The sequence below is a fragment of the Hyperoodon ampullatus genome (assembly GCF_949752795.1).
Source record: "Hyperoodon ampullatus genome assembly, chromosome: 4".
Classification (NCBI taxonomy): Eukaryota; Metazoa; Chordata; class Mammalia; order Artiodactyla; family Ziphiidae; genus Hyperoodon; species Hyperoodon ampullatus.
The window spans coordinates 43,301,097-43,373,185 of record NC_136917.1 but is presented as its reverse complement, the minus strand read 5'-3'; positions in this window follow the sequence as shown (position 1 = coordinate 43,373,185).

Here is a 72,089-nt window from a genome sequence, read left to right as displayed (position 1 = left end):
GCTCGCATCCTCTCCTCTCCTGCAAGTGCCTGTCTCTCCTTAGTTTTCAGACTTGTTGTTGCCTTGTGTCTCCAGCTTTCTGATGGGTTCAAGAAAAATCATGAACTTGTGGTTTTTCTGGTTTTTGTGTTGTTATTTTAAGGAAGAAATGCTTTTTTCAGCTCCCTGTATCTTAAGCAGAAATTCATTGGGTTTCTTAAATCTGTACATGGATATCTTTCTTCATTATTGGAAAATCCTCAGCCATCGTCTGTCCAAATGTTTCTTCTGCTTCATTGTCTCTCTCTTCTTCTTCTGGGTCTCCAGTTATATTCTCACTGTGTTTCATCTTTTATCCCCAGAGGCAGTACTACTTGGAATGCCTCCCTATCCTTTTTTTTTTTTTTTGGCTATATACATTTATATTGCCAATAAATGTTATGTGGTATTTACTGTGTGTTTTAATTTATACAATCTCTAACTTACTGTGTATATCATTCTGCAGCTTGTTCTTTTCATTTAACATTAAGGTTTTGGAATCTATTCATCTGCATAGATCTGGTTACTTTATTTAGATTAGAAATTTGCGAAATCTCTATATGGTATTCCATCAATGAAGATACGATAATTTATTAGTCAATTTATCAATTTTTCTATTAGTGAACATTTAAGTTTTTAAAGTCTTTCCCCCCATTACAAATTTTGCTTCAACGTATGACCTTTTACGCAGTATATGGTACACACAGGCAAAAGTTTCTGTGTGTTGCACACCTAGAGACACAATGGCTGAGTATATTTTATAAGCATGAAGTTTTCTAGTTACTTTTGCTCCTTGCTTAATTGCATTTGGTATAGATTATATCCATTTTAAACTTCACTGGTTATCGCCAAGTTGGTATCCGAAGTAATTATAATAATGTATCATCCTGTTTGTTTTCCCATATTCTTACCAACATTTGGTATTATTATACTTTTTTACTTTTATTAATCTGATGTGTGTGGAAAGGTGCCGTATAACCTTAATTTCCTTGATGTGAGTGAGGTTGCACATTTTTCTTATGGTTATTTGTTGTCTTGATTTCCTCTTTATATCCTTTGCTACTTTTTCTATTTTCTTTTCTTTTCCTTAATCATTTGTAGTCACCCATATAAATTCTTCTCACTAATCCTTATTCTGTGTTGTAACTCCTCCTAGTCAGTTACTTATCTTTTAAATTAGTTTGTGGTACTTTTACTGCCCATGATATTTAAATTTCAACATGGTCAAATTTTACAATTGATTTCTTTATTAACTGTGCTTTTTTGATCTTGTTTAAACAAATCCTTTTAAATTCTAGTGTCAAAATTTGTTCTTAACATTTAGGTCTCAAATTCATCAGGAATCCTTGTGTATAGCGTGAAATAAAGGTTTAATTTAATTTTTTTTCCAAATGGAAATACCATTCCTTAAATAATCTTGCTTTTCCTTCATATTTGTGATGCTATGTTTCTTAAATTCTAACTTGCCAATGCTTTAGTCTGTTTCTAGGTTTTCTATACTGTTTACTGATCTATTTGTCTATCCATACACTAATGCCATACTTCTCCTTTTTAGTTTTTATAAGAATTCTGTTTAGTTTTCATTATAATGGTCATAGATAAATTCAGAGAATATATTTATATCTAAGGTATTTAATCTTTTCATCTACAAACCTGATTATTTCTCCATTTATTCAGATATTTTTTGTGAACTTCAATAACATTTAAATATTTTCTCTATAAGGTACTAAACTTCTTTTATTAGAGCTAGTTCTTAATTTTTATGACTATTGTGAATGGTGACAGTTTTTCTCTTATATTAATTAATTGACTATTGATAATTCAGAAATAGTTATTGATTTTTATAGTTAATTTTTATATCCAGTAACCCTGCTGAATTATAAGTTCTGGCAGTTTGAATTTTTTCTTTTAATTTAATTTTCTGTGTAGACAAATCACTAGCAAGTAACAAAAATTTCTAATCCTTATACCAGTTCTTTTCCCCTGTCTTATTCCATTGGCTAAGACCTTCAGTAAAATAATCATAGACATTATAATGAGAATCTTTGTCTTGTTCCTGAATTTAATGGGAATCCTTCTAAAGTTTCATCATTATTATACTTGCTGTAAGTTTTTGAAAGGTTTTTGTACCTTTTATTAAAATAAGAATTGGGTTTTTTTTGTTATTCTTTGGTAAAAACTCTTATTAGGAGAATGTGTGAAATATTATCTACTGCTTTTTCTGAATGCATTGAGGTGATTGTATGTTTCCCCCATTAGTTCTTAGTGTGGTGATTTTTTTTTTTTAGATATTCTGATATTAAAATAATCTTACATTCCTGGAATAAAGCATACCTGGACATGATTTATTACATTTAAAATACTGCTGGATTCAACTAATGAGTATTTTATTTATATCCATGTATATAAATTAGGTTGGTCGACAATTCCCTTTTCTAATACTATCCTTTTCTTATTTTAGTAAAAAAATGTCTCAAGCTCATAAAGGCAGTTGGGTAGTTGTCTTCTTTTTCTAATCTTTGAAACATTTTACATAAATTATAGTTTAAATGTTCTTTGAACATTTGTTAAATCCCTTTCTAACACTGTCTGTGATGGGAATCTTCATGAAAGAGAAATTTTTAAAAAGTATTCTAACCATTTGAGGTGGGAAGAGGGGATTTGCTATGTCAGCTTAGTCTGCCATTTTGAAAGGAAATCCCATCTTTCTCTATATTATTATGTTTTTTTTCCCACCAAGAGAAAATGAAGACACTTCTTTGTAAACCTTTAGAATTATAAATAAAAATTTCCTGATGGATAGAGGATTTAGGGGGTGATCTGCCTATATTCAGGGACTTGAGTTTGACATAGGGACACTGTGCTCTCCCTCCAGAAGTGGGTACTGTCATTTGACCCCCACCCAGATGTTGAGGACAATTCTGGCCTGTGTAATAATAAATAATCAGAGTGTACCTATTTAGTGTACCTATTTTCTGCCCTTTATATAACAATAATAACCTTATGATGAATATTTTTGTTATCTGTATTTTACACAAGAGGAAATAGATGATAGGAGAAATTAAGTAACTTGGCCAAAGTTACTTGGCTGAGAAAGCTTCAGAGGAGGGTTGTGAAGCCATGTGTATCTGATTCATTACATCATAGTTGGCACTCCAGAAATATTTGCTATTTCTCTTTAATCCTTCCTTTAATACACAGTCTCTAGCCAACGAATTGTCAAACCAATTTTCCCTCAAGTTTCATTTGATTTTAGTAACTCCTTGCACAATCTCTTTGTCAATGTTTATCATGTTTTGTTTAGGCAAAAGCAGTGTCAATATTCCCCACACCTTTTCTGATTCTTTTACTCCCTCCTCTAAGTTGTCTGTATATAATCTTTTGTATCTTTGGCTTGATTTATTAATACAGCCTCAACAGATTTATTAAGTGGAGCAAAAGATATGAATAACCTTTTTCTGTAGTCACCATCAGCTGGTCATATGATTGAGCAAGGAACATTTTAGTCAAAATGGCAGTACCATCTGAAGGGCTTGTTTCACTATTTCTGTTTTCCAGTAGACCTCTGCTTAAGCACATGGGAGAGGCAATTTTGGTGGGGTGGTGAAAAGCACAGTCTTTGTATCAGAATGACTTGATTTTGTTCCTAGCTTCACCATTTCTAAAGGGGGCAAAGGGAAGCTTAGCAAATTACTTAATGTCTATAAGCTAGGCACTCTCTGACATAATTTTCTCCCCTCTTTTATTTTTATTTTTTGAGATACAATTCACACCATAAGATTCACCATTTAAAAGTATACGATTTAATGATTTTAGTACATTTACAGGGCTGTGCAACTATCACCACTATCTAATCCAGAACATCCACATTAGAATTCCAGTATCAATTTTCATCACTCCAAAGAGAAAGTTTATACCTATTATAGTTGCTCTCCATTTCCCCTCCCCCCAGCTCCTGGAATCACTAATTGGCTTTCTATGTCTAATTTATTTTATATCTGTTTTAGATAGTTCATATAAATGGAAGTATACAATATATAGTCTTTTGTGTCTTCTTTCACTTAGCACAGTGTTTTCAAGGTTCATCCATGCTGTAGCATATGTCAGTACTTCACTCCTTTACATGGCTAAATAATATTCAAAATGTGGTATATACAAATATACCGCATTTGGTTATCCACTAATCAGTTGGTAGACACTTGTGTTGTTTCCACTTTCTGGCTATCATGAATAATGCTGCTGTAAACATTTATGTATACGTTTTTGTGTGAATATGTTTTCATTTCTCTTGAGCATATACCCAGGAGCGGAATTGCTGAGTCATACAGAATTCTATGTTAAATTTGTGAGGAAGGGACAGACCGTTTTCCACAGTAGCCACATCATTTTAGATTCCCACCAGCAGTGAATGAAGGTTCCAGTTTCTTCACATCCTTGCCAACATTTGTTATTACTTTTTTTGTTTTAATTATATATAGTCATCCTAGTGGGTTTAAAGAGGTGGTTTTTATTTGTACTTCCCTAATTACTAGTAATGTTGAGCATCTTTGCAGGTGCCTATTGACTATTTGCGCATCTTCTTTGGAGAAATTTCTATTCAAATCCTTTGCCCATTTTTAACTGGGCTATTTGTCTTTTTATTGTTGAGTTATAAAAGTTATTTTATATTCTGTATTCTAGACCCTTATTAAGTATATGACTTGCAAATATTTTTCCCATCTGTGGATTGCATTTTACTTTCTTGACAGCTGATACATGTTAGATACAATAATTTATAATCCTTGTGAAGGAGGCAATATTCTACCCATTTTATAGGAGAGGAAACAGAGTCAGAGAGGTTATGTGGCTTGCTCAAGTTCACACAGCTGGTAGGTGGCAAGAGCCAAATTCAAACCTAATCTCTGGTTCAAAGCCCATGAACTTGCTGACCAGATCTACTGCCTCCTTATAAGGTAGCAATGCAAGACATAATCCAAAGCAACACATGATTCATGACCAAAAAAGAGGTATAGATTCAGAGGAAGCAGAAACTGGTATGAGTCAAAAGTGATCTGGGGAAGATTCAAGGAATCAGAATTTCAAAAGCATACATGAAGAGGAGCATGGAACATTCTCAAGGCAGTTAACAAGGGCCTTGATGTGGGAACAGAAAGTTGATTTAAAAAAATGGAAAAATAAATCATTGGGACTGGAATAGAGGATATTATAGGCAACTGTGGGAAATAAGGCTAGAAAATGAGTGTTAGATGATGGAGGGCCTAGGTGTTACTAATTTTTTGCTGTAGACAGGCAATGGGACACCATGGGAGGTTTTCAAATAGGAAAGTAATGGGATCATAGAGGAGTTCTAGGGAAATTCGTCTGGCAAAGTTGATGAATGAAGAGAAGGACTAAAAGAAGAAGACAGCGGGGGAACTTCAAGATGACAGAGGAGTAAGATGTGGAGATCACCTTCCTCCCCACAAATACATCACAAATACATCACAAATACATCTACATGTGGAAAAACTCCTACAGAACACCTACTGAACACTGGCAGAAGACCTCAGACTTCCCAAAAGGCAAGAAAGTCCCCATGTACCTGGGTAGGGCAAAAGAAAAAAGGAAAAACAGAGACAAAAGAAAGGACAGGACCTGCACCTATGGTAGGGAGCTGTGAAGGAGGAAAAGTTTCCACACACTAGGAAGCCCCTTCACTGATGGAGACAGGGGAGGACGGGGTGGGGGAAGCTTCGGAGCCACAGAAGAGACGCAGCAACAGGGGTGCAGAAGGTAAAGTGGAGAGACTCCCTCACAGAGGATCAGTGCTGACCAGCACTCACCAGCCTGAGAGGTTTGTCTCCTCACCTGCCGTGGTGGGTGGGGGCTGGGAGCTGAGGCTCAGGCTTTGGAGTTCAGATCCCAGGGAGATTACTGGGGTTGGCTGCATGAACACAGCCTGAACGGGGCTGGTGTGCCACAGGTAGCTGGGAGTGAGTCCGGGAAAAAGTCTGGAACAGCCTAAGAGGCAAGAGACCATTGTTTCGGGGTGCGCAAGGAGAGGGGATTCAGAGCACCACATAAACGAGCTCCAGAGACAGGTGCGAGCCACGCCTATCAGTGTGGGCACCAGAGACGGGCATGAAATGCTAAGGCTGCTGCTACAGCAACAAAGAAGCCTGTGTGCAAGCACAGGTCATTATCCACACCTCCCCTCCCAGGAGCCTGTACAGCCCACCACTGCCAGGGTCCAATGGCCCAGGGACAACTTCCCCAGGAGAACACATGGCGTGCTTCAGGCTGTTGTAACGTCACACCGGCCTCTGCCGCCACAGGCTTGCCCCACATTCCATACCCCTCCCTCCCTCTGGCCTGAATGAGTCAGAGCCTCCAAATCAGCTGATCCTTTAACCCCATCCTCTCTGGGCGGGCAACAGATGCCCTCAGGTGACCTACACACAGAGGCGGGGCCAAATCCAAAGCTGAACCCCAGGAGAACCTGGGTTCTTCCAACCTGGTTCTTCCAAGACTGAACCAGCAAGAAACAGAAAATATGAAGAGACCAATCTCAAGTACTGAAAATGAAACTGTGATTAAAAATCTTCCGACAAACAAAAGCCCAGGAGAAGATGTCTTCACAGGCGAATTTTACCAAACATTTAGAGGGAGTTAACACCTGTCCTTCTCAAACTCTTCCAAAATATAGCAGAGGGAGGAACACTCCCAAACTCATTCTACGAGGCCACCATCACCCTGATACCAATACTGCCACCATCACCCTGATACCAAAACCAGACCAAGATGTTACCAAAAAAAAAAAATACAGTCCAATATCACTGATGAACATAGATGCAAAAATCTTCAAAAGATACTAGCAAACAGAATCCAGCAGTACATTAAAAGGATCGTACACCATGATCAAGTGGGGTTTATCCCAGGAATACAAGGATTTTTTAAATATATGCAAATCAATCAGTGTGATAAACCATATTAACAAATTGAAGGAGGAAAAGCATATGATCATCTCAATAGATGCAGAAAGAGCTTTTGAAAAACTTCAACACCCATTTATGATAAAAACCCTCCAGAAAGTAGGCATAGAGGGAACTTACCTCAACATAATAAAGGTCATATATGACAAACCCATAGACAACATCATTCTCAGTGGTGAAAAGCTGAAACCGTTTCCACTAAGATCAGGAACAAGCCAAGGTTGCCCACTCTCACCACTATTATTCAGCATAGTTTTTGAAGTTTTAGCCACAGCCATCAGAGATGAAAAAGAAATAAAAAGAATCCAAATTGGAAAAGAAGAAGTAAAACTGTCACTGTTTGCAGATGACACAATACTATACATGGAGAATTCTGAAGATGCTACCAGAAAACGAGCTAATCAATGAATTTGGTAAAGTAGCAGGATACAAAATTAATGCACAGAAATCTCTTGCATTCCTATACACCAATGATGAAAAATCTGAAAGAGAAATTAAGGACACACTCCCATTTACCATGGCAACAAAAAGAATAAAATATCTAGGAATAAACCTACCTAAGGAGACAAAAGACCTGTATGCAGAAAACTCTAAGACACTGATGAAAGAAATTAAGGATGATACAAACAGATGGAGAGATATACCATGTTCTTGGATTGGAAGAATCAACATTGTGAAAATGACTATACTACCCAAACAATCTACAGATACAATGCAATCCCTATCAGACTACCAATGGCATTTTTCACAGAAGTAGAACAAAAAATTTCACAATTTGTGTGGAAACACAAAAGATCCCAAATAGCCAAAACAATCTTGAGAAAGAAAAACGGACCTGGAGGAATCTGGTTCCCTGGCTTCAGACTGTTCTACAAAGCTACACTTACCAAGACAGTATGGTACTGGCACAAAAACAGAAATACAGATCAATGGAACAGGATAGGAAGCCTAGAGATAAACCCACACACATATGGTCACCTTATCTTTGATAAAGGAGGCAAGGCTGTACAGTGGGGAAAAGACAGCCTCTTCAATAAGTGGTGCTGGGAAAACTGGACAGCTACATGTAAAAGAATGAAATTAGGACATTCCCTGACATGATACACAAAAATAAACTCAAAGTGGATTAAAGACCTAAATGTAAGGCCAGACACTATAAAACTCTTAGAGGAAAACGTAGACTGAACACTCTATGACATAAATCCCAGGAAGATCCTTTTTGACCCACCTCCTAGAGAAATGGAAATAAAAAAATAAATAAATAAATGGGGTCTAATGAAACTTAAAAGCTTTTGCACAACAAGGGAGACCAGAAACAAGACAAAAAGAGAACCCTCAGAATGGGAGAAAACATTTGCAAATGAAGCAATTGATAAAGGATTAATCTCCAAAATTTACAAGCAGCTCTTGCAGCTCGTATCAAAAAAAAACAAACCGGGTTTCCCTGGTGGCGCAGTGGTTGAGAGTCCACCTGCCGATGCAGGGGACACCGGTTCGTGCCCTGGTCCGGGAAGATCCCACATGCCATGGAGTGGCTTGGCCTGTGAGCCATGGCTGCTGAGCCTACGCATCCAGAGCCTGTGCTCTGCAACAGGAGAGGCCACAACAGTGAGAGGCCCACGTACAGCAAAAAAAAAAAAAAAAAACAAAACAAACCACCCAATCCAAAAATGGGCAGAAGGCCTAAATAGACATTTCTCCAAAGAAGATATAGAGATTGCCAACAAACACATGAAAGGGTGCTCAACATCACTAATCATTAGAGAAGTGGAAATCAAAACTGCAATGAGGTATCACATCAGACCAGTCAGAATGGCCATCATTAAAAAATCTACAAACAATAAATGCTGAAGTGGGTGTGGAGAAAAGGGAACCCTCTTGCACTGTTGGTGGGAATACAAAGTGATACAGCCACTATGGAGAACAGTGTGGGGGTTCCTCAAAAAACTAAAAATAGAACTACCATGTGACCCAGCAATCCCACTACTTGGCATATACCCTGCAAAAACCATAATTCAAAAAGAGACAGGTACCACAACGTTTATTAGAGCACTATTTACAGTAGTCAGGACATGGAAGCAACCTAAGTGTCCATCAACAGATGAATGGATAAAGAAGGTGTGGCACATATATACAATGGAATATTACTCAGCCAAAGAAAGAAACGAAATTGAGTTACTTGTAGTCAGGTGGATGGAGTTAGAGACTGTCATATCGAAGTCAGAATGGTTCTGAAGAACCTAGGGGCAGGACAGTAATAAAGACACAGATGTAGAGAATAGAGGACATGGGGAGGGGGAAGGTTAAGCTGGGACGAAGTGAGAGAGTAGCATGGACATATGTACACTACCAAATATAAAATAGATGGCTAGTGGGAAGCAGCCACATAGCACAGGGAGATCAGCTCGATGCTTTGTGACCGCCTAGAGGGGTGGGATAGGGAGGGTGGGAGGGAGACGCAAGAGGGAGGGGATATGGGGATATATATATATATGTATAGCTATTCACTTAGTTATACAGTAGAAAGTAACACACCATTGTAAAGCAATTATACTCCAATAAAGTTGTTAAAAAAGAAAAAGAAGAAGAAGATGGCTTTGTTGGGAAGTGGATGCAGGTTTGATATGAAATGTTAAAAGCCTGGTGGAAATGATAAGTATGGAAAATGGAAAAGTACAGAGAGACACAAGAAACAAATTGCAGGAAGAACCTATAAGTCATGATGAGTTACTGCATGTGTCACAGAATCTAGAGGTTAATTCTGAAAGTTAAATGTGGAGCTACAATAATAAAAATAATGCTTGACATTGAATGAGTATTTTTTGTTTCTGAGGGGAAAGCAAAACACCGTGGAAAGTACATCTTGATGAATGGGCTGGAAGTCAGATAGGAATTTAGTTGGAGGTGGATATTCAAGTTGATAAAATGATATGCTAAGTGTCATGAAGGTATTACCTCATTTAATCCCCAGATTTTACAGATGAGAAAACTGGGACTCAGACAGGTTGAGCAGCTTGTCAAAGCTACATAGTTAGTGTGATGCTTAATTTTATGTGTCAGTTTGACTGAGTCAGAAGGTTCCAAGATATCTGATTAAACATTATTTCTTGATGTGTCTGTGAGGATGTTTCTAGATGAGATTAGCATTTAAGTTGGTAAACTGAATAAAACAGATTGCTCTCCTCAATGTGGGTGGGCATCATCCAATTTGCTGAGGGCCTGAGTAGCATAAAAAATTGGAGGAAGGGAGAATTTGCCTTAACTCTGCCTGACTACATGAGTTGGAACAATGTTCTTCTTTTGTCCTGGGACTGGGAATTACACCATCAGCTCTCTTGGCTCTCAAGCCTTTGGACTCAGATTGGGACTTATGTTATTGACTTTCCTTGTTCTCATATCCTTGGACTTAACCTGAGCTTCTACACCATTGGGTTCTTGGGTTTCCAGCTTGCAGAGAATAGATCATGGGACTTCTCATCCTTTATAATTGCATGAGCCAATTCCTCACAAGAAATCTCTCTCTCTCTCTCTCTTTTTTTTTTTCTTAAATGAGTATAGACATAGCCTTTATTTTTTAAAATTAATTTTTATTGGAGTACAGTTGATTTCAGGACATGGAAGTAACCTAAATGTCCATGGATGGGGAAATGGTTAAAGAAGATGTGGTACATATATACAATAGAATATTACTCAGCCATTAAAAGAATGAAATAATGCCATGTGAAGTGACATGGATGGACCTAGAGATTGTCATACTGAGTGAAGTAAGTCAGACAAAGACAAATATCATATGCTATTGCTTGTATGTGGAATCTAAAAAAATGGTATAAATGAACTTATTTACAAAATGGAAATAGAGTCACAGATGTAGAAAACAAACTTATGGTTACCAAGGGCGGAAGAGGGGGGAGGGATAAATTGGGAAATTGAGATTGACATATACACACGACTATATATAAAATAGATAACTAATAAGGCCCTACTGTATAGCACAGGGAACTCTACTCAATACTCTGTAATGGCCTATATGGGAAAAGAATATAAAAAAGAGTGGATATATGTATATGTATAACTGATTCACTTTGCTGTACACCTGAAACTAACACAACATTGTAAATCAACTGTACTGCAATAAAAATTAAGTAAAAAATAATTAAATTTTTAAAAAAGAACTTCCTCGATAGCACAGGGAACTCTACTCAATACTCTGTAATGACCTATATGGGAATAGAATCTAAAAAAGAGTTGATATATGTATATGTATAACTGATTCACTCTGCTGTACAGCAGAAACTAATACAACATTGTAAATCAACTATACTCTTTCTCTCTTTCTCTCTGTCTCTGTGTGTGTATATCTCTGGAGAACCCTGACTAACAGAGCTAGTGTGAAATGAAGTGAGGATTCAAGCTTAGATTTGCCATAATCCAGTGTGAGGAATCTAAGAAAATGCCACGTTTGAAAACTGGGAGAATATAGTAAGATCACTAATAAATAAAGCTCAGGCTTTTGAGAGGATCTTGAGGGAGGAAGAAAGGATTTTTTCTTGGGTTTCATGTGAAGAAGGGCCATTTACTTGGATATGATTAAAACAGGGAGAAAGAGGGAGCAAGAAAGGCACAGTGTATGTGGGGAGGAGAGACAGCCGGCAGACAGACAGGGGTGGGGGAGAGAGATCTGTAGCATATGCAGTGAGGTTGAAGCCATGGGGAAAATTCATTCAGCAGTATAGAGTAGAGTGAGGAGGAGAATGCTAGACCTTAAGGAAGGTGGAGGTGAGGGAGGGAAAGAGTGAACCAAGAGGAGGAGGAAGAGATGAGTGGTCCGTGAAGTAGCAGGAGAACAGAGAATTAAAAGGAGGATGTGCAGGAAAGGTTAAAAAAAAAAAAAAGACGGAGAAAAGGTAGTGCCATGTTGTATCTTGTGCTCTTGAAAACCCACTTCAGAGAGATGTGGTGTAGACTCAGTTCAGGGGCTTGAGGCTTCAGAAAACCATCCATAGAAAGAAAAGAGGCCACAGGTATAGACTGTTTCATGGTATCTGTTGGGCAGTGTTTGGAAAGAAAGAGAACTGAAGTTAGAGGAATGTCAGAATCTAGAGATTTGTGTGGAACTGATGGGATTCTGTGTATGTTTGGAGAGAGAAGGAAGAAAGACAGGTAGTGCAATCAAACAAAACCAAAGCTTTAAATTGAAGAAATACGTATCTAATGGTATTATGATATCTACTAGTGGATAAGAAAGGGTTGTTGTTGTTGTTGTTTAAGTAAGACACTAACATTTATTTTAAGGCAGTGTAGCAGGCACTTAATTTTCTCAACAACCCAGGAAGGTAAATGGTATTATTATTTTTAGAGACAGTGAAATGGATTCTCTTTTAGGGGCATTGGGTCATTCTCCAAACCCTAAAATCACACAGCATGCGTGACCACTCATGAGCTTACATTTAAGAACAGTTCTTTCTGTGTTTTACTTACAGAAATTTGGGTGAAATTCCTTATGGAAAGTGAAGTAGTATCTCTAATAATAAGAGCTAACACTTCTTGTGTATTTGCCAAAGACCTAGCACTGTTCTAAGTGTATTCTATGTATTAACTAATCTAAAGCCCTAAGGTATATTGTATTACAGATGGGAAGGCTAAGACCCAGAGAACTTAAATAACTAATCCAAAATAGTGGTGATAGTATCAGAACTGAAACCCAGATAGGTGGTCTTGCTCTGTTTGTGCTCTTAAGCTCTACGCAGGAAACTGCCTTAGTGTTGTGTTGTCCTTGAAGATTTCCAAAGCCCTTTTTTTCTCTGTGATTTCCGTATCAACATGGGGGATGTGTTTGCACTTTTTAGCAAAGTGGAAACTGAGACATAAGAAAGTTAACACTGTCCCCCATGAGTAAGAGATTGAACAGAAAATGATATCCATATCTCCTTACTCTTAGAATTGGGTGCTTCTCCTTAGGAGATGATATAGCATAATAAAAGGGGTCAAGACTGGAAATCAGAGTTGTGGTGACTCATCCCAGCTCTGTCACTCACCAGCTATGTAACCACAGTCAAACCGCTTGCCTCATCAGGCTCTTGGTTTTTCCCTCTCTAGAAGGAAAAGATGGGGTTTGATGATCCTTTGACTCTAAAGCAGCAAGGTCCAGTATATACATAATGCAAGCCACATATATAATTTAAAATTTTCTGATAGCCACATTAAAAAAAGTAAAAATCTACTAGGTAAAATTAACTTTGATTATGTGGATAATTTAACCCCATGTATTCAATGCATGACCATTTCAACACAGAATCAATATAAAAATAATTACTTTTTTGTTGTTGTTGTTTTAAGTGTTCAAAATCTGGTATGTACTTTATACACTCAACACATTTCATTTGGACTAGCCACATTTCAAGTACTCAGTAGTGACATGTGCTAGTGGCTATAGTATTGGACATCACAGATCTATACCTTAAGCAGTAAGTAGCATGAAGGCTCTTCCTCAAAGACAAGTAGCTAGAAACATCTCAGCCAGCAGCAAATGCTGCTGAGATATTTGCCTGCCCATCTGCTTAGCTTCAAGTTCCCCTGTTCCTCAGGCTCCAAGGCATCTGCCTGCCTCAACTAAGTAGAGTGGGAAATTATGAATGATGACCCTCTCCCTACAGCCCCTCAACACTCAGTATCTGTGAAGCCCACAAAACAAGGGCATCATCTTTCCAAGCTGACAGCCCTGGGGGATGACACTTGTGGTAAATTAAGTGGAATGCTGATGACAAATGAAGTGTGGTCACAATCTAGCAGGACTAGCTGTCAGGAGAATCTACTGTGGCCCTTGACAAATGCATTCTCTTTTAGATCTTTCCATGGCATTTGAGTGCTGGATCATCTATTATCCTGCATGTTATATATGAAGAGAGAAATAAAATGATATGGAACTCACATAATCACTGTAAAGGGAGATTTACTGGATACCATCATGGTTTGTCTGGGGGAGGAAATCCCCCTGAATGAGGGAATGCTTGTAAAAACACCTTTACGGTGAATGAAGGTTTTTTCCACACTTCAGTAGTGCAGGTCAATCCTACAAGAGTAGAAGGGAATAGGATTTTCCTTTCATTAGTCAGGCAGGCCAACTAAACAAGCACATTTGTAAAAAACCTAAAGGACAGGTAAGTTTTGGATAATTATGTAAGCCTGCTTCCGAGAACACTGAATAGTGAAACTGGCCACATGATTTGTAACTCTGGAATAATCCCATAAAATAGAAGGCAGTGGTATCCATAAACAAAGTTGACTCTAATGAACACAGCAGTTAAAAAAAAAATTTTTTTTTAAGATAGACAGTGTGGCATCCCTTTTTTCAGGAATTGTTTTGGAAGTGTGCCTATTTGCAAATTAAAAGAGTGTTGTGAAATTGACATGTTATAGAGCTGGGAGGGATCATAATGATCATCTGGTCCAAGGCAGTCGGAAATGTGATGACTCACCTCTCTTATCCATGGTAGATGTTGCTAATCAGCCCTTCTTCCCACTAAGCCCAAATATGGCCTCAAAATTCTTCTCAAAAAGAAGTTCCAGAGGTGGAGTCAAGATGGTGGTGTGGGAAGACACAGAGTTAGCATCTCCCTACAACTAGGGTGCCTGCCAGCTGCTGGTGCGGGACTCTGATGCCCAAGGAGTTGGGAGGAACCCCAAAGTGAACTGGTAGGAGGTAGGGGAACTGAGAGAGGAGGAGAAGTGGAGGCCAGACAGGATCTGCGCCCCAGAGGCAGGGGAGATCAGGAGAGGCAGGCGGGAGGGGCCCTCTGGGAGGAGCAGGAGAGGAGCAGAGGGTGATTGCCCCGCCCACTCGGGCCTGGGGAGCCTGCTGAGCTCCCAGGCTGATCCCCTGCTGTCCAAAACCCCCTCCAGGCCAGGTGGGTCCTTGGGGGCATAGGAGGGAGGCCTGGGAGATCAGGAGAGGCAGGCGGGAGGGGCCCTCCCAGACCAGAGGAGCAGGACAAGAGAGGAGGGCATTTGCCCCATGCACTCAAGCCCAGGAAACCTGCTAGGCTCCCAGGTGAGGCCCCCTGCACTCTGAGACCAGGGGTGGGGGACACACCTGGGCCCCTTCTGGTTCTTGAATCTAAACCCCACCCCCAACAGCCACCAGGGTCTTTTCCAGACCTGGGAGTCCTGAGCATTGGCCCCACCCACTGCCCAAACCTCACCCTTGCTTAGGCCCCGCCCTCCACAGCCAAGGCCTTTTTCCCCCTTTTTTTTTTCTTTTCACTGCTCCTCTTTTTTACTATTGTGGTACTGATGTAACTTCTGGCTGTTGATTCATCTATATTTTTATTTTTATATTCTTCCTAACATATCTGTTAGTTTCCTAGTCTAATTTTATTTTTAAATTTGTTATTGTGGTTTTTTTTTTTGTTTGTTTGTTTATTTTGCCACCCCATGAAGCTTTCAGCATCTTGGTTCGTGAGCCCAGGGTTGGGCCAAAGCTCCTGCAGAGGGAGCTCTGAGTCCAAACCAAAGGATTAACAGAGAATCTCAGACCCCAGGGAATATTCATTGGAGTGAGATCTCACGGAGTTCCTCATCTCAGCACCAAGACCCAGATCTACCCAATAGCTTACAAACTCCAGTGTTGGAAGCCTCAGGCCAAACAACCAGTAAGACAGGAACACAATCCAATTCATTAAAAAAAAAAAAATGAGATGGCAAAAAAAATATGTCACAGTTGAAAAATGTCACAGTTGAAGGAGCAAGTAAAAACCTACAAGACCAAATAAGTGAAGAGGAAATAGGCAATCTACCTGAAAAAGAATTCAGAGTAATGATAGTAAATATGATCCAGAATCTTGGGAAAAGAATGGAGGCACAGATTGAGAAAATACAAGAAATGTTTAACAATGATCTAGAAGATCTTTGTTGTTTAACAATGATCTAGAAGAACTAAAGAACAAACAAACAGAGATAAACAACAATAACTGAAATGAAAAATACTCTAGATGGGATCAATAACAGAATAACTGAGGCAGAAGAACGAATAAGTGAGCTGGAAGACAAAATGGCGGAAATAACTGCCAAGAGCAGAATAAAGAAAAAAGAATGAAAAGAATTGAAGAAAATCTCAGAGACCTCTGGGACAACATTAAACACACCAACATTCGAATTATAGGGGTCCGAGAAGAAGAAGAGAAAAAGAAAGGGTCTGAGAAAATATTTGAAGAGATTATCTCCAAAAACTTCCCTAACATGGGAAAGGAAATAGTCACCCAAGTCCAGGAAGCACAGAGAGTCCCATACAGGATAAACCCTAAGCAAAACACACCAAGACATATTAATCAAACTAACAAAAATTAAATTCAAAGAAAAATTAAAAGCAGCAAATGAAAAACAAAAAGTAACATACAAAGGAATCCCCATAAGGTTATCAGCTGATTTTTCAGCAGAAACTCTGCAGGCCAGAAGGGAGGGGCAGGATATACTTAAAGTGATGAAAGAGAAAAACCTAGAACCATGATTACTCTACCCAGCAAGGATCTCATTCAGATTTGATGGAAAGTCAAAAGCTTTTCAGACAAGCAAAAGCTAAGTTAATTCAGCACCACCAAATCAGCTTTACAACAAATACTAAAGAAACTTCTCTAAGCGGGAAACACAAGAGAAGAAAAAGACCCACAAAAACAAACCCAAAACAATTAAGAAAATAGTAATAGGAACATACATATCAATAATAACCTTGAATATAAATGGATTAAATGCTCCAACCAAAAGACACAGGCTTACTGAATGGATACAAAAACAAGACCCATATATATGCTGTCTACAAGAGACCCACGTCAGACCTAGGGACACATACAGACTGAAAGTGAGGGGATAGAAAAAGATATTCCATGCAAATGGAAATCAAGAGAAAGCTGGAGTAGCAATACTCATATCAGGTAAAATAGACTTTAAAATAAAGACTGTTAAAAGAGATAAGGAGGGACACTACATAATGATCAAAGGATCAATCTAAGAAGCAAATATAACAATTATAAATGTTTATGCACCCAACATAGGAGCAGCTCAATACATAAGGCAAATGCTAATAACCATGAAAGGAGAAATCAACAGTAACACAATAATAGTGGGGGACTTTAACACCCCACTTACAACAATGGACAGATCATCGAAACAGAAAATAAATATGGAAACACAAGCTTTAAATGACACAATAGACCAGATAGATCTAATTGATATTTGTAGATCATTCCACCCAAAAGTGGCAGAATACACTTTCTTCTCAAGTGCATATGGAACATTCTCCAGGGTAGATCACATCTTGGGTCACAAATCAAGCCTCGGTAAATTTAAGAAAATTGAAATTGTATCATGCATCTTTTCTGACCACAATGCTATGAGACTGGAAATCACTTACAGGAAAAAAACTGTGAAAAACACAAATACATGTAGGCTAAACAATGTGCTACTAAATAACCAAGGGATCACTGAAGAAATAAAAGAAGAATTTAAAAAATAAATAGAAACAAATGACAACGAAAATAAGACAACCCAAAACCTATGGGACACAGTAAAAGCTGTTCTAAGAGAGAAGTTTATAGCAATAAAATCTCACCTCAAGAAACAAGATAAGTCTCAAAAAGCCAATCTAACCCTACACTTAAGACAACTAGAGGGGCTTCCCTCTAGTTGTTTTCACACTGCAGTGTGAAAACTAGTATAGAGAAGACATAAATAAAGAACCACCTGAATATAGAAAAATGAACCATATAATTCTTTCTGGAACATGTAAGGAACAGTTCCCAGGGCATTTGAGTTGGGTCTTGAAGGATGAGTTGGATTTTCCCAGATGAGAAGGAAAGAAGCTCATTTTATAAAGGGAAGCAGCATAATGTCCTCCATGGTTCGTCTGTCCATGTCCTAAATCTTATTGTCTTTGGAGGTCTTTAGCCATTCCTTATAAATCATGCTTGGGGGCTCAAGAAGTCCTGGTTTGTCCACCCACACAATTGGTTTTATATAGATAGGCACACCTTGCCTCACCAGTACCTGTCCTCTGGACTGTCTGCTGGAAAAGCAGGGCCATCTGTTCTGACAGACGTTACCCAGATAACATCAGTGATGCCAAGGGCTCTTTCTTTCTCCTCTGACCTACTTACTGTTTCACAAACCAACATTGTCTCCCCTTCATTACTGCACTGTGCTAAACACTTACTGTTTTCTCCCTTCTTCCCTTTCTGCTCAGCAGTGTTCTCTTTGCTTTTAGGAAAACCCTTAACCATGGAGCCGATTGCTGAGTTATGATGCTCCTAAATCCTCTTGCAATCCATATGCAGTCATCTGCTTATTAAGGTTAAATGAGTTCAACTGATACTATAAAACCTTGATTAATGGTAACATATGGGTAATGCTTCTGGTTAATTGAATTTTCAGTTCAACTGAGGGTTAAATGGGTGATTTAATAAATTGCCAAGTACTTATCTTTATCCGTTTTATGGCACTTACCACATTTCACCTTGCCCGGGCATTGTGAAAGCTCATGTCTTACCTTCCCTAATCATCCGTGAATTCTCTAAGGGTTGAGTCTGGGCCCTATATTTGTCTGTGACTCAAGTGTCCCAACAGATAGTATTTCTAAGACTATGACATCATCATCATCATCACATCATCATCATGTAATTGTGTCATGGTTAATAGCATGGACTCTGTAGTCACACAGCTTCTGGATACTCTCTGCCATTTACTGATTCTGTGGGCTTGGACAAGTCACTTAGCTTCTTAGTGCCTCAATTTCCTCATCCATACAGTGGGGTTAAAATTAGTAATAATTCTCACACAGCTGTTATGAGAAATAAATGATTTAATATTTATAAAGTTCTTAGAAGAGTAAGCAAGCACTTTATAAAGTGCTCTGTGTTCATGTTCCCATTTGATGTCAAAGGAATGTGCTATTTTACGCATGAGAAAACTAGAAGTTTAACTTCCTCAAGGTCACACAGCTAGTAAGCGATAGAGGTAGGTTAGAATTAAGGAGGTTTGACTTGACAACCTACACTCCTAACATAATGCCTTTTTTTTTTTTTACACAATGTTTTTTTAATCATATTTTTTCATCTTTGTAATGGTCATACATTGGATCTGCCCAACTCTTGGAAAAATGTTTCCTTCTAACATGTCCAACCAGGTCAGCAGGTGGCACTACTTATCACAGTGACTGAGGAAGCTGGGAGGACAAGGACTTCACTGTGACCACGACATGTGTTTACAAGACTGTTGCCGTAGTAGAAAGAACACAGTGAATCACCCAACAGCCTTACAAGTGAAGCGCATCACTTGCATTTACATTTCATTGGCTATGGCAAGTCATATGGCCACCCATAATTTTCAAGCGGGTAGGAAAGTGCAGCCCTACCATGACCCAGGAGAGAGAGAGCTAGAAATACTAGTGAATAGCAATAGCTACTGTACCCAAAGGCTCTCAAATCCCTGGGCAAAACCTGGGCACTGAGATGTAGGCTTAAATGGGTAGGTGTACAAACTAGAGAAAGTTAGCTTCTTACTCTGGAGCAGGGTTGCTCAGCCCTGGCACTATACACACATTGAACCAGACCTTTATTCATGAGATGCCTATAGCACCTCATCTCCTCCAGTCAGGATAATTAAATGTCTCCAGTCATTGCCAAATGTCCCCTGAGAGGCAAAATCACCCCCAGTTGAGGACCGCTGCTCTAAAATAATCTCATTTGTACCTATGGCCATCGAGTTGCAGGGAAATTCTGGCTATGCTATGACCCCACTGAGTAAATATGGAGTATGTGGAAGATTCTGAGGGTTAGTAAACAGCCTCAGAGGCTCAGAACCTTGCACAAAGTCATGGGTTTCAAGCTGTCACAAGAACCTACATCCCCTGAATCTCTGTCAAATACTTTTTGCTATACTGTATTTCCTAAACTCTTTTCTTAGGTTTTCTACAGTGATCTTATACTTTGCAAAGTTCTTCAACAAATCTACCTCAAATTGTCAGCCTCTGTAATTTTCAGCCTATTTATTTTTCTTGGTCCCCTGTGGAGGTTGAGAACAGCTGGTCATCATGTTCCATGTAATAACTTTTCATATATTTGAAGACTGTTATTAAACCATCCCCATGCTTCTCTTTGCTGGGGTAATTGTTATGCTCAAACATGCACTAGGAATTGTGCAAAGCCTGAGAGAAGATAGAGTCTCCAAACTAATGTTTGTGTATTAAAATTGAAGAAAAACAAATTTTGACTGAAAATATCAACTGAGAAATAAGGCGAAAATCTGAAACTCTGAGGTTTAGTTTTCAGAGTTTTGTTTGTTTGTTTGTTTATTATAGTTATGGCAGCTGACCTGAAATTTTTAATCTATTACTGTGGAAATTAATGTCCTAGTTAAGATTTTATAGTACTTTTAATCTTAATGATATTTTAATGGAAATCCAATGATGGACAAGATAACTGCGTCTCTGCTTATCACATCTCAGGACACAACCAAACATAATTCAATTAACTGCACTGGCACTGATGAGAGGCCATGGCTTGAAACATGACCTTCCCACAATAATATATAACTTGGACAATCAGTGATAAAAACTACAATTTATTCCATGCTTTCCATCTGCCAGACCAGTTGCTAAGAGATTTATAAGAATTCTCTCATTTAATCTCATTAACTCTAAGAGGTACTTGCCATTATTATCCTCATTTTAGAGAATTAAAAGGTGCAGATCAGAGAGGTTAAGTAACTTGCCCAATGTCACAGAGCGGGTAAGTGGTAGAATTAGAGTTTGAAATCAAGCAGTCTGATGCCAGAGCCCCTAGTTTTAACTGTAATAACACATGACCTCTGTGCAAGCAGGGGCCATACCTTACTAATTTTTGCATGTCCAGTGTGTAGCTCCTAGAGTCTGTTCTCAGAAATATTTATTGAATGAATAAGCAAGTGGTGAATGACAGAGCAGGAACACAGAATGTGGGCTGTGGTACAGAACATTAGGTGTTGAAACATCACTATCTCACTTCACCCCAGCTCACCCCAGGGTGGGCTAGATGCCTTCTTTAGGATTCCATGCTAACCTGTGTGTGCCTCTATCCATGCAATGACCTCAATGTATTATAATTGTCAATTTATGTGCCTGTGTCTCCCGCTAGAGCAGTGATTCTCAACTGAGGGCAAGTTTGCCCCCCAAGGGAATTTGGCAATGTCTCCAGATATTTTCGGTTGTCACACTGGGGACTGCCAACTGCCATATGGGGGTAGAGGCAGGGATGGTGCTAAACATCCTGCAACGCACAGGAGAGCTCTCCACCACAATTGTCTGGCCTCACGTGGCAGTAGTGCCGAGACTTAGTAGCCCTGTCCTAAACAGAGAGCTCCTTCATGAAAGCATCCTTGTGTTCGGGATCACATCTGTGTCCCCAGTGCCAGGCCCAGTGCCTGACATGTCACTGGGGCTCAATATATGTGGATCAAAGGAGTAGAGAGTGAAAGAATGCATTAAGGAATGATAGAGGGAGCAATGCAGACTGGATTCCATTTTTGGAGGGTGCAGGTAGTCGCCTGGGTACTGGAAGAGCTCCTGCCTGTAAATATGGGACTGCGCCAGTCTAGGAGAACTTGTGCATGATGGATTCAGATGGAGCCCACAGGCAGTTGGCATAAAGGAGAGCAGGGGGATATTACTTGGATGTATTAATTTATGTTTTCCCCCCTTTACTTTCTCTTTTCTTAGAACCCTTCTTCCATTTATATAGCAGCTAGAATATTCTCTATCTCCTGCCTTCAACGAAGAGGGTGGGACAGCAAAACTAGAAAATAAAAGAATAAAATTTCTGGCTTTGGAAACACCAAAGCCAAGGTCCAAGTATAAGATTAAAAAAAAAACTCAGAAAAAATATTCAGTTTCCTTATCTCTGAGACTAAATCAAAATGTCGCCTGACTAGAGGGAGGGAGGGAAGAAACAGAGTGGGGTGGGGGGGAAAGACTTGGTTTTGGGTGGATCCCTGAGGTGAGGCCTCATACTCTGTTCCCCTCCTCTGAGTTTTGGGCTAGAGGTAGAGAGAGCATCCCCAGAGGGATCTGAGAAATCTGAAAACAGGGATGTACTTCCCCCCATCTTTGGATAAACCCCAGGGAGCTGGTGAGATCTTCGCACTCCTTTGCACCTGGAATGGTGTGGGAATAATGAAGCAGAAATGAATGCATGGAGTTTCCAGATTGAAACACCATACTCCCCAGACCTCAGAGTAGCACAGATGTGGCTTATAACACGGTGAGGCCACGGTTAGCAGAGCCAGATCTGCAGAGACCCTGGGATTGGGGAAAGGAGGATACAACAGTGATCTCAATGCTACTGGATTAGAATGAAGTTATCTCTGAGGATGCCAACATGGATGGATGACCATGGCCCTTGCCAGTTCCTCCCCACTTATATCATGGTCCCATGTAGCCCTGGGGAAAAGGAGTGTTTGGGACATCCTGAATTGAGTGAGTTCAGCTTCTACCACAAAGAAAGTAAGCTCAGAATAGACATTAAGTTCAATTGAAGAACAATGTACTTACATTTCTTGCCTCTGATCTTGTGGTCTACCATTTGCACTTGCTACAGAAGCTTATTGGATGGCAGTAGCAACCCAGCAACAATCCTGCTGTTAGGGGCAAGCCTTGCATACCTAAATGAGATAATTGTAAGAACAAAGCATGACCCTGGTGTTGAGCGCTGGTATACGGAAGGAATTATCAACTCAGAACTTCAGTCCTTGGGAAGCAAGGCAGGATTCCTTCCATCAGAACTGTATTGCAAGGAGTGGACAGAGTCTGCGAAGTGAGTGAACTGTTGAGTTCCCAAACTCAGGGACAAGGTCAAGCTGAATTAGTGATGGCTGAGACCTGAGGCAGTATTCTGAGCATGGGATGGACCTTGCTCAAAGATCTTCCTTCAAGGGTCATCGTTGGCCGTAATGAATGAGATGGGCAAAGTACAGATAGGGTCACATGGCCTCAATCCTGGGGAAGAAGGAGTACATGCTTGAGAATACGTCTCAAATGAGTCAGTCTTTGACAAATGAATCTTAAAAAAAACAAAAAAAGACAGGGCTTCCCTGGTGGCACAGTGGTTGGGAGTCTGCCTGCTGATGCAGGGGACACGGGTTCGGGCCCTGGTCTGGGAAGATCCCACATGCCGCGGAGCGACTAGACCCGTGAGCCACAACTGCTGAGCCTGCGCGTCTGGAGCCTGTGCTCCGCGACAAGAGAGGCCGCGATAGTGAGAGGCCCGCGCACCGCGATGAAGAGTGGCCCCCGCTTGCCACAACTAGAGAAAGCCCTCGCACAGAAACGAAGACCCAACACAGCAAAAATAAATAAATTAATTAATAAACTCCTACCCCCAACATCTTAAAAAAAAAAAAAAACCCACCAATTTAAAAAAAAAAGACAATGTGAATTACTAGATAAAAATAGTGTTCACAGTACTCAAATTACATTTCAAAAATCTTGATGGTTTTAATCTAATAACCTTATCATTCAAATATTAACTTTTCTGTCAAGTGTTTTTGGCTACTTATCTGACACTTTGGGGGGCCTCATTTTGGAAGAAAGCATGATGGGAAAGGTATTTCTGGAGTCCCTTTTGGGCTCATCCAATTAAAATAAGATCTTTTACATGAACTTTTGTGTGTGTGTGTGTGTGTGTCAGATTTCATGGTCATATTCTTGATCTCCCTCCTCCCAAGGTGTACAGGAATCTCCTCTGTTGTTGGTATGTTCTTCAAGGGCCCATGGGAGTTGATCCCTCTCAGTCTCTCTATGTTCGTGTCCTGATATTCTTCATCCTTAATCTGTTCATCCACAGATAGATACTTAGGTTGTTTATCTTTTGTCTTTTTGTTAGCAGCCATTTTAATAGGTATGAGGTGTGGCTTTGATTTGCACTTCCCTGATTATTGGTGATATTGAGCATGTACCTATTGGCCATTTTTATGTGTTCTTTGGAGAAATGTCTATTTAGGGTCTTTGCACATTTTTTAATCAGATTATTTGTTTTTGTTTTTTTGGCAATTGAGTTGTATTCCCACTTATGATTAACTCATTGTGCATATATATGTTTAATGTCCACCTCCCCACCAAAATGAAAGCTCCATGAGGTCAGGGACCATGTCTGTGTTTGCTCAACTCTGGATTCCTAGTACCTGATGCAGTCCTGGCACATAGCTCTGCTCAGTATTTGTTTTACGAGTCCAGGAAAAATTAAGCATGGTTCTCAGGTTTCTACAAGTACAGTCTTACTGCTGAAATCTGGTTTAAAAATATGCAGAAGGTGGTTTCTTAAAAAGTTAAACATAGAATTACCATATGATCCAGAAATTCCACTTCTTGGTATATACACCAAGGAATTGAGAGAAGGGTCTCAAGATATTTGCACACCCATGTTCCTACCAGCATTATTCACAATAGATAAAAGGTGGAAAGCAACCGAAGTGTCCATCAATGGATGAATAAACAAAGTGTGATATACACTTGCAGTGGAATATTATTCAGCTTTATACAAAGGAATGAAATTCTGACACATACTACAACATAGAAGAATCTCGAAAACGTTATGCTAAGTGAAATAAACCAGACAGAAAAAGACAAATCTCATATAATACCACTTATATGTGGTACAGAGAAAAGGCAAATTCATAGAAACAGAAAGTAGAATGGGGGGTGGGGTTGAGGGGAGGGGTGAATAGGGTGTTACTGTTTAATGGGTGTAGAATTTCTGTTTGGGATGATGGAAGGTTTCTGGAAGTGGTTATTGGTGATAGTTCCATAGCATTGTAAGCATACTGAATACCATTGAATTTTACACCTAAAAATGGTTAAAATGGGGCTTCCCTGGTGGCGCAGTGGTTGAGAGTCTGCCTGCCGATGCAGGGGACATGGGTTCGTGCCCCAGTCTGGGAGGATCCCACATGCCGCGGAGCGGCTGGGCCTGTGAGCCATGGCCGCTGAGCCTGCGCGTCCAGAGCCTGTGCTCCACAGCGGGAGAGGCCACAACAGTGAGAGGCCCATGTACCGCAGGAAAAAAAAAAAAAAAAAGGTTAAAATGGTAAATACAACTTAAAAATATGCAGAATGAATTAATCAGATGAGATATGGGAAGAGACTAGGCCAGGATGGAATAGAACAAAACAGAAAAGAATGGATCATTGGATGGTATTGCTGGAAAGGACATCAGAGATAAGCAGGTTCAATGCCCACCCTCCCATTTTGCAGGGGAGGGAACAAGCCAGTGTGGTTCTATGGAAAGTGAACAGAATTTCACTGTTCAGAAATTTCACTGTTCAGAAACAGAAGACCAGGCTTCAGGCCAACTGGACCACTCATTCCCTCTGTGTTCTCAGATACATCCTTGTCCCACATCTCAGAAATTTGTGAGTCTACAAACTCTGGTTACTCTGTTGTTCTGGTGTTTGGTTTCAATCTGGGTTTTCTTTGGGGTCATCTGGGCAAGCGGGTCATTGGCTTTTGTGAAGGGGCTTTTCTGATTTCTGGACAACCTTGTTGGTTACTTCTGATCCCCAGACTTATTCTGATTTCCTGTGCAGTTTTGTGTAAAGATGTCTTCATTAAGAAACACCTGCGAGCTCACTTTGCTTCACAATATGTTTCATTCCTTTCATGGGTGGGGCAGCCAGATCTAGTGGAAGAAGCCAGGAGGTCTGGCATTTACTTCAGACTCTAACTCCACTTAAAATCTTATGTCAGCCGATTGACTTCTATTTTTGCTAAGAATAATGAAGATAACAATCCCTGCTTTTCTCTTTTTTGTTGTTGTTAATTTATTGGATTTTTTTGAGGATGAAATTATTAAGTAAACTTGACTCTACTTTAGTGGACCCACAGCAAAAAAAGAAAAACAGTGTTTGCTTCAGTTTGATATTTCCCTACCAGAGTGTGTGCTTTGGAGGATGAGGGCTCTGTCTTTGCACAGCAGGCAGGGAAGATGAGTCCCAGGTGCTCTGGATTCAGAGTCAGGAGGATGGCATTCAATCCTGACTCTGCCACCATCTTTGCCTTATGATGCTGGGTAAATCACTTATGCCACCCATGCTGACTTGTTTCCTCACGTGTAAAGTGAGGGGTGTTAAATGAGATTATCTTGTAATTTCCTTTTAGCTCTGACGGCTTATGATTTTTCTAGGGCTTAGCTCTGTTCTTGCATATATTAAGAAATTAATAAATGTTTATTGAGTTGAATTGAGTTAATTGCTATTTATTATTAGTCAAGTGTCATTGACTCATCACATCATTTAGGTTTCTGGAAAGATGTTTGGTGCTTTTTTTAGTATGCTTAGAAGAAATGTGACTGCTATCATTTATATTTAGTGGTTTAAAGATGACTAGTAATAATAGTAGTAGAAATAGTAATAATTAACATATATTGAGTACTTAGTATGCTCTAGGCACATACTAGGTATTTAAAAATTTAATTCTTAGCACAACCTTATAAGATAGGTATGGACATTAACCCCGTTTTATAGATGAGGAAATGGACATATTAAATAACTGGACATGTTCATATACAGGCTCATGATAACTGACCTGAAGGAACAGCTGGCAGATGGTAGAGCTAAAAGTTCAACTTTGGTCAGTCTGGCTCCAAATAGTGTTGCCACATTGAACAAGTAAAAATATAGGATGCCAAATTAAATTTGAATTTTAGATAAACAGTGAATAATTATTTTACTATAAGTATGTCCCATGCCTTCCAACTACCCTTATCTGCCACCCATAAGATGGGTAATACATTTTTTACTATTGGTTTATGGATTCAGCAGGTGAAATGGTTTCCTCCATGTTAAATAGGCTTAAAAATAGTTCCTACTTCATAGGCTTGTGTGAAAAGGATTCATGAGGGAGTTTATGTATAATTCTTAGCACAGTATCCAGCAAATAGTCTTCAATAAATGCCATTGCTGTTGTCATTTTTATCATTATTATGAAATTAAAATAGTCTATCCCAGGGAATTTTGGTGAAGGTTCATAAAGTTATGTTTTTGTCTCCCAGTTTACCCACCATAGGGAGCAAGAAGAGTTAAAACAGAAAAGCAAACACTGGAACCAGGGGGCTTCCCTGGTGGTGCAGTGGTTGGGAGTCCACCTGCCGATGCAGGGGACACGGGTTTGTGCCCCAGTCCGGGAAGATCCCACATGCAGCGGAGCGGATGGGCCCGTGAGCCATGACCACTGAGCCTGCGCGTCCGGAGCCTGTGCTCCGCAACGGGAGAGGCCACAGCAGTGAGAGGCCCACGTACAGCAAAAAAAAAAAAAAAAAAAAGGTGGCAGATGGGATGACCACAAGGTCCTAACCCACCTACTACAGTTCACCCAGTATAAATGCACACTAATTAACTACAGGCCAATATCCAGGGGGAATATAAAACACCACCTGGGAATTTGAAGTCTTGTCAAAATAAACCTGAATGTAAATGGGGAGAAATATTATCAGAAGACAATTTAGTTAGTTACAGTATAGCCAGTTCAGCCGGTTAGAGCAGGGGTTAGCTAACTTCTGAAAAGGGCCAGGTAGTAAATAGTTTCAGCTTTGCAGGCTTTCCAGTCTCTTCTTAGCTCACAGGCCGTATAAAAACAGGTGGTGGGCTGGATTTGGTCCTTGGGCCATAGATGGCCAACCCTTAGGATGAGCATTATTATCACGAAAGGCACAATTGCCCATAGGGTTCAGTTTGCCTTTCCACACAGAATACTTAGTGCTATTGACTGAAAAAAATGCGCAACGTAAAAGTTGAGAATTATGTTTTATTTGGCAGATATACTAAAGACGTAAGCCCAGGAGACAGCCGGTCAGCTAGCTCTGAGGGACTGTTCTGAAGAGGTAAGGGAGGAACCAGGATATATAAGAGTTTTTGCAACAAAAACCAGGTAGTTGGAACATGAAAAGAATATTGTTAAGTAAAGAAAAACCAGACATCTCAAGTTAATGAATTTAGCATCTTTCTGTATATGGGAAGATGCAAGAGTCTGGGCTCATTGAAACCATTCCTTTGATGTGCTCCTTAACTATCTAGGGCCAGTGTCCTGCTTTTCTTCATCCTGAATCCCCTCAGGGTGCACAGTCAGGGGCAGCTGCAGTGGCTGACGGCTGGATGACTGCAACATCCTTGATTTCTTGGTACGGGAGGCGACATTTTTTGTCCAGAGTGCCATGGTTTATACATCTCAGCCTTAACCCTAACTATGGACTGCCTGATGACAAATATTTATACTTTGTCCTAGAGTTAATGCATTATTTGGATTGTCTCATTTAACTCATATCATAACCTAAGAAGGTAAATACCATTTTTAATACCCATTTTCAGGTTAGAAAACTAAGTTATAACTTGACTAATACCACACAACTAGGAAGATACAGCACTGGTTTCTGGTGACCAGAGCCCTTGCTCTTTCTTAAAGTACTAGAGTGTGGATGGATGCTTCATTGTGACCATTAACTGTTTTAGGAAGCACAATTCGTAGCCCTTGGCAGACACGTTACCAGGGGTGGTTCAGGGCAAAATAAAGATCTCTATTTACAAAGAAAGATCATCTGCCTTTCCTGGCCATTGCTTTGCAGTGAAGTTTAGTTAAGTCAGAAAACTCTCTGCTTAACCATAACATCAAGGCTAAATCTTCCAGGAGTCTGCTGGCAGTTCGGATACTATAAATTCTTCCCAAAAGCACTTTGTAAAGATTGTGGCTATTTTCCCATTCTCTCCAGGAAAAAAAAAAATCTATAGTTTAATACAGTTTGTACCCAGGCAGCTCTTACTTGGAGCTAATTTTTCTTCCAGAACTTTAAATTTGCAGTAAGTACATGCCGTTGAACTGGAGTGGCAGAAATCTTATAAATCAGATCACATCACTCTCTGGTTTAAACCCCTCCAATGGCTTTGTTCTACACTTAAAGGAAAACTCAAGTTTCTGACAGTGACCTGCTAGGTCCTAGATGATAAAACCTTTGCTTATCTGTCTAATGTCATTTATGCTATGCTCTCCCTCCACTTCCTACTCTCCTGTTGCACTGACTGTATTTCTTTTGCACGTGCTATGCCCTATCCCGGGAATGCTCTCCCTCTAATCTTTACATAGCTGACTCCTTCTCATCTTCTAAGTCTCAGCTCATATATTTTCTCCTCAGGGCAGCCTTTGCCAAATACCTATTTATTGCCATTTCCTGCCTCATCACCCCTAGTTTCTGTCTATCCCAATACTCTGTTTTATTTTCTTTATGCGTTTATCACTACTTGAAATAATCTTATCAATCTGTGCATTTGTTTAGTTGTTTGCCACTTTCCACTCACACGCCATCTCCAAGAGAGTAGGGCCCTTGTCTTGTTTTGTTCACTGCTCTACCCCTAGGGTCTGGTGAAGATATTCAACAAATGTTTATTGAATGGAGAATGTTCATCTATTCTGGAAAACCAAAGAACCAGGCCTTGCTTTATTGTGACAATCTTTTTTTTTTTTTTTTTTTTGCGGTACACAGGCCTCTCACTGTTGTGGCCTCTCCCGTTGCGGAGCACAGGCTCCAGACGCGCAGGCTCAGCGGCCATGGCTCATGGGCCCAGCCGCTCCGCGGCATGTGGGATCCTCCTGGTCCGGTCCTGGTCACGAACCCGTGTCCCCTGCATTGGCAGGCAGACTCTCAACCACTGCGCCACCAGGGAAGCCCCTATTGTGACAATCTTGACTGGTTTTAGGCTTTCCTTAGATCTTAGGTATAGCAGACAGATGAGAAAGTTGTGGAGGTCTTCTTCGTCAATGAATGTCAAGTCAGATTTATTCTAGTTTCTTGTCCAAGTCTCAAATTCATTATTAAAGTACAACCAGCTGACAAGTTTTAGTTTTCTCAAACCACGTCTATGGCAAAAAAATTGGACATTATATTGCACAATAAGCTATTGATTTATAAACCCCCAGCAGACACACACATTATTCTGAATGCATAATTACATTGCAGGCAGCCCATTTTTCACCTGGGATAGGGCACATTTAGATAAAAACTAAGTATGCTCAACTGGATACGTCTAAATCTGTATATGGAGAATGCATATAAAATTAGCATTCTATTAAAAATGAACAAAATATGGGATACGGCTCTAAAGAGGCGTTTGCATCATCTGGGAAATGGCAGAAGCACAGAGGTGAAACTCTGGCTTCCTTAGAACATCAAGGTATGTGTCAAAGCTCTGGAGGTCCTAGGCTTCGGCTGACTTTCCAGAGGTAACAAGAACACAAACTATTTCCTTACTGAGGGTACATCATGATCCGGTAGTTAAGAGAATAGCCTTTTAAATCTGACAGTCCTGGGCTAATATTCCAGTCTGACACTTAATAGCTGTATAACTAATAGCTAATAACTAATAGCTAATAACTTTCTTAGATCCCTAAACCTCTCTAAGACTCAGTTTTCTCAACTGCAAAAAGAGGAGAGCAATAGTATTTACCTTGCAGGATTAAATTAGATAATTGCAGGGAAAGGATGCTACCAGCACATAGTAAGTGTGTAGGTAATATTAAATATCACTAACTCAGGAGTTGTTACACCCTCAAAATAACTAAACGAACCTACCGTGTCAATGAGAGAATATTCAGGTGAAAGTTAGGAGACCTGTGTTCGAGTCCTCATTCTGCCAGGTCACGTGTTACTTGGGTAGGTTTCTTGCTCTCTGTGGGCTTGAACACATAATCCATTGATTCCTCCTATGAAATGAGTCTACCAACAAGTATTTCCTGAGCACCTATACTCACAAAACCAAACTTTTTGTAAACTCACCCAGTCAGTTGCCCTCTATTTGCAGAGAAGAGCAATGCTACACCCTGTTTTGTGCACTGGGATGTATTAAGAAAAAGCATAAGATTTGTTTCTTACCTCTGGTGGAGGTACGATGCAGCTTGGAACATGGGACAAATGCACATGAAATAGTTGGTGTGATGAGCAAATATAGGAAACCAAGTAAGAAGTGACCTGACACAACAGTATATGATGTGCTTGGCCCAGAGAGGAGGGAAATGGGGAAGGGTGAAATAGGGAGGACTTTCTGTAGATAGCAACATATAGGCCTTGAAAGGTGTAGGATCTGGGTAGAAGGAGGAGAACGTGAAATGCCTTCAGGAAAGAAGGAATGTTATTAGCAAAAGTTTGAAATGCATTTAGCCTAGAGAATGGCATGTAATACAGCTATGGCCAAGTCTCAACAATACAAATAATAGTAATAGTAACATTTTTTTATTGGCGTTCAATTCAATGCCTACACCTATGACAAGGAAAGTCAGGAACAATATATCCACAAGACACCCCACTAAGTATATTACTAGCATTATCTCATGTAATCCTTTCAACAACTGGAATCTTCAGGACTTGTTAGGTTGTTAGTGACAGACATTCAATACACATTAGCTTAAGCATAAAAGGAATGTATTGACTCTCATAACTCAGCAACCCAGAGAGCTGCTGGCTTTGTGTCCAGCTGGGTGGAGGAGGGCAGACAATGTCATTACGATTCCATCTTTTTTCTCTCCCTCAGGCTGACTTTCTCTATGAGGTAGGAAAGATGGCTCCTGCAGATCCAGACTCACCTCCCACCAATGTAGCAGCCCTGTTGGAAAGAAATGGCCTTTATAGGCATCTCCAGGAGAAGGGTTTCAGGAGGAGTCTGATTTGCCCAACTTGAGACCCATGTCCATCCCTGAGCCAATCACTGAGGCCAGGGACGTGGAATACAGTGATTGGTTAGGCCTGAGTCATGTGCCACTGTGGTATTATTTAATAAGAAATATATATTTGGTGTTCACCCCATTCCTGGCACAGAGCTTCCAAAACCCTTGGAATTTCCTGAGTGATAGGCATAAGAGTGTCTTTTGTTATTCATAATCAACCCCTTTCAACCAAGCCTGAGTTTATGTTAACGAGATGCCTGGTGGCTGGAAGCCCTTAGATAGCTTCAGGGTGAGGGGTGGTTGTCAAAGGAACAAACCATGTGATTAGAGGGTTGGAAATTTCATCCCCACCTCCCAACCTCCAGGGACAGGAGAGAGGCTGGGGATTGAGCTCATCACCAATGGCCAATGATCAGTGATTTAATCAATCATGCCTATGTATGGAAACTTCCTAAAAACCCTAGACAAAAAGGTTCAGAGAACTTTGTGCCAAGAGGGTAGTGCACCCCAAGCTCCAAGGGTTTTGGAAGCTGTGTGCCAGGAATATTTCTTATATAATGGCACAGTGTCACATGACTCAGGCCATCTAATGAATCATTTTCTGTTTAAATCAACCAGAGTTGGTTTCTGTTGCTGGCAACTCAGAACCCTGATATACACCCAGAGAGCATGGCTTGCCTTCGTATTCTCTCCTCTGGTGCCAAAGAACAAGAAACTTCCTGAATATACTTAATTATTTGTATTGCCTTAGTACCTCCTCCTACCTCTCCCTTTTCCTCTTCTTCTCTCCCAACATATTCTAGACACCTTGCTATTCTAGGATAAAATTCTCTACATTCAGAGATACTACAGCTTGCCTTCCATCCATTCTAGTCCCTTCCAGTTCTTGTGAAACACCTGCTTTGTTTAATTCTCTCCCTGGTTTCCCTGTCTTCTGGAAGTCAGTATTCTCTTGCATGCTCTCAACCCTTTCATTCTAGGTTACAGGGTCTTTTAAAAATTATAATTAAAAATAACTTTGAATCTGACTTCCCCAAGTTCAAGTACAAACCCATAGGCACAACAAGAATAGACCTGGCCTTGAACGCCTTCAGGAACTCAACCCCAAGTTCATTATAAAGGATGTGACTTGGGTCAGTGGCTTTCCTCCCTAGAGAATTCAAATGAATGCTCTTTCACATAGAGGTTTGCTCCCAATAAATATGGAAGCTTTGGGGCCAAAGCCTCTGAGAGAACCTTGCAGGTGCCCTGACCAACTTTGTAATGGACTGGACCTGAAACACTGTGTTTATTTGCTGCTTCCTGAAATAGGCACTGCTCAGCTTCAGGGACCCGCTTCAGGCAATGTAAGCCAGCCAGAGAAGGCAGTGCAGAGCTGTTTTTAAGAAGAGATTTTGGGGTACATGGGTACTTCACCCTCACCTCTGAGCACATCCCCTGAAGCTTGAATGCTCTAAAAGCCAGGCTTAATTAGGACACATAATTCAATGCTTTTTTTTTTTTTTTTTTTGAAGAAAGATGAAAAGTTGTCCAGAAGGGAATATTGAGCTCAAGGTATTTAAAGAAATTCTTCTTTGAGGATGCAGATCACTGTATCAGCCTCCACAACTCATTTAATGAAATGAGATTAGCATTTCAATGTAATACTTGTTTTTTTCTCCCACTTCACTTCTCCTCTGTTTTTAAGAACAAAAAGGGGTGAGGGAGGTACAGAAAAGAAAAAACTGAAATGGTAACCTCATGCTACTGAATGAAGGGAAGTATTTTCTGGTTCTTGCAAAGGAGGCCTGCAGATGCTACCTAGACCATTAGCTTTCTCTTTCTGCTGTTTTCAAAGGAATCGAAGACTCTCAAGCCATACACTCACCAGAAGGATGTAAGGTTACAAGCCAGACATCTGAAATATACACTATTTTCTGCAGATACTTACTGAGCACCTACCGTGGACCAGGCTCGATGTTCTATATTGGGATTGCAAATAGGAATAAATCTTTTTGTTTTGTTTTGTTTTTTTTTTTTAGATGTTGGGGGTAGGAGTTTATTAATTTATTTATTTTTGCTATGTTGGGTCTTCATTTCTGTGCGAGGGCTTTCTCTAGTTGTGGCAAGTGGGGGCCACTCTTCATCGCAGTACGCGGGCCTCTCACTATCGTGGCCTCTCTTGTTGCGGAGCACAGGCTCCAGACGCGCAGGCTCAGTAGTTGTGGCTCACGGGCCTAGTTGCTCCACGGCATATGGGATCCTCCCAGACCAGGGCTCGAACCCGTGTCCCCTGCATTAGCAGGCAGATTCTCAACCACTGCGCCACCAGGGAAGCCCCGAATAAATCTTAATTCTAATTGGAAGGAGCTCCCAGAGAAGAAGACAGACAGCGAGCAGCTTTAGGCTTAATTAAGTAGTAAGTTGGAGTAATAACTCCAACCTATTGAGCACTTACCTTGTGCCTGGGACTGCGTTAAATAATCTGTGCATGATTTTAGTTCATACTGCCCAAGCCCTATAATACATGCTGCTGTAATCTCCATCTTACATCTAAGGAAACTGAGATCCCAGGAATAGATGTCACTTGTTCCAGGTCATACAGCTGATAGTACATCAAGGAGCCTGAGTTCTAACCCAGATGGATCTGGGAGCAAAATCTCTGTTCCCTCTAACAAATTCCCATTGGGTACGTGAAATTGGATTTGGATCCATAGATTACTAAAAGAAAGTTGTTGTCTTCTGGGTGTTTATATTCTAGTAGGAAGGAATAAGGTAAGAAGGCCAAAAGCTGTAACAGGGAGTAAAAGTTAGTGTCATAGGATTGTGCAAAGGAATGAGGTATGACTCTCCAAAGGAAGGAAAGATTACATCTGAGAAAATGACAACTGAAGTGTCTAAAACGGTAGGGGTGGTTCTTCAGACAGAGAAGCATGTTTGACAACACCAAAAACTCTGATTTCTACCTAGCAATAGTTTCTTTTTTAATATTTTATTGAAGTATAGTTGATTTACAATGTTGTGTTAATTTCTGCTGTACAGCAAAGTGCCTCAGTTATACATATATATACATATTCATTTTCATATTCTTTTCCATTATGGATCATCACAGGATATTGAATATAGTTCCCTGTGCTATACAATAGGACCTTGTTGTTTATCCATCCTACATATACCAGTTTGCGTCTGCTCATCCCAAACTCCCAATCCTTCCCTCCGCCACCCCCCTTCCCCCTTGGCAACCGCAAGTCTATTCTCTATGTCTGTGAGTCTACCTAGCAATAGTTTTAAAGCAAACCAGTTTATAAAAAAATGCTCACCATTCTTTCTCCCCACTTGCCAGGGTCATAGTGACATTGTACACTGTGCTGATTAAAACTAGGAGCCTGGAGGAGGAGAGCAGGCAGGACATTGTGCAGGAAATGCATGCTCCAGTGCTCCACAAGGTGAGGCAATAACAACAAGCAAGCCATTCCAAAAGACTTTTCTTTTTGTCTTTACTCCTAAGTAGGACTTCACAAATCTACCTTAGGACAAATCTTCTCATGGGGAGTCACTATGTCCTTTAGCCCTCATGGGTGTCCTTCAATCTTGCCGGCCCATCCCCAGTCCATAAGCTATCGGATCTTTGATGCAAGAGGAGGGCACTTCCAGACTTGATAGGAAGGGTATCTGCAGGTTCCTGCACTTTGTCTCTGAATAAGCCACCAGAATTCTTTCCTATTTTGAAAGCCAAAGCAGTTATAGACTTTGCATAACATGCAATTTATAGAACCTAAAAAATGAGAGATTTGGTCTATAGCTGTCTAGGTTCCTCTCCACCACCCCCCACCCCCCAATCAGTGTGGGTTTGTTGAGAAACAAAAGTAAGAATCAGAATTCCATTGTCATTTAAACACGAAGATATTTATTGCTCTTAAGTACAATTGTCATGATGATAGCTGGAATTCCCTCTGCAGCAGCAGGAAGGGCAGCAGCTTGGCTCCGGCAGTCAGTCTCTCCTTTTTTTTTTTAACCACTTGTTTCAGAGTCAAGAAGAGGTCTCACATTTGAGCATGGGGTGCAGAAAACAGAATTCAGGGTCTGGAGCTCTGATGATGAGCTGACACCGTGATGTAGGATCCTGGACATGGGTGACTCCTGTGGTCTCTTGGTTAGAGTCACATTTACAGTTTCTTCAGAGTGGTCCTTGGAAAATTACTCTTTGATCAGTCTAAGTGTGTTTTATATTTGCTTCTCTAGTACCAAGGAAGGACAGTGTGGTTCTTGAGCAGCAGGGAAAAAAACCTGAGCTTGGCTGCTGCCATCTCCTATCTCAATCAATGTCACAAGATTTTGTAGGAGGAAAGGAGTTAAGGTTAGCAAAAAAATTAGATGGATTTGAGTGGAAAAGTGCATCCCCACATTCTGTTGGGGTTTTTTTGGTTTTTTTGCTGAGATATTTTCCTGGTAACATTTTAGATGGACAACCAGAGCCATTTCCCTGGACACAGGAGGCAGGGAGGATGTGCCATTCTAGCTCATGACAGTCCACATGACGATGTCACACTCACATATGGGAGTGTGAGCACAGAATGTGTTTAAAACAGGCCACAGTAACTCCTGTGGGCCCCCTTTCATTTAGCAAAGCGAGCAAGTTATTTGCTGTCTCTAAAGCAAACGTCCCCAGAGTTACAGAAGTTACCTTGTACTTGGATGTAGACATATGCTCAGAACCTTGGTCAAAGAATTCCCTCTGCATCCAACAAAACAATAAATATATACACGTGTGCCTTTCGTGCTCCCATTTCCCACTCATTCCTCATCCTTGGAAGGCTCTTCTGAACAAAGGACCCCAACTGTATCTGATTTTAATGGAATATTTCAACCAATCAACCACCAAGTATAATAGCAGCCAGTCAATTAATTAAGGGATGAACCAAGCACAGATTCATCAAAGCCACTATTTTGCTTCCTAATTAGAACTCATAATCACTGTGCTGAGTGTTTTTCCCTCCAAATTCATCAAGGTCTGATTTTATTGTCCAAAAACCTGAATAGAAAATTTAAATGGTTGGGCATTCCAGGCCTTCTGGCTAAAAGCAGGGATGATGAGGCTTGCTTTCTTACTCAGGAGAGGGCCATCAAAGTTTCTGGTAATTATTAGATAAAGTTTTTGGCAATTCCTATGGTCTAGCTTTCCAAGTAATAAATTGGGGGGACGAGCTGTGGGGAGGCCATTCATTTTTCTTCCTAATGAGTACCTGCATTGGTGATTTCCCAATTACAGCTGTAGCATGTTGGGCAACAAAGGTAGCATTACTAGCCCATGTTTTTCAAAGACCACCTCTTTGTGAGGGCCTCTGGTGAAATGCATTTGCTCCTAATCAAATGGGTCTGTTGGCATGTCTAATGGTGTGTAAATTTATCATTTGATATGATGAATGGAGAATTATGGATGAATGCTTTTGGTGTTTTGGTTTTTGTTTTTGTTTTGTTTGCCTCTTAGGAAAGGAAAATGGAAAACTTAGAAAGACATAGTGTCTGTCTCCATCCTCTTAGATTTGCCCATACCTCTCCATCACCAGCTGCTGCCTCCTGGTCACAAGATCTCCCTGGCAGGTAGAGTGCAGGAGCTTCACACCTTCTCTGTTTCCATTCCTACTACCTCCCTGCCCCCCGATTCATTCTCCATTCTGCAGCCGAGGTGACAAGCTAAATATGATCATATCTCCCTTCTGCTGAAATGCTTTTCATGGCTCCCCATGGTATTTAGAATAAGAGTGTAAGTCATTTTGGCCTAAAATGCCCTAGATGTTATGTTCCTTATGACTTCTCTGACCTTACGCTGCTGCCCTGACTTCCCTCTACTCCTTGCCAAAAAAGGCAGGTACACACACACATACACACTCTTCCAGCTTCTAGCCAAAGGCAGTGGGAGGAGAGGAAAGTGACTAGGGGACAAAGGGCCTTCAAAAATGCCCTTTCCTATATCTCTACTGCCCTTCCCCACATATTTCCCCCTAAAACCTGGGTGCACAGAATTAGATTAATCATAATCCTTGATACTTTACATTGATACTAGTTTGGAAATTAGAATATTGACAATAACTTACATCTACTCATGAGATTCTCTACTATTCTGATCTCCTGCTTCCTTCCACCCAAAGGAAACTCTATCAGAATCTTCAATTGATCTTTTCTCTCTCTCTTTCTCCTTCCTTACTTCCTTTCTTCCTTCATTCCTTCTATCACATCTCTATGTATTCTTTTTGTTTAATAAATTTATTCATTTAATTAATTTATTTTTTGGCTACGTTAGGTCTTCGTTGCTATGCACGGGCTTTCTCTAGTTGCAGCGAGCAAGGGCTACTCTTCGTTGCGGTGTGCGTGCTTCTCATTGTGATGGCTTCTCTTGTTGCGGAGCACAGGCTCTAGGCGTGCGGGCTTCAGTAGTTGTGGCACGTGGGCTCAGTAGTTGTGGCTTGCGGGCTCTAGAGCACAGGCTTAGTAGTTGCGGTGCACAGACTTAGTTGCTCCACAGCATGTGGGACCTTCCTGGACCAGGGATTGAACCCATGTCCCCTGCATTGGCAGGCAGATTCTTAACCACTGCACCACCAGGGAAGTCCCTCTATGTATTCTTAAAATACATATTATTTAATTATGGTTTATTTTATTTATTAATATGGTAGCTATATATAACCTTTTATAGTTTTTCTTTTTTTACTTTTTCTCTTATTTTTTTCATTCAGTATTATATTGTTCAGATTCACCTATCTGGTTGTAAGTAGCTATACTGCACTCTTTTGACTGGCATATAATAAGCTGCTGAATGAGTATACAATGAATTTATCCATTCTTCTGTCAGTGGGCATTTGGGCTGCTTCCAAGTTTTTATTTTTATGTGGTTAGGGCCACTCTGAGCATTCTTAATTTCCTGTTGCACAAGGCTTTCTCTTTGGTATATGTCCTAGGAGGGGGACTGTGCTGAGTTGTAGTTACATAAATGTTAACTTTATACAGTTGATATAATGACTATCCAAAGTTACTCCTTTGATTTATACTCCATAGCAATGTATAAGGCATCCATCCATGGCCCTATATCAAAACATTCAACAATACTATCTTTGATATGTGCTGTTGCAATGATGTAAAATTGCGTCTTGTTATGATCTTCATTTATATTACCTGATCATCAGTGAGTATAACTGAGGGTGAATTCTTCCCATTCTTCACTATGTTAAGTCCTATTCAAACATCAGGTCTCAACTTAAATGCATTTCCTCATATTGGTCTCTCTCTTTTTTTTTTTTTTTTTTTTGCGGTACGTGGGCCTCTCACTGTTGTGGCCTCTCCCGTTGCGGAGCACAGGCTCTGGACGCACAGGCTCAGCGGCCATGGCTCACGGGCCCAGCCGCTCCACGGCATGTGGGATCCTCCCGGACCGGGGCATGAACCCGTGTCCCCTGCATCGTCAGGCAGACTCTCAACCACTGCGCCACCAGGGAAGCCCCTCTCTCTTTTTTTTTTAACTCACTAATCCAAATCAGTGCTCTAAACTTTCCCTACTCTAGGCATCTGTGGGCATTTTTTTTTTTTTTTTTTTTGCAATGAGGAGATCTCAATACTATCTTCTTTGCCAGGAAAAGTCCCCTTTATATCTTAGATACTCCTAAAGGTATTGTGAGTAAGTTATATTAAATGATGGGGCCAAATAATTTCAGAAATGGGAGAACCCTTAGACATGGTTTAGTCAAATCCTCTTGTATTAATTTGAAAGTGAAAGAAACCCCATTCTAATTGGCTTTAGGACAGAAGGAAGAGCTATCAGTCAACGTAACTAGCATTTCATGTCTGGATGGATCAAGCTATTCAAAGTTACCAGGACTCTGTCTCTATGATCATTATTCAGCTTTGCTTTTGTCTATTGTTCTCTCCTATTGCAGAGAGTTTTTTCCATACTGCCAGGCAAGATGACCTGGCACTGTCAACTTCCCATCATCAATTTTGTAACTTCAGACATAGAAGAATTCTTTCCCAACATTTGTATGAGAAACACCAGGAAATAATAATAGAAAGTAGCATAGCTAGCATTTATTGTGTATTTGCTTTATGCTCCTGGCTTTAAAAAGCATTCTTGCATTAAGTTACACAATTCTATGAGGAAGCCACTATTATTATCTCTACTGAAAAACTGAGATTTAGAGAAGTTTTGTAAGCTGTCCAAGTTCACATAGCTAGCAAGTGGGAGAGCTAGATTTCGAAACCAGGCAGTCTCATTGGCTCTACAAGGGTCATGTTTCTTGAATTCCTTACTGGTTGGGGGTTGGGACACCAAGATTGACCCAGCCTTTGCCTCATGTGTATTCTCTAGGCCGGGGGTGTATAGTTGTCCCTCCGTATCTGTCTGGGATTGGTTCCACGACCCCTCAAGGATACCAACATTTGGGGATGCTCAATTTCCTTGTACAAAATGGCATGGTATCTGCATATAACCTATACAGCACATCCTCCTATATATTCTAAGTCAACTCCATTTTACTTATAATACCTAATACAATGTAAATGATATGAAAATTGTTGTAAATACAATGTAAATGCTCTGTGAATAGTTGCCTATGTGCAAATTCAAGTTTTGCTTTTGGATACCTTCTGGAATTTTTTTTCCAAATTTTTTTTTTTTTTTCTTTTTGCGGTATGCAGGCCTCTCACTGTTGTGGCCTCTCCCGTTGCGGAGCACAGGCTCTGGACACGCAGGCTCGGCGGCCATGGCTCACAGGCCCAGCCACTCCGCGGCGTGTGGGATCGTCCTGGACCGGGGCACGAACCCGTGTCCCTTGCATCGGCAGGCAGACTCAACCACTGCACCACCAGGGAAGCCCTTCCAAGTATTTTTGATCTGCCATTGGTTTGGTTGAATCCCCAGATGCCAAACCCACAGATACAGAGGGTCTTCTGTGTGTGTGTGTAGGTGACCATTAGGGCCCATAGGGAAGGGATGACATACTACCCACCCCCCCACCCCCATCAAAGGGGAGAATGTTACCAAAACAAAGGGGATTAGAGGACATTCTGACAAGACAAGATAACAATAGCTGCCACAGCCTACCACATCTCCCATCGGACAGGCACAAGGACCTGCATGCTAGAGAGGGGAAATGTCTTTTGCAAGGTTGAGAGTCACAGGGATGTTATAGTCAAGACACAAAACAGGGCACCCTGACTCTTGTGCATGCTTTCTCCTCTGGGCTCCCTGGACTTGCAAAAGGGTGGATCACTGTGTTCCCAAGGCCACATTCCCAAGGCCGTGGGTCTGAGAGAATCCTCCCATCCCCCAGCCTCTGTGCACAGAGCGTGCAGACTATTGCTGATGTGCCACTCTGAATTAATCATGAAGGGTCTACAACACACAATTTGAAGAGGCCGTTTCCCAGCCCCTGCCCTGAAGTATCTGTCAAAGTATTAACAATTTCCCACTGCTTCCATGGTGACAGCAAAAGTACTGACCATCAAGGGCTTCTGCAGAAATGGGGGGGCACTGAGCTCCACTATGTTTGCCTGAGCAGATGCCTGTTGCATTGCTGTGCCTGTCACTTTCTATTTTAGATGGATCCATGCTTCCCAGCATCAAAATAGATTGGATTTCCATGAAAAAGAGTAATCCCTTCCTCAGCTTGTCAAAAGCCCTGCCTGAAGTTAGCAGCAAATGTAATCTGCCCTATACATGAGACTTTCCCTTTGATACATGTGGTAGTTGGTAGAGACAGTGATTCACTCCAAGTCTCCCCATCTCTCTTCCCACATCACATTCTTCCTCCCACCTCCAAGTTCATTTCACTAGCTGCCAAGGCAACCCTGGCTGATTTGGATTAGAATGATATGGACGGGTTCTAGTACCCGTTTCTATGTTGGCTCTTGGAATCCTGAGACAGAAATTTCCCCTGTAATTGAGTTCTATAGTTGAGTTTTGCAAACTTCCTATCAGCACAGAGTCTTTCTCTGACTTTCCCTTGGGCTCAGAGAAGCCTATTCTGGAAGGAGCACAGATGGTCTGCAGTGAAGTGAAAAAGAAGAGCCCTGGCTGGAAAACCCAGAGATCTGATTTCTGATCCTGGCACTGCTTCCCTTGTCTCATTACTCTTCCTCTCTGAGCCTCTGGTCTTCATACAGTGGAGACCTCAACCCCCTTGAACACAAAGGATGTAGTGTCAAGCATCAAGGCCCTGCAGATGTAAAGGGTGGGTTTGTAAATTGTGAATGTCAACTTGGCCTGAGGAAATTTATGGCATGCCATACTGTTCTTTCTTTTTTTTTTTTTTTTTTTTTGCGGTATGCAGGCCTCTCACTGTTGTGGCCTCTCCCGTTGCGGAGCACAGGCTCCGGACGTGCAGGCTCAGCGGCCATGGCTCACGGGCTCAGCTGCTGCGCAGCATGTGGGATCTTCCCGGACCGGGGCATGAACCCACGTCCCCTGCATCGGCAGGCGGACTCTCAACCACTGCACCACCAGGGAAGCCCCATACTGTTCTTGATTTGAGCCAAGAAAAATTTTCCAAAGGACAAAACTTGCAAATATTTTGATTTAAAAGTTTGGGTTTCATGCTAGCCTTTCTAAATAGTCTGCATTATTTTGTTACATTCCTCCAGACCCAACCTCCAAGGGGAAACCTATGTAACATCAACTGCCTCAAGAACTAAGATTAGTTATATTATTTTAAAATAAGACATTATTTTGTTGTAAATGTGAGCATTTAAGATTAACTCCCTGTCCTCATTTCCAATTCCTTGTGAAAACAACCAGTGGAAAGATTTACGGCTGAGGGTATCTCGTGGGAAGATTTACTCTGACATTTCAGGGTTGGGGCAGATGCTGACAAAGTCACAATACTGATTTTGAATAAGAACTTGGCTTGTAAAGGAGTTTTCAACACGAATAAATCCATATTCCATGAGGGGCAATGACATTGTTCTAAAGTGCAGCTTTATTTTATATGGCAGTATTCACATGAGAGACCGCTCACAGACATGGTCACTAGGCTGCAGTAAACAACAGACTTAATATTCCTTCATCCAGTGTCAGATATTTTCTAGGTATGTACCTGCTGGCTGCCAGGGTCTGTGTTAAGTTCTAGACCTATACCATTGAACAAGACAGACAAGGTCCCTGCTCATTTGGAGCAGCGGTAGGATGAATAATGGACCCCCAAAGATGTGTCCTAATCCCTGGAATTCATGAATGTCACCTTATACAGCAAAAGGGACTGATTTGTGGACTTAATATAATCACCAGGGTCTTTATAAGAGATAAGAATCATTAGTAGGAGATATGACAATGAAAGCCAAAGAATGGAATGATGCAAGGAAGGGGCCATGAGTCAAGGAATTTAGGTGGTTTAGAAGATGAAAAAGACAAGGAAATAGATTCTTCTCTGAAGTTTGCAGAAGGAATGCAGCCTTGATTTTAGACTTCTGACTTCTAGAACTGTAAAAGAATAAAATTTTATTGTTTTAAACCACTAAGTTTGTGGTAATCTGTTACAGCAGCAATAGGAAACTAACACAGGAGAATTACATTTCAAATGGGGCGACAGATAACAAGCAAATCAGTATTTCTCAACAGCGACACTGATGGCATTTGGAGTGGGATAGTTCTCACTGTTTCGACTTGCTCCGGCTTTGCAGGATATTTAGCATCCTTTAGTCTCATCCACTGAATGCCAGTCGTGCCTCTCATCATCATGTCAATCAAAACTGTCCCCACACATTTCCATACACCTCCACATGTGGCTTTATTGCCCCTGGCTGAGAACCATTGATTTGGATCACACAAAGTGGCAAGAAGCTGCTGAAGTGGAGTGACGTGGTACAGAGAGACTGGAGTTCTGCTCTCCTGTAGACTGAGAGTACTCTGGGAGGGCCTCTCTGAGGAGGTGAGACCTGAGCTGTGGCTGCGTGATGGGAAGCAGGCTAGTGACAATCGGGAAGGTCGCTACAGGCTCAGGAAAATATCATCATATGTAAAGGTCCTGAGGCAGGAATACTTGTTGTGTGTTGGAAGAACAAATATAAGGAAGGGCAGTGTAAGGGACTGAATGTCTATGTCTCCCCCCCCAAATTCATATGTTGAATCCTAATTCCCAAAGTGATGATATTAGAGGATAGAGCTTTTGGGAGGTCATGAGAGTTAAGTGCTCATGAATGGGATTAGTGCCCTGATAAAAGAGACCCCAGAGAGCTCCTTTGCCCCTTTTTTCTACGTGAGGACACAATGGGAAAATAGCTGTTAATTAGGAAGCAGGTCCAGACACCAAATCTGTCAGCGCCATGATCTTGGACCTCTCAGCTTCCAGAACTATGAGATACGAATATCTGTTTATAAGCCACATAGTTTATGGTATTTTTCTTATAGAAGCCGGACCAGACTAAGATAAGTAGATTGCCTCGAACAAGGAGAGGGAGGTTGGAGGTGAGACCAGGAAGGAGCCAGGGCCTGCTGTGTAAGGCTAGCGAGTCATGATAAGGAGTATGGTTTTTATTCCAAGTGATAAAGTAATTCAAAATGATCCCCATTGTTGGTGCAAGACACGTTAATTTGATGTGTCCACTGGATAGTTTGTTTCTGATGCACAGATTATAATGGCCTGCAGGGAGAGTTAAACTGAAGGAAACATGGGAGTAGATGAAATAAAAGGAAAAAGCGAAAAGCTACAAAAAGAGGAAAGGAAAGAAAAGTTCAAGTAGTTTTCTACTGGATTCTTTAAAAAGTAGTAGTTATGATATTGCTGAAGATATTTTCTTATACTGTAGAGTGCTTTGCAGTTTCCAAAATATTGTTTGTCTATCTTAATTTAGTGGAGTTTTCCCAAATCTTGTGAAGTACATAAGGGTTGTCTCAAGGGTTGTCTCCATTTTCTACAGGAGGAACTCCTGTCCACAAGGATAGATCCAAAGTCCCACATCCATTAATTGGTAGATGTGAGCCTCGTTTCTACTGTGTAGCTGGTGCTGCCTCTATAAAAAGGAGATTTGGAAATCTGCTCAATCAAGATCTTGATCTTTTAATTTATTTCACTTGTTTCTAACAATTTCTTACATTTGTGTAGTACTATGAATTTTCCAAAATTCTTTCCCATCTCAGTTAGATTTGATCAGTACAATAATCTTGGAAGGGGATAGTGTCCCTTTTATGGATGGGGAATCCAAGGCTCAGGGCTTGCATGAGGTTCCATGGAGCAAAGCTTCTGACTCTGAATACAGTGTCTTCTCTTCTCTTCTCTTTTCCTCTCCTAGACAGAAAACAGTCATTTCAAAGTAAGTTTCTTCCCTTTCCTAGTCCTTTCTCTTTTCGTATGTCTATGGGGGTATAGGTCTTGGACTCAAGTATGTACCGACCTGGGTTGGTTCTGTTTCTGATGGTATGAAACGTCAGGCCCATCCTGTAACCTTCCTAGCCTCCATTTCTGTGCCTATAAATTAAAGATACCGATGCCTCTCTCGCTGAGCTGGGTCTTCAAAATGTAGTGCCTGAATTAACAGCATCAGCATCACCTCTAAGTTTTCAGAAATGCAAATACTCTGGCCCTCTGCTCCAACTGACTGAATCAGAAACTCTAGGATGGGGTCCAGCACTCCGTGTTTTAACAAGCCCCCGGGGATTCTGATGCAGGCTAAAATTTGAGAGCCACTGCATAAGAGGGGCCAATTAAATGAAGTAAATACCATATTGTGTATAAAGACTTGGGCAAATAGTAGATGCTCAATAAATAGTGGTTGTGATTACTATTATTCCAGGAATAGAGAGGCACTTAGTTGCACTCCATTGTTTCTTCTGATGTGTTACACTGTTTCTCAGAGCTTTTTATTTTATAGTTTCCTTTCCGTTCACACTTGTTTTATAGAAATCTTACATTCAATTTAGATTTCATGATGCTGGCACATGTGTTTTTAAGCAGGTAATTTGCTGGGCAATGACGCAAACCTTAGTTACATCTAAGGAAGCTAATCTTTTATTACATCAATCATTGTCGGAACTCAGTAGATTAATATGGCCCATTTGATGGGGCAATAACATACTTCTTTAGCTGTACTAATTCTATATAACTTTTGATTGTGCATTATATTGTTTAGTTAGTAGGAAATTATAGCAAAACCATACTCTTGGAAGCACTCACAGAAAACTGTGTTTTCCTCCTGGGTCGGATTTGAAGATGTCCCAAATAATTTGATATGAGTCTACAGGTTCCCCAGGAGAGACATTATCCATTCATTCTGCTACCCCCAAGAATAATATTCAGCCAAGATCATCCTAGTAAGAGCAAAATACAGTCATCGTCCTTCTCTTGACTTCTTCCACAAATTTAGATTCTTCCCTCATTTTCCAGAAAGCCTAGATTGCTGAAAAAGATATTCATGAACATCTCTCCAACACTTTGCAGCTCACTAAGCAATTACATGGAGGATAAGAGGCTAGTAAGATATTGTCCCCAATTTCTGAATTAGTGCACTGAGTCTTTGGGAAATTAAACCAGCTTGCTCAAGCTGTTGCAACTCGCAAAATCACCAGGGCCTCTGAGAGAGGTCCTCTGGCTTGAAAGTTTGGGATTGCTCTCGTACTCTGTGCATCTGGAGCTCTCCAGGGCTCTCTTGGTTGCACTGAGAACATCTTAGCCTGAGTATGAAAGAAGGTAGTCCAGTCTGAGTTGACTCAGCCACAATTCTGAATCGTGGTTCCCTGGCAGATAATTTAGGACAGGCAAATATTATCCAGAATGGTGGCAGAAACCAGACAGAACCAAGTAGAAGAAGAGCCTGGGATCTGGAACAATGAAAGGAGATAACAGTAGTGGTGCACAATTTTTGGAGCAGTTATTATATGTTAGGCACAGTGTTAAGCTTATGCATTATCTCATTAGATCTTTACAGTTACCCTATGTGATTGGTATTATAATTACCCCCATTTTATACATGAACATTTCAGGCTTAAGAAGGTTAAGTAATTTGCCCAGAGCTATTAGATAGCAAACAGGCAAGCTGCGATGCAAGCTCTGTCTATGTGACTCCCAAGCCTTACAGAAAAACCCGGATGAACTTTTTGGCCAACCCAATATTTTTCAAAGTTTTTAAAATTATTTATTTGTTTGTTTGTTTGTTTGTTTATCTATCTATCTATCTATCTATTTATTTATTTATTTATGGCTGTGTTGGGTCTTCGTTGCTGTGCGCAGGCTTTCTGTAGTTGAGGCAAGCTGGAGCTATTCTTCGTTGTGGTGCATGGGCTTTTCATTGCAGTGGCTTCTCTTGCTGCGGAGCATGGGTTCTAGGTGCACAGGCTTCAGTAGCTGCAGCACACGGGCTCAGTAGTTGTGGCTCATGGGCTTAGCTGCTCCACGGTATGTGGGATCTTCCCGAACCAGGGCTCGAACCCGTGTCCCCTGCATTGGCATGCGGATTCTTAACCACTGAGCCCTATTCACTCATCAAGATTTCTCTTGGCATCTCATCCCCCTCTCCAAGTTCTCAGTGATTTAAGGGGATAGAGAATGCTATGTCTTCTTTGTCTGTCTCTCAGAGGTGCTTATCGAAATGTGCAGGCAGCAGAACTGACCCTGGACCTCAAGATGTACCACAACCCCACAAAGGGGCTTTCGGGCTCTGTCACCCTGTGGTTTAGCATCACATCACTTACCCTTCATCAGTTGCTCTGGGCAACTGGTCACGCAGTTAATAAACACATCTACTTGCTTAGCATTCGTGAGCACAGAGGGAAAATAGATATAAGTGCAGATTTATTATGGTCTAATTTAATGAAAATGTCAACAAATAAATGCACATTTAGCTGGGAAATAAATATCAACTGTGAAGAAAGCTGACAGTGGAGCAGGTTGTGAGAAATTAACATTAAATGGTTTGGGTTGACAGTGACTATAAAACAAAATTGCACCTTGGAGACATCTTGAAATAATGTAACAAATGTGTGCTTTGAATGTGAGAGAAGGCAAATGAATCGAGGTGGCTTTGATACAGGACAGGGGCCCCAGAGCTGTGGAGAACATTCACTTGCATTCTATCCTGTACATCTGCAAAACGCCATTTCATGCAAACCAGGAACAATTGTCTGAGGATCGTTTTCCCAAATGTAATGGGCTTCACAACACCAAATGGAACTCTTCTATAAATTCTCACCAAAGATAAATAAATAAAAATTTTCCTGTTGACAAGATCTGCCTGATCCCTGGTATAGCAAAAGGAGAATGGCTCAGCTTTGTTTGGCAGACCTGGATACATATCCCAGAACTGCAGCTTACTGGCTGTGTGACTTTCCCACATTATCAAACCTCTCTGAGCCTTGACTGTGAAAAACAGAGAACATTTCCTGCACGAGGTTATTGTGAGTATCCCAACTACCTACTACAATGCCTGATATGATGTAGAGGCTCAATAAATCTTACCCCCTTAAGATATTCATTTATTTGACAATTATTTATTGAGCACCTCCTATGTGCCAGCAGTGTACTTGGCATCAGTGAATGATTGATCTCTTCCCTCAGGAAGCTTACATTACAGCATATAAAGACAGACGATAAATAGATAAACTATATAACATGTTAGGTTGTGTATCAAGGAAATAAAGGGGAACGGGGTATGTAGGTTGCAATTTTAAAGAAAAAAATCAAGGTAGGCTTCACTGATAAGATATTTGAGTAGAGTTGCCAGATTTAACAAATAAAAATACCAGAAGTCCAGTTAAATTAGAATTTTAGATAAACAATAAATAATTTTTAGTGTATGTCCTCAAATTGAATGTCCCAAATATTGCATGTCCCAGATATTGCATGTTGCATGTCACTGTTTATCTAAAAATTCAGATTTCACCGGGTGTCCTGTAGTTTATCTGGCGAACCTAGGATGTGAGCCCAGACTAGAGGAAGTTATGTGTGTGTATTTCCGTTTGTCATTGTCTCTTAGCACAAAAGCATACCGATAAGTTGTTTATTTTTCTAGTGGAAGGATTGTGGGGTGAGCCCACCTAATAACAGATGAACTTCCTGGTTCCCAGCATGTGGCTGATGGACTGGGAAGGCTTATTCATTGGAGTAAGTTTACAGCTGACCTGTTGTAACATTGCTGGTTCACTACCCAGGCCCTCACCCACAGACAAGACAAGCTCGGGATGAGTTATCCAGTGGTCCATTCAGAAATCTCTGCTGGTCTGAGCTTATGGGGCTCAACTCTCTTGGTCTGAGCCACTTCAAAGACTTTTTTAAGATACATTTTTTAAAATTTTGGAATGTGGCACATATATACAATGGAATATTACTCAGCCATAAAAAGAAACGAAATTGAGCTATTTGTAATGAAGTGGATAGACCTAGAGTCTGTCATACAGAGTGAAGTAAGTCAGAAAGAGAAAGACAAATACCGTATGCTAACACATATATATGAAATTTAAGAAAAAAAAATGTCATGAAGAACCTAGGGGTAAGACAGGAATAAAGACACAGACCTACTAGAGAATGGACTTGAGGATATGGGGAAGAGGAAGGGTAAGCTGTGACAAAGTGAGAGTGGCATGAACATATATACACTACCAAACATAAAATAGATAGCTAGTGGGAAGCAGCCGCATAGTGCTTTGTGACCACATAGAGGGGTGGGATAGGGAGGGTGGGAGGGAGGGAGACACAAGAGGGAAGAGATATGGGAACATATGTATATGTATAACTGATTCACTTTGTTATAAAGCAGAAACTAACACACCATTGTAAAGCAATTATACTCCAATAAAGATGTAAAAACAAAAAGAAACAAAACCAAAAAAAATTCTTAAACTGGTGAATTTATGTAATGTGAATTTTATGCCAATTTAAAAAGTTTAATAAGTAAAAAAAAAATTTTTGGAATACTTTCAGATTTACAGAAAAATTGCAAAGATAGTATAGAGAGTTCCCATATATACCTCTCCCAGTCTTCTCCAAAGATAGCATCTTACATTACTGCAGTACATTTGTCAAAATGAAGACGCCAACGTTTCTTTGAGATTTTATCCTGATTTTACCAGATTTATCTGCTAATGTTCCTTATTGTTGCAGGATGGGAAGCCAGGGCACCACACTGCATTCAGTTGTCATATCTCCCCAGTCTCTTCTGGGCTCTGACAACTTCTTGGTCTTATTGCACTTGACCTTGACAGTTTTGAGGAGTACTGGTCAGTTTTACACTTTGTAAAATGGCCCTCAATGTGTGTTTGATCTTTTCCTTACTACTAGACTTGAGTTATGGTTTTTGGGGGGAGAATGCCACAGAGACGAAGTGCCCTTCTCATCAGATCACATCAGGGGGCACATGACATTAACTTAGCTTCTGTGTAATCATGTTAACTTTGATCATTTGGTTAAGGTAGTGTCTACCAGGTTTCTCTACAGTACAGTTACTATTTTCCCTCTTTCTATACTCTTTTCTTTGAATGCCAGTTACTAAGTTCAGCCCACATTCAAAGAAGTGGGACGTTAAGCTCTACCTCCTAGAGCAAGTTTTGTCCCTTCTCACTTTAAAAAAAACTATTCATTATTTATTCATTCATGCATTCATTCAATCAGTCATTTCTATATATCAGTATAAATCAGTATGGATTCAGGCATATTTATTTTATACTTTGGTTTATAATCCAATAGCACACTGCTTGTTTTTGCCTATAATTACTCCAGTTTTGGCTACTTTTTCAGGTTGAATCCTGTGTCCTTTCGGCATGCGCCCAACCTTTTGTTTTTTGAGCACATCTTTATTTTAAAGCCTTGCAAGATGCTCCAGGCTCTTTTTGTTTTTTCGCCGCCCAGTCCTAGAATGAACCATTTCTCTATGGAGCCCTGCTTCCTTTTACTGGGGAATGGTAGTTAGAAAAAGCCAGATCTGAGCAATGGGTACCCAAAGGCATATAATTGGGTCAAAACTATTCTCCCAGGAGGGCTCAAGAACCACCTACACCAATTGTGTATTACCCAGGGGAAGCCAGCCGAGGTCACCAAGTGCCTGGGTGGAGGTGTGAAATTACTGACAAATTGGGGGTAAGGACAACCTTGCCTTCCCCTGGTTGGAACCCGCTTTACGAGCAGGCAGAATATTGTCTATGAAGCATAGTTTGAGAGGCAATCTGAAGTTCCCCTTCTTTCTTACCCCACTCCAAAATATCTCCCTTTTTATCCACAGGATGACTGAAATTTCTGCATTGGAGTTCCAGCCTTTTAGTCTTTTAAAATAGTTTCCAGTTCAAATAAAATCATACTTTGTTTCATTAAAATTTACCTTTTATTCCCATTTAAAATTTAGATAAATTACTTGCTTCCATTGGCCTCATATTTGGCCATCTGTCAAGTAAAAGATTGGACCAGACTGGGTGATTCATTTATTTATTCATTCCCCAAATTTGCAACGTGCCAGATAGAGTTGGATCTAAGGGACTCTTCTAGAGTTTAGGTTTTGTCTTACAGGTCATCCGGAACCCCTGAATGTTTTAACGTAGTCTACAATGCGATTTTTTAGGGTGATAATGTTGGGGGTCATACTGGTTTCCCCCACGTGGCAACAGAGCAAGCCCGGGGTGGGGAGACAAGGCAGGAACCTATGACAGCCAGGCAGACCCAGGATGGACAGCACCCAACGCTGCACTTGGAAAATGAGGTTCTTTGCCTGCCAAAGTCTCAGGCCATAATCTCCAGGGGATCTTATGGAGTAATTAGGAGGAGACTGCTTCAAGAAGACTGATTTTTATTTTTTAAGAGCCTTGTCATTCGTATGCAGAGCAGGGTTTAGTGACCTGTCACATGCTGATGTGCCAGCAGTGAGACTGGGTTGTGCTGAGTCATCTCTTCATATGCTAACAGGGGATGTCCTGAAATTAACAACAAAGTCTTTTTGAGAGAGCGGCTCGTAGTTGGGATTGGGATGCTCTATTTCTATGGATACTACTACTGATATTAATGACTATAGCCCATACTCTATAGCTCTTACTGTGTGCCAGGCACTAAGATAAATAGCTATTTATATCTATAGATATATACACACTCTTACTGACTTTTCACAAGCACCATATGAGGTTGGTACTATTGTTATTCCTACTTTATAGACTGAAAAAATCGAGGCACAGAAAGGTATTGTAACTTATCCAAGGGTCACACAGTTATTAAATGACAAAGACAAGATTTAGACCTAGACTATCCGGCTCTAGATTTCTGGCTCTCAACCATTCTCTGTGCTGCTGATGTGAATATGTCTTCTTCTTCTTCTTCTTCTTTTTTTAAAGACATCTTTATTGCAGTATAATTGTTTTACAATGGTGTGTTAGTTTCTGCTATGTAACAAAGTGAATTAGCTATACATATACATATATCCCCATATCTCCTCCCTCTTGAGCCTCCCTCCCACCCTCCCTATCCCACCCCTCTAGGTGGTCACAGACCACTGAGCTGATCTCCCTATGCTATGCGACTGCTTCCCACTAGCTATCGATTTTACATTTGGTAGTGTTTGTATGTCCACGCCACTCTCTCACTTCGTCCCAGCTTACCCTTCCCCATCCCCATGTCCTCAAGTCCATTCTGTACGTCTGCATCTTTATTCTTGTCCTGCCTCTAGGTTCATCAGAACCATTTTTTAAAAATTTAGATTCCATATATATGTGTTAGCATACGGTATTTGTTTTTCTCTTTCTGACTTACTTCACTCTGTATGACAGACGCTAGGTCCATCCACCTAACTACAAATAACTCAGTTTCGTTTCTTTTTATGGCTGAGCAATATTCCATTGTATATATGTGCCACGTCTTCTTTATCCATTCATCTGTCGATGGACACTTAGATTGCTTCCATATCCTGGCTATTGTAAATAGTGCTGCAATGAACATTGTGGTACATGACTCTTTTTGAATTATGGTTTTCTCAGGGTATATGCCCAGTAGCGGGATTGCTGGATCGTATGGTAGTTCTATTTTAAGTTTTTTGAGGAACCTCCATACTGTTCTCCATAGTGGCTGTATCAATTTACATTGCCACCAACAGTGCAAGAGGGTTCCCTTTTCTCCATACCCTCTCCAGCATTTATTGTTTGTAGATTTTTTTGATGATGGCCATTTTGACTGGTGTGAGGTGATACCTCACTGTAGTTTTGATTTGCATTTCTCTAATGATTAATGACGTTGAGCATCCTTTCATGTGTTTGTTTGCAATCTGTATATCTTCTTTGGAGAAATGTCTATTTAGATGTTCTGCCCATTTTTGGATTGGGTTGTTCGTGTTTTTGTTTGTGTTGTTGTTTGTGTTGTTTGTGTTTTACCAAGTTTTTTTTCCATAGGTCATGCTCATGAGTTCTTTCTTATGCCCCCACCCACCCCATGACCTCTTGGGGTTTTTCCAATCTCCTACTTCTGTTTCCCCAGTTATCACTGACTTAGTGACATATGACATATTGAGATGATATGATTAAATAACTTACTCTCTAGGGAGGTATTTACATTTCAAAATAGGGCTTCTAGCTTAACCCAAAGGAATATATTCTAATAATAGACATCAATAAAAGAGAAGTATTAAGGATAATAATATCAGCTAAGTAGAACATAAATGCAGCAGCTAGCATTTATTAAATGCTTGCACTTTTATAGACAATAGAGGTTGAGTCATTTGCCCAAGGTGACACAGCTAAGACATGGAGGAGGTGGAATTTGATTGGTAGCAATGAACATTCAAGAACACTTACCCTTGAGCTTGACATGGTATTGACTATAGTACCCTTCAAATGATACCACACCCCCAGACCCAATTTCATCTAATTCAGGGCTATTCAGAAACTATTTATAGAGAAGAACAATTTACACATTTTTATTTCCTATCAATTATGGATTAGTATTTCTGCAAAATACAATAATAAGGACTTATATGATTACACACTTAGATGTTATGCCCATGTCAACTTGTTATCAAAATCTCTAAATGCTTTCTCTTAATTTCTGCACTCACCCTCATAGGCTGGTGACCCAACAGTTCATGGACTGGCATCAGCCTGTGAACCATTTTTTGAATACTACTGGTCCAATTTCATTCTTTTCAGTAATGTGACTTATTAGATGTATGTCTAGATATATCAGAATTTTAATTTCTTTGTAAAATTTGTTAGACCCTTTTTTCCAAGTATTGGTTATTAAACCCATAAACATTAGGCAGAACTGAAGCTGGACAAATCTGGATTTGGATCTAATCCTGCCTCTCCTACCTATGTGACCTGGAGTAACAACTTCTCTGAGCCTGTTTTATCATCAATAAAATGGGATAATAATATTTACCTGGACGGGTAGTTGTGAAAACTCAATGAGACAGGTATGCCTGGTACCTAGTAGGCATTCAATAAATTTTGTTCCCTAGCTACCCCACCCCACCCAACTGATACCAGTTAGACCAATGCCAAGTGGCCTTAACAAGAGGCAAATCATCTGGCATGCATGTCAGAGGGCTGGTAGGCCCCTGCTAATTGTTAACACCTGTTCTAATAACTAACCAGTGCTCAACATTTCTGATTATGAGGAAAATCACTTTATACCAACCCCACTAGAGATGTGGGTATCAGGAATGGGGACAGCTTGTGTACTTGAAAGGAGAAGCTATCTTTGAGCAGCAATTTCCATTTGGTAAAGCAATTCATTAGGCTTGGGGAGGCTGAGGGTCCTCTGACTCTTTACCCTCCCTGTAGCTGGCTGCCCTAGGTTCACCCAGGGAGGACATGGTTCTGAGTGGCTGCACAGCAGATGAAGGTTGATGTCAAAGTATTAATTTCGAGTCAGCACTGCTGATGTAAACTAAACAGATGCTCCTTTTAGCCCACAGAGTCAACTGGATTGTAATTCTTCTCAGTTCTTAGCCTAGAAGCAGAAGAGCATTTTGTTGTTGAGGGAACGCGTTGGCAGATGCCTCAGAGGCCTGAAAGGTTAATGCAGGCTGCCGATGGGGGCTGCCGATGGGGGGATCTGCCAGCTAATTTTCTGGAGATGATAGGATTGGAGAAAGCTAGAGCTGGAAGGACCTCAGGGATCAACCTGCCTTTTAAAATTGGAGGGATAAGGCTGGCTAAGAGGTCAGGTCTTGCAGTCAGGTCACCTCCCGGATCTACTACTCATGAGCAGTGTAATATTAGGCAAATTACATTACCTCTTTGAACTTGGTGTCTGCATCTATAAAATGGGAATAAGAAAAAATCCCACATTATAGATTATGCCTTGTCAGTTAGTCTCATACACACACGTATCATTGGTTCTCTAATTCTTAAGGGTTCAGAGAAAGTCTTTTTCTCACAAGACATTAATTCATTCATTCATTTACCATCTTTTTTGCACCTGCGGTAGGTGTGCAGATTGCTGTGGAGAGCAAAAAGGGCCGTGATTTCCACCCCCATTGGAGATAGCGATCTGATGGGTGAGACTGGTCCTGATTAAGTTACCATGCCAAGACATGTAAGTGCAACAGCCATATATGTGCTCTGGAGGAGCAGTTCCTGGTGCTGTGAGAGGGCTTCAGAGGGGACTCAGATTGAGTTTGGGAGGCCAGGACAGGCTCTCCTGAAGTGACAGCTGATCTGAGATCTGTTGCACAAGTAGAGGTTTGGCATGTGGGTGAGAGCAGAGGCTGAGCGGAGGAAATAGCACGACCAAGTGCCTGCTGAGAGGGGGACAGTATGCAGAGCGCTGGGGAGAGGGGCAGGTGATGAGCTTGGACAGGAAGGCAGGGACCAGGCTGGCGGTGTGGCCAAGCTAAGGATTTGTTGTCTTCCTCCCAAGAGCAGGTGGGAGACTGAGTTTCACGAAAGTCAGTGTGACTACAGTGAGGAAAGCAGAGACTGTCTCTGCTTTCCCAAGAACTCTGCTGTCCTCGGTCTGGGGTGCAAGGCTCTGCCCTCTGCTTTCCTGTTCCTTATCTATTTAGGTTCATCTCTCGGCTCTCCAACCCATAGAGTCACACTTACCATTCTCCTTCCTGCTCTGTCTGCTCTCCCCCGGCACCTTCCCCTCCATTCTTTGTCCGTCCTCAAAGGCACCTCTCTTTGCCCTTGCTGCATTGGTCTGCATAGATGTGCCCCATCCTCTCACCCTCCAGGCATCTCTCCTGTAACCAATCCTCAGACAGATCTCCTGCCTCTGTAGAGTCACTAGTCTTCCAACCAGGACAGGTACCACTCAGTGCATGATGTTTTAAAATTTTATGAAGCCCTTTTGCATGTGTTCCTCTCTTAGCTCCTCATTATAATCTCACAAAATAAGTAGGGCAAGAATTATTATCCCCATGTGCTAGATAAGAAAACAGTTTGAGAAAAGTCAGGAGACCCATGCACGACCATGCAGATGGTGGGTACCGGGGTTTCCACTCAGGGGTCAGGTCCTGTAACTTTGAGTCCCTTGATTTTTTTCTTTTTTTGTGTGTGTGTGTATGTCTTTGTATAAACCTTGACTTTCTTTTCTCTTGGATAAATACCTAGGAATTGAGTGGCTGGATCATACAGTAGATGTAGTTTCACTTTTTAAGCCAAATGGAGTGAACTTGTTTTCTAAACTAGCTTACAAAGTGTTTTTGCTGCTTTACAATCCTACGAGCAGGGTGTGAGAGTTCCAGTTACTCTACATATTTGCCAGTGCTTGATATGATTAGTCTTTTAAATTTTAGATGTTCTAATAGGTGTAGAGGGGTATCTCATTCTGGCTTTATTGTGCATTTCTCAAATGATTCATGATATAGACTTTATAAGTGTTCCTGCTTTTTTTCAGGGCTTATTCCATCCACTTTTCTATTTTTTTTTCTTGGACATCCCCAAAATAAAACTTTTGTTTTATTTTGTAACATCTTTATTGGAGTGTAATTGCTTTACAATGGTGTGTTAGTTTCTGCTGTATAAAAAAGTGAATCATCTATATGTATACATATACCCCCATATCCCCTCCCTTTTGCATCTCCCTCCCACCCTCCCTATCCCATCCCTCTAGGTGGTCACAAAGCACCAAGCTGATCGCCCTGTACTATGTGGCTGCTTCCCACTAGCTATCTATTTTACATTTGGTAGTGTATATGTCCATGCCACTCTCTCACTTCGTCCCAGCTTACCCTTCCCCCTCCCCGTGTCCTCAAGTCCATTCTCTACATCTGCATCTTTATTCCTGTCCTGCCCCTAGATTCTTCAGAACCCCGCCTTTTTTTTTTAGATTCCATATATATGTGTTAGCATATGGTATTTGTTTTTCTCTTTCTGATTTACTTCACTCTGTATGACAGACGCTAGGTCCATCCACCTCACTACAAATAAATCAATTTCATTTCTTTTTATGGCTGAGTAATATTCCATTGTATATGAGTGTCACATCTTCTTTATCCATTCATTTGTTGATGGACACTTAGGTTGCTTCCATGTCCTGGCTATTGTAAATAGAGCTGCAGTGAACATTGTGGTATGTGACTCTTTTTGAATTATGGTTTTCTCAGGGTATATGCCCAGTAGTGGGATTGCTGGGTCATATGGTAGTTCTATTTTTAGTTTTTTAAGTAACCTGCATACTGTTCTCCATAGTGGCTGTATCAATTTACATTCCTACCAGAAGTGCAAGAAGGTTCCCTTTTCTCCACATCCTCTCCAGCATTTATTGTTTGTAGTTTTTTTGATGATGGCAATTCTGACTGGTGTGAGGTGATACCTCATTGTAGTTTTGATTTGCATTTCTCTAATGATTAGTGATGTTGAGCAACCTTTCATGTGTTTGTTGGCAATCTGTATATCTTCTTTGGGGAAATGTCTATTTAGATGTTCTGCCCATTTTTGGATTGGGTTGTTTGTTTTTTTGATATTGAGCTGCATGAGCTGCTTGCAAATTTTGGAGGTTAATCCTTTGTCAGTTGCTTCATTTGCAAATATTTTGTCCCATTCTGAGGGTTGTCTTTTTATCTTGTTTATGGTTTCCTTTGCTATGCAAAAGCTTTTAAGTTTCATTAAGTCCCATTTGCTTATTTTTGTTTTTATTTCCATTTCTCTAGGAGGTGGGTCACAAAGGATCTTGCTGTGATTTATGTCAAAGAGTGTTCTTCCTATGTTTTCCTCTAAGAGTTTTATAGTGTCTGGCCTTACACTTAGGTCTTTAATCCATTTTGAGTTTATTTTTGTGTATAGTGTTAGGGAGCATTCTGATTTCATTCTTTTACATGTAGCTGTCCAGTTTTCCCAGCACCACTTATTGAAGAGGCTGTCTTTTCTCCATTGTGTGTTCCTGCCTCCTTTATCAAAGATAAGGTGACCATATGTGCGTGGGTTTATCTCTGGGCTTTCTATCCTGTTCCATTGATCTATATTTCTGTTTTTATGCCAGTACCACACTGTCTTGATTACTGTAGCTTTGTAGTATAGTCTGAAGTCCAGGAGCCTGATTCCTCCAGCTCTGTTTTTCTTTCTCAAGATTGCTTTGGCTATTTGGGGTCTTTTGTGTTTCCATACAAATTGTGAAATTTTTTGTTTTAGTTCTGTGAAAAATGCCATTGGTCGTTTGATAGGGATTGCATTGAATCTGTTTGGTTTTAATAATAAACTTCTTTAATTAAATCTAATGCAATGTTATTAGATTTGTTTGTTGTCATGAATAGATAAAAGAATGGCTTTTTACATTTTAGATGTGATCCCACTATATACATTCATCAAGAGTGGTATTTATCACATTGCACAATGATCTTTTCTTTATAAATCTTCCTCTCCTCCACTAGACAGTGAGCATCTCAAGAAAAAGTCTGTGTCTGATTTGTTTTCGTATCCCGCATGACCACCACAATGCAAGGTTCAGAATAGGAAATTTGTAAATGTTTATTGAATTGCATTCCTGTATTTATCTACAAGAACTAGCTCTATGGTAGATGCTCAAAAATATTTAAAAGCTTAAGTGAATAAGTAAATTTTGGATTTGCAACCATGTAATGTTGGTCAGTTCTCATCCTCTTTCTGTTTCTCAATTTTCCTGTCTCCTAAATGGGCAAGTTTAGTCACATGCACTTGGGATCTTTCTAAGTGTTACCTATGTCCCCAGACCTCACCTACCTATGACAACAAAATAAGGTCATATTTCTCTTAATGCTCAAATTATACTGACTCTGACTCATGCTCAGATGAATGAGGAGCCTGGTCTTGAGATTTCTTACCATAAGCCTTCCTCAGATGATCACTCTGAGAACCATCGTGCCTTGAACAAGAAAGATACATCACACAAGAGGATGTAGAGCCCTAGGGTCACCCCCTTCATCCCATTCCTCCCTAGGTTTTGAAGAAAGATTTTACTTTGCATTCAATGAATTGTTCCACACACTTGAAATGAACAACAAACAAAAACCCTACTCTAGACCTTCGAAATGGGCCTCTTAAGAAGGCTTTTTCAGTTGAGATCTGCCAGGGAGGCTGGGTCAGGAAAGGTATCACCTAAAGTAGCCCCTATCACCTAAAGTGGTCCATTTGTGTGTGCCCCAGCCTGCAACCCCATCTTCTCACAGGGGTTCCTCTCTGGGCCTGTAGGAAGACTCTGGTAATCTATTGGCCTCAGTTATTACCAACCCATTCTCCATCAGACAACTTCTAATAACATTAAATCTTAAAGGGAAGGTTTCTTACTGCCCTTCCTCCAAAAAAAAATCCCCTTGGTTCCTTTGTAAATGTTTTGTGTGCAAATAAATTCCTGGGAACAGAAATAATTGACTCTACACAGCAATCTCAGCTCTAGAATAGTATTTTTCTGAACACGCTCCCTGGACAACGTATCAGAATCCTCAGGTTCTTACTTGAGTCTTTGGCCTTACACCAGAACAGAAACTCTGGAGGAAGATGATGAGGTTTGCATTTAAAGCCTTGAGTGTTCATTATGCATATAAAACGTTTGAAAGCCATGGCCTTAGACCCTTACTGCCACCCAAAATTATAACCAAAATAATTGGGTGTCCTCCCCCAAAAGAGGTCTGGTACTTGGTTTTCACCTGTGTAACTGGAAGGTCTACTCAAGTGGCTCCTATTCATAAGGTAAATTGACCTCTCTTTTTTCACTCACTGGTCTGCAAACATTTACGGAGCACCTGAAGAGCTAGATGCTGTGCTGGGAACTGGGTGTCAGCAGGGAACAAGGCAGACATGATTGATTCCTGACCTCACCAAGCTTGCATTCTAATTTGAGGAAGACAGACAAGAAATAAGTTAAAAAAAAAAAAAAGAAAAAGAAAAAGAGCAAGACAGCTATAGTATGACAGCACAGTGAAGGAACTGGACAAAGAGAGATGATAAGTGACTTAAGGGAGGGGACAAGGAGCATAGTCAGAGTCAGAACACCCTCTCTGAGGAGGGCAGGTGTGAAGTGGGTAGAGACTAAGACAGCACCTGAGAACCAGGCATTCAGGTAGAGGAAATATCCAGTGAAAAGACCCTGAGGTCTGAGAAAGTTCTTTGCTCCAGAAACGGAAAGATACCATTGTGGCTAGGGTATGATGAATGAGAGAGGGAAAGGAAAATCAGGTGCACGGTCAGTGATGGTAAGGGATTTGGAAGGCTGGAAGGTATTAAGTGCTCTCTAGCTAGAGAGTGAGAACAAGAGCGAGAGAGAAATAACTGGAGAAGGAAAGGGGGGAAGGGAGGAATTTTTCCACTCCCCCTGGGGAGGATTACAAAGATGAGCAGAGCAGGGAGAGGAAGAAGTGAGGTGTCCATACAGACTACTTTATGGAAATAGAAGTGACTTCGTTATCTTAGAAGGTAATTAAGCGAAGAGAGTGAATGCAGGTTCAAGAGTCAACACAGTTTATTTATGGAGATACAGAGAAAGCAAGGCTCTAGTGACAGTGCTGGGAGTTGAGATTAAAATAAATGTAAAAAAAGTAGGCATATTGACTGTGTGACCTTATACTGTTTTAAATTTAATTTGGTCCAAAGACTCATATTAAATATGGAAAGTCTGTTGGTGCTTTAGAGTCATCTAATATTCTGAACAATGTCCTCACAACAATCAGATCATTTTAGCTACGTGGCTGTGCTCAGAACTATGTTCATTCCCTAATTTTTTTGTCTCTTGCCTCAGAAATATTGCAGTAATCACCTTTAATCTTTTGAAAACTCATATCTTTTCAAGGAGGAAAAAATTACTTTTTCTGATGGGTTGGTGATGTAAATTATATTTTATTGTAACAATTACATGATTACTTTATTGTAGGCAAACCTGTACTCACTCAGAGGGTTGCATGTAAGAGGCTGTAGCTCTACCTGTTTCCTTTCCTCAAGTTCTTAAATGAGAGGTGGGAAGAGCTCTGAGAAGAATGCCAACATTTGTGGTAAATCATTGGGGTGGTGGTTTAGTGAGAAAGCCCATGTGCTAACCCAAGACAGTGGACATGTTTTTCTTTTAAAATATTTATCATTGGATGACTTGTGCAAAGATCATTTTATGTTGTATGTAAAATCTCAGTTGTATTGGTGTCTAAAGGAAAATTCTGGTAGAAAGCATTTTTTTTTTTTTTTTTTACGGTACGCGGGCCTCTCACTGCTGCGGCCTCTCCCGTTGCAGAGCACAGGCTCCGGATGCGCAGGCTCAGCGGCCATGGACCACGGGCCCAGCTGCTCCGAAGCATGCGGGATCTTCCCGGACTGGGGAACGAGCCCGTGTCCCCTGAATTAGCAGGCAGACTCTCAACCACTGCGCCACCAGGGAAGCCCTAGAAAGCATTTTAAATGATATAACCAGCTCAGTTAAATAAGGCAGGCTTCCTGAAGGAGGTGTACTTTTAAGGCAGCAGTTTCAAACTCAAATGTTCCCAGGGGCCAACCAGGTAACCCAGATGTGTAAATCAGGGCCCACTCTGTCTTTTTTCCTCCCATACCTTTGATAGACACTTAGGTACAAAACTTCTGATTTCCTTTTAACTATGCTATTAGATAAAACAACAGCTGACACTTGGCCTCAGTGTGGGAAACATCAAGGCATGGTGGAGACTGTGGCAATCTGGAGATTGCTTGCTCTGTCTAAAGGAGCAGTCTCCATTCAGCCCTAGCTGATTGTTGCCTAGAAGTGATGTCAGTCCATTATTGCCAGGTCATTCCATTTCTTCAAAGAGAAACTGGAATTCTAGATTTTTTTCAATGTGAACTCCATTTTTTTAGACCAGCAATTACTTCAAACGTTTTATAAACTCTGTTTAGACACTACTGCGTGGGAGAAATCAAACACACTTGTGGGGACAGTCCAGCTCACTGGACTCCGGTCATGCCCTCTGTTCAAAGGGAACCACTGTTTCTCTCCAGTTCACAATGTTCCACTTCTTTACCAACAATTGCAGTCTTAGCTTAGTGGAAATTTGGAAGAAAATCAAACGAATTATATGTTTATGAGCTCAAAGACAAGTTCTTGCTCGATATTAGAATTTCCAAGAAAGGTCAAATTTGGAGTCTTATAAAATGTTGTCTCTATTACTCATTCTTGAAGAAGCCCAGTTTTATTCACAACCGTGGCTCTAACTTAGTTTTGAAAAATACCTGCAGCTCTGAGAAGAGATATTTTATGTGACACGGTAGCAAAACTCAGATATTTTCCTGTTTAGATTTATGGCTATTTCTTGCTCTCGGAAGGGCTGCTGCTGGCTCCCTCAGTGAAATGGTGAATTGTCTCTGACAGCAATGAATTCACTCAGTGTACTCTTAAACCTTCCCAATTACTGGCTTTTTCCTAAGCCTCAGAGTATCTCAATAATGTAACTGAGAAAAGACTTATTATGACCTTCTTTTGTATCAATTTTAGATGTATCCTGTTTGTGAAAACGCTGTCTGCAGTTGTGTCCAGAGTTTTCTATGAGAATTTAGGAAAATCAAACAAGAAATGAGCATGGAAACTTGAAAGAGGAAATTAGAACCTTTTAAGGATAGCGCAGTGTCATCATATTCTTATTTAACTTAGATGGATTTAATCTTTGTGGAAAGAGAACGAGAGGAGTGAGGGAGAGAGTTCTGTCTGTCATTTTAAGCTCTGTGAGGAATCTGCTTTTGTTCAATTAGTTTAGGTGCCCCTGTGCTCCCAATGTGAGCATTTTATGGAGAATATGGAGTTTAAAATTGCATATTTTTAAAACAACATGACCCATAACTGCAAGCCAAGCGAAGCATTTGATGCTCAGTTGAGGAATTCTGGATATTATGTAAGCTACTACTTATTAAGAGGCTTATTACATAAGCCTTATTAAGAGACAATACTTTCATACCCAGCGCGACACCTTGCTGAGGTATTTTTCAAGGATAGACTTGATCTTTTACATTTTTCACTTTAAATGGTTCTCTCTGAGTGAGATATTATCTGCGATATACTCAGTCACACTCAACCATCTCATCTTCACCACCACCTCCACCATTTCAGCCCCCACAGCAGATGGCCCAATCCACATCTCTCTCTCTAGACCCTATGCTGCTGTCACTCACATTGGCAAAGTAACTGAAGAAACTGCTTTCTTGGGTTGACCCACTGGAGCATTAAAAGTGGAGATCACTAAAAGCAGGATGATTTTTTTCCTTCTAACTTCTCATATCCCGTTTTTATTTCCCATTGAACATGAACACTATGCTAAGTGCTGACCATTTAAAGGAACACGTTCTTTGCCTAGTGAGCATGCTGAGGGCATCATACCGTCTCAGCTTTTTGTTTGCTAAGGGCTTCTCGCAGATAAAAGGGACCACCCATTAGATGCTGGAATGGAATTCAAAATGCCTTCTTTAGGAAAGGAGACTAGTTTTTTGTTTTGTTTTGTTTTGTTTTTCATTTTAGCAGTGGTTAGGCAGGGGTGGCTAGAAGAGAAAAAGTGAACAAGGAGTAGTGGAATTTTTAAGGAGAAATTGGAAAGAAAGTTCAATTGTACCTAGGTATTAGGCAACCATGAAGGGTTAATTGAATACCTATTATCTCTTCAGTTTTGTGTTAAGTGCACTGAAGGAATGTGAAGAAGTAGAAGGAGGTGGCAACAAACCTGACAGGAGAATGAAATAACATTAAGCTGTGACAAAGGGAAAGAGAGGCATGGACATATATACACTACCAAACGTAAGGTAGATAGATAGTGGGAAGCAGCCGCAGAGCACAGGGAGATCAGCTCGGTGCTTTGTGACCGCCTGGAGGGGTGGGATGGGGAGGGTGGGAGGGAGGGAGATGCATGAGGGAGGGGATGTGGGAACAGATGTATATGTATGACTGATTCACTTTGTTATAAAGCAGAAACTAATAAAAAAAAAAAATCAAAATGAAGAAAGCAGTCACTAAAAATAAAAATCAAAGTGAAAAAAAAAAAAAAAAAGTACCTAGTAGAGTATTTATTTATCTAGTTCTTAGAGCTTGAAAAGCAGTTTAAAATACATTATCTTACTTGACTGCCCAACTAATTTAAGACAATGATTATGATCCTTATCTAATAGATAAGGAAACTGAGGCCTGGACGAGTTAAGTACTTTGTCAAAGATGTCACAAAGAGGGCTTCCCTGGTGGCGCAGTGGTTGAGAATCTGCCTGCCAGTGCAGGGGACACGGGTTCGAGCCCTGGTCTGGGAAGATCCCACATGCTGCGGAGCAACTGGGCCCGTGAGCCACAACTACTGAGCCTGCGCGTCTGGAGCCTGTGCTCTGCAACAAGAGAGGCCGCGATAGTGAGAGGCCCGCGCACCACAATGAAGAGTGGCCCCCGCTTGCCACAACTAGAGAAAGCCCTCGCACAGAAACGAAGACCCAACACAGCCAAAAAAATAAATAAATAAACAAATGTGGGGTTTAAAAAAAAAAAAAGAATTTAAAATTAATCAATACAATCATAAACAGCATGTAGGTCAAATAATAAAGCATAATTAAAATTAGAAAAATATTTAAAAAAAAAAAAAGAAAAAAAAGATGTCACAAAGAAAGAAAACTACAGGCCAGTATTACTGATGAACATATATGCAAACATCCTCAACAAAATACTAGCAAACAGAATCCAACAACACATTAATAAAAGGATCATACACCATGATCAAGTGGGGTTTATCCCAGGAATGCAAGGATTCTTCAATATATGCAAATCAATCAGTGTGATACACCTATTAACAAACTGAAGGAGAAAAACCATATGATCATCTCAATAGATGCAGAAAAAGCTTTCGACAAAATTCAACACCCATTTACGATAAAAACCCTCCAGAGAGTAGGCATAGTGGGACCTTACCTCAACATAATAAAGGCCATATATGACAAACCCACAGCCAACATCGTTCTCAATGGTGAGAAACTGAAACTATTTCCTCTAAGATCAGGAACAAGACAAGGTTGTCTACTCTCACCACTATTATTCAACATAGTTTTGGAAGTTTTAGCCACAGCAATTGGAGAAGAAAAAGAAACGAATCCAAATCAGAAAAGAAGAGGTAAAGCTGTCACTGTTTGTAGATGACATGATACTATACATAGAGAATCCTAAAGATGCCACCAGAAAACTACTAGAGCTAATCAGTGAATTTGGTAAAGTAGCAGGACACAAAATTAATGCACAGAAATCTCTTGTATTCCTATACATTAATGATGAAAAATCTGATGAAGGAGAAATTAAGGAAACACTCCCGTTTACCATCGCAACTAAAAGAATAAAATACCTAGGAATAAACCCACCTAAGGAGACAAAAGACCTGTATGCAGAAAACTATGACAGTGATGAAAGAAATTAAGGATGATTAAAGAGATGGAGAGAAATACCATGTTCTTGGATCAACCTTGTGAAAATGACTATACTACCCAAAGCAATCTACAGATTCCATGCAATCCCTATCAAACTACCAATGGCATTTTTCACAAAACTAGAACAAACAATTTCACAATTTGTATGGAAACACAAAAGACCCTGAATAGCCAAAGCAATCTTGAGAAAGAAAAACGGAGCTGGAGGAATCAGGCTCCCTGACTTCAGACTATACTACAAAGCTACAGTAATCAAGACAGTATGGTTCTGGCACAAAAGCAGAAATATAGATCAATAGAACAGGATAGAAAGCCCAGAGATACACCCACGCACCTATGGTCACCTTTTTTTTGATAAAGGAGACAAGAATATACAATGGAGAAATCACAGCTTCTTCAATAAGTGATGCTGGGAAAACTAGACAGCTACATATAAAAGAATGAAATTAGAACACTCCTTAACACCATACACAAAAATAAACTCAAAATGGATTAAAGACCTAAGTGTAAGGCCAGACACTATAAAACTCTTAGAGTAAAACATAGCCAGAACACTCTATGGCATAAATCACAGCAAGATCCTTTTGGACCCACCTTCTAGAGAAATGGAAATAAAAACAAAAATAAGCAAATGGGACCTAATGAAACTTAAAAGCTTTTGCACAGCAAAGGAAACCATAAACAAGATGAAAAGACAACCCTCAGAATGGGACAAAATATTTGCAAATGAAGCAACTGACAAAGGATTAACCTCCAAAATTTACATGCAGCTCATGCAATTCAATATCAAAAAAACAAACAACCCAATCCAGAAATGGGCAGAAGACCTAAGTAGACATTTCTCCAAAGAAGATATACAGATTGCCAACAAACACATGAAAGGTTGCTCAACATCACTAATCATTAGAGAAATGCAAATGAAAACTACAATGAGGTATCACCTCACACCGGTCAGAATTGCCATCATCAAAAAATCTACAAACAGTAAATGCTGGAGAGGGTGGGAAGAAAAGGGAACCCTCTTGCACTGTTGATGGGAATGTAAATTGATACAGCCACGATGGAGAACAGTATGGAGATTCCTTAAAAAACTAAAAATAGGACTACCGTATGACCCAGCAATCTCACTACTGGGCATATACCCTGAGCAAACCATAATTTAAAAAGAGTCACATATCACAATGTTCATTACAGCTCTATTTACAATAGCCAGGACATGGAAGCAACCTAAGTGTCCACCGACAAATGAATGGATAATGAAGATGTGGCACATATATATAATGGAATATTACTCAGACATAAAAAGAAATGAAATTGAGTTATTTGTAGTGAGGTGAATGAACCTAGAGTCTGCATACAGAGTGAAGTAAGTCAGAAAGAAAAAAAAAATTCCATTTGCTAACATGTATATATGGAATCTAAAAAAAAAAAAAGCGTTCTGAAGAACCTAGGGGCAAGACAGGAATAAAGATGCAGATGCAGAGAATGGACTTGAGGACACGGGGAGGGGGAAGGTTAAGCTGGGACAAAGTGAGAGAGTGGCATGGACATATATACATACCAAATGTAAAATGGATAGCTAGTGGGAAGCAGCCGCATAGCACAGGGAGATCAGCTTGGTGCTTTGTGACCACCTAGAGGGGAGGGATAGGGAGGGTAGGAGGGAGACGCAAGAGGGAGGGGATATGGGGATATATGTATATGTATAGCTGATTCACTTTGTTATAAAGTAGAAACTAACACACCATTGTAAAGCAATTATACTCCAATAAAGATGTTAAAAAGAGCTTCCCTGGTGGCGCAGTGGTTGGGAATCTGCCTGCCAATTCAGGGGACCACGGGTTCGAGCCCTGGTCTGGGAAGATCCCACATGCCGCGGAGCCACTAAGCCCATGAGCCACAACTACTGCACCTGCGTGTCTGGAGCCTGTGCTCCGCAACGGGAGAGGCCGCGACAGTGAGAGGCCTGCGCAGCACGATGAAGAGTGGCCCCCGCTCGCCGCAACTGGAGAAAGCCCTCGCATAGAAACGAAGACTCAACACAGCCAAAAAAAAAAACAACCCAAAAACGTTGTTAGTAGCTTAGTGTGTTTTGAACTGAGATGTTTTAACTCCAAACTATAGCCATGGAAGTTCAGGGGAGGCATAAGTGATTGGTAATGAAAGACAATTCTCTACCCTGTCTCTCAAATCTTTTGGTGTCTTGCAAACAGGAGAACTGGCTGCCTTTGCTCCAGATCATCTTTTCAAAGATGTTTGTAGAACAAAGAGTCCTGAAAGGTGGAAACTGCCTTCCTCTCAGGAGCAGAAGACAAGTTCGTTTTCCATCTAGTACAATAAAGATGATGTCTTCCTCTAGGGCAAAAGGTCAGGCCCATTATAAAAGATTCTTGTTCCCTAAGAATCATACTTTATGGATGGAAAGGACATTAGAACTCTACAATCCAACCCCTTTTTAAAAAATCAGCTTTATTAAGATGTAGTTTAAATATAGTAAAATTGACCAATTTTAAATGTATGGTTTGATGAGTTTCAACAAATCTTCATAGTGCCATAACTATCAACACAATCAAGGTATGGGATACAGTATTTCTTTCACTCTCAAAAATTCCTTTTGCAGTTAATTTCCTTCCTCAGTCTCTTGCCCTTGGCAACCACAGACTTCTATCACTTTAGTTTCCTATCCCTATCGTTTTGACTTTTGTAGGATTCCATGTAAATGGAATGATACAGTATATTGTCTTTTATGTCCAGTCTCTTTCACTTAGCAAAATGCGTTTGAGTTTCACTCATGTTGTGGTGTGGATTAGTAGTTTGTTCCTTTTTTTTTTTTTTTTTTTTTTTTTTTGTGGTACGCGGGACTCTGACTGTTGTGGCCTCTCCCGTTGCGGATCACAGGCTCCGGACGCGCAGGCTCAGCGGCCATGGCTCACGAGCCCAGCCGCTCCGCGGCATGTGGTATCCTCCCAGACCGGGGCACGAACCTGTGTCCCCGGCATCGGCAGGCAGACTCTCAACCACTGCACCACCAGCGAAGCCCAGTTTTGTTCCTTTTTATCGCTGATTAGTAGCATACATATATACATCAACTTGTCTAACCCTTCACCACTTGTGGGACATTCAGATTGTTTCCAATTTTTTACCATAAAGGTGCTAAATATAAACATGCAAATTTTTGTGTGAGTATACCTTTTTCATTTCTCGTGGGTTAATTTGGAGTAGGATTACTGGGTTATATGATAGGTATGTTTACCTTTATTTAAATATGGTCAAATTTTGTTCCAGTGGCTATACCATTTATGCATTCTCTTTAGAAGGATATGAGTATTCCAGCTGTTCTACACCCTCACTAACACTGGTATGAGCAGTCTTTTCAACTGTAGCCATTCTAAGAGGGTATGTAGTAGTAGCTTGTGACTTTAATTTGCTTTTCCCTAATGACTATTGATGTTAAGCATAGTACACAGTACTTTTTGATACCTATTAAAAAAGTTTGCCTAACCCAAGGCTGCTTGTATTTTCTTTTAGAAATGTTATAGCTTTAACTTTTACATTTAAATCTATCATCCATTTCAAGTTAATTTCTTGCATATGGCATGAGCTCAGGGTTAGGTTTCATTATTTTACATGCTCAGTAGTTCCAACACCATTTGTTGAAAAGGTTATCTGTTCCCCACTGAATTCCTTAGTAATTTTGTTGCAAATTGATTGACCATGTAAATATGAGCCTATTTCTGAAAAATCTATTCTATTCCGTTAATCTATATGTCTGTCTTTATACCAAATGCTATGTTGTCTTATTATTATAGCTTTATGGGAATGTGATATAATCCCCCCAATAAAGGAAAGGCACTTGTCCCAGATCACGCAGCAACGGAGCTTCCAATCCAGGACTAGCATTGACTTATACTTTACTCCCAGCCCTGTTCTCTTTCCCCTTCCTCTACATTGCCTCATGGTACCATTTGTTCCTGAATTCCTACCTTCACTCAATTTCCCTACGGCAGAGAAGAGTGAAAATGTAGTGACATATTTTTATGTTAAAAATTCATGTGATTTTTCATTTTACTCAATCACATACTGTTTCATTTAATATAAAACAGTTTTTTTTTTTCCTCCACCTCCTTTCTCATCCTCCTGCTTTCAAATCCAAGTAAACTTGACACTCCAGGAAAATGAGTCCCATCTCTCATCCATATAGCTCTGGAGTGTACCTCAATTCAATGGAATGGGCTGATGCAAATCAGAAATGATTATTGAACCATGAGGACACAAGCCAGCAGTGCCATAACGTGGGCTGGTCAGTAGACTCTCCAGAGTCACACCTAGGGAGTTTTCTTTGGCTTCCCTCCTTAATCAGAACTTCTCTGATAGTAACAGATGGTTGGTACAGTATGGAGAAGCAGTCACACAAGCCTGCTTCTTTTTCTAAGCCTCCATTTTGTAGTCAGCAAACATGAAATTCAGGACATCTGACAAGTCAACAGACCTGGGATTCCCAAATAGGTGTTCTCTCTAATGCTTTCTCTCCACTCTGGAATTACTGCTTCAGCCATGAGGACTTGCAGAGATATTGGGGTCTTCCTTTTCAGTATATCTAGAACACTGGCTATGTGGAAGATAGGAATCTAGCCATAGAAAGAAAATCCAAAACCAGCCTTCATTGAAATGTAGGTTCCAGCTAAGAAATGTGTTGCTTGAAATAAGTATCTTAATCATGTTTCATCCAGATTCCACTAGCAATGCAGTTTTGTACTTCTTTAAATTTAAGCCTTTAGTGTAATCTCTCCATCCTTACTTCAAAAACATAACTAAAATATTGATTGAGAATTTTGTGCTCTAGTGAATAGGGCATGCATGCGTGTATGTATGTATGTATTCACGTATGTGTGGTTAGTGGATATGGATGTGATATCAAAAACTGCATTTTATTGAAAAGTTTTGAAGAAGTCATAATTAGCAAACCCAGAAGGAGAAAACAAGGGAAGGGACATATATCATTTAGAAATACATTATGTATGTTAGAAGCTAAGGAATTTTGTAGGCTCACCCTTCTATGCCCGAGGTAACCCTTTCTTCTTTCCCTCTTCCCAAATAAGGAAAAAGAAGATCAATTTAGTGTAGAAAGTTTATGGAGTCTTAGGCATTGACAATCCACTGTATTTAACTATTAAATACAGTAAAATCTCACTTAACTAAAGGACTCTATGAGTAGTGTTCTAGTTATTTTACTTCTTGATTGAGGGTATAAATATTATCTCCCTCTTCAGCTTTTGTTGAAAAAACTTCCATTATTTATGAATTTGTTTCCCTGTCTTCATAATTCTAGGGAACATAATTGTGTTCTTGTCATTCTTCAGGATCTGAAGAATTTAGGAGTCATTTGGAAAAAGCATTTCCTTTTTTGAGGCTCTAATAACAGTGATGAAATTATGGGAGTTCCATTGAGTGAACAAGGACCCCAGCCCTCCGTGTTCTTATTGTAAAAAGAGAGAACAGGACTGCATTTATGGTTTTTGGAGTGCATGGTGTAGAGCCCCTAGCCTCTTATGTATCATGCACAGCCTGAGATATTTTAAAGATTGTACTTTCCACCCATCACACCAATCTTAGGAGGTGGTTATTATCATTCTAATTTTGTACAATAGGGTTAGTGAGAGACTGCATGTCTTGCCCAAGGTCGTAGAGTGAGCAGGAGAGAAAGCCAGCAGCAAGTTCCGAGCTTTTCCCCTGTACTTCTTACCCCTGGACCCAATGTTGTCAAATTTCAATGATTACTTGCAGCTTTACTTTCTCTTCCCACTGGCCCCTGTGTCCTGAAAGATTCTGACTTAGGCTTGCCCTCTTTTGATAATGCATCATTTTAAAAACTGCCCCCACCTAACAGCTGTTATCTCGGACCCAGTACCAGCTAACTCTAATCTGAGTGCATTCACATTTTGGAAGCAGTCATACAGAAAAACGCAACCGCCTTCATTACGATAGAGTGAGCAATAGTGGCAGGAAGCTCAAGGGGACTCAGGGGCGTGTGACATTCCCCATACCCAAATACCACCACACAAGCAACCCTCACCTACTCTGTATATGGAATTGGATGGTCCTGGGGAAGTTGCCCAGGGTTTCTCACCATACATCATGTCCCAGAGCTTTCAACTTTGAATGGATGTGGCAGACACTGGGACTTTGTCTCCCAGAGGGACAGGAGTCACTACGTGGCATCAGTTGCTCCAGAAAAGGAAACGAAATTGATGGAGGTCAGCTGTCTCTTTCCATCTTCTCATTAGAGCAGCACTTCCATAGATAGGAGTTTATTTACCATCTTCCTGAGCTGCAACTTTCAAGCATGCAAGAGATATTGTCGTGGGCTCATTTGTCTGCACCATAATATTAACTCTACCCTCTGAGTTGAAGGGCACAAGCCAGGGGGTGTTGAAGCCTCCCTGCAGTGCCTTCCTTTGAGGTCCTGAAGTTGGACCTTCATATTTGTTCCCTGGTTTGGGCTTATTTTAGGGATATGGCAAATAGATTGCAAAGCAAGGACCAGAAGTTTATTTTTGATCCTGTTATGTTTTTTACTTTTAAAATTTAAAAGATATTACATCTTTATTGTACAAAATTTGGAAGGAACAAACAACTATAGAGAAAACAGGGTAATTGTTTTAAAATGCAAATC